The following is a 60,948-nucleotide window of genomic DNA, read 5'->3' on the forward strand; positions in this document are numbered from 1 at the left end:
TCCTCCTCCAAACCCACATCTCACTATTAAGCAGGCGGTCATAATGTATTGGCACATCAATGATTTTAAACTAGCTGTAATGAAACCACATGACTACCTTCTGTTGTATCGTTTTCTGCCTGCACAGTTCGACAATTAACATAATACTCGGAAAAATCATGAAACTGTCTACGAAAGGAACATCGTCCGTCCAAGAAGTTCCGGGACTGTTTTTATTCCTCGCATATATATGACGTCAGTGCAGTAACCACAGTGGCAGCTAAAACTGACAACTGTAAACAACAGATGTGCTTTCGACTTGTCAGTTGTGAGTAGGCAGTGTTAAATAGTGGACGTACGACACCAGTGTGTTGCCATGTCACAAACTGCAATGACGGAACATCTCTAAATTAAGTTTTGAAGATATTTCATAGAATGTTTTGAAGAAGAGAAACGAGTGTATAAAGTTTGTTCCGGACACTTTATGTCCTGAACAAAAACGCGGATAGCTATTTTTATCACGGATGATGAGATTCGGTGCTATCAGTACATAACTATAAAAAAAACTGTAAAGTGTAGTATAGATCTATGTGGTTCGCCAAAACGGAAGAAGCTGCTAGTCTGTCGAGTGAGTTGAAGAACATTACACAGAACTTTTCTAACAATTTCACATGGCTGTATGAATGTTCTGTGTGTTTTACTCAGGCGGACTATGAAGAAGACCTGAAGCATTAAAACCACGACCTTAAATTTTCTCTACTTTTTATTAATCCAGTCACGAAACTTTTTGGACTGACGGGGTATAATAAATCCTTATAGTCTATCCCTGTCGTATATTGTCCTTGGTGGAAAAAACTTCGTACTGAAGTACAACGGATTTCATTAGTAAATCACTATTTTGTAGCTTTGTCCGCATACTATATATCGTCGCTGATAACAAACCTTCACTAACGATATGTGATTGCTTCTAAAAATAAAATGGCCTAGAGAAGTGTTCGGGCTAGAGGGATGCAAAAACAAATGCTTGTATTTCAGTATCTACTAAGTTTCATAAATTTACTTGTTCAGCATTGCATACAGGAGCTGAAAAGTTTCTATGCATTTTTTTACAGTTTTTCATTGGGCTCGCCGTTAGCAGCTAAGCATATCGAAACGGTACTTCACTTCTCGCCACATATTCATAAGCACGCCAGGTGTTACGGTGTCTTTTGCAGCGTAGATCCGTTGCCTCAAATTTTACCTTGCTCTGTACACAATGAGCTTGATAAATCATCATGCACCGAAATCCAGCGTAGTCAGATTGGGACACGGAGGGGGCCAGGCAATGTATATCTCCTTCCGGTCCAACTCTCAGGAAACGTCTCATGGAGAGATGTGGTAACATTACCATTATAGTGGGGGAGGAGAAGGAAGGCACCATCCTGCTGGAAAATGACGTCGGGAGGCATCTGTGGGTCCGCATAGTTCACCAGCATGTCGAGATAGATGTGCCCTGACGCGCATGCGCCATGCTACTCAGCACTCTTCGTGAAATGGTGAGGATCCCATCCTGGAAAGTGTCTCTATCCATTGCATTTTTATCCAACAACACAAAATGTCGAGTTCTTTCATTATAAGGATTTGTTTGTGTATCCTTCCAGCTATAACACCCGGTATGCGTACAACAACATCTAAACAAGTCTCTTCAATTTTTATTGCCAGCAAATGTAATCCGTAATTTTCGTGACGGAAGCTAGCTACAAATACGTCCAAGAGAAATAGATGTGTTTTTATTGAGGGAATAAATCGAGAAATCCGAGATCCCACGCCTGCGATTATCGCCACCGAGCTTCGCAGACTCCGGTGCAAGGCCTTGAATCTCGTCGCGGCAACTGTCAGCTGGTCTGGCGGCCGTCTACGACGCGTGCGGATTTGTACAGATTTGCAGACATGGAAGAAGATAAAGTCTGCGATAATTTTAAGGTTTGTTTCGTAACCATATCTGTCAAACAACACCACCGCTCAGAGCGGTGTGTTGTTCCGTATAAGATGAGAAGAAGCATTCCCAGAGAAATGGTGATCGCCTCTTCAATACGAGGCACATTACATCCCTAGCAAATATGGGTGCAATCAAAAACCATATGCACGAGCCAACGCGTTTCGCTCTTGGAGTAATGAATAAAACTTAAAGTTGAATAAACTGACAACGTTGATTGAATCACAATGTAGATAGCAAGAACCTTTCATGATGAACGTTTATCTAAGTCAGTTGTTTCTTTTTGTCTTCATTTACGTAAAGACATTCACTCCTACACAAAATTACTCTCTAAAGCTTTTCACTGGAATTGACGGTAAATGAAACTACGCTGGTGTGCAAAACTTAAGGACGAAAGTAACTTTCGATGATCTATCACTGGCAAGTAACATACCTCGATAAAACTTGGACCATACTTAGAAATAAGTTGTTTGTTTGTTTGGTTTGTGGGGCGCTCAACTGCGCGGTCATCAGCGCCGTAGAAATAACTGCTATGATATAGTCTAGTATAGTATAGTATAGTATAGAAGGTAACAGAAAGAAATACGCAGTGAGACGAATAGAGATGTCACTTTCATTCACAGACAATAATTATACTGAGGTCGCAGCGATTTTTGATAGTCCCTTGGATATTACAGAAGGCGGTACATGATTCTTAATACAGTCTGTGATCACCACGGACGGCAGTACATGCTCTGCAAAGTGCTTCCACAGTGGCTACAAGGTTGGTGTGGAGTTCTCCTGGCAGCGCGTCTCGTTCTTCCACCAGTCTGGTAGACAACAGCCGGATGGTGGTTCGTACAAGTGGACGTGCTGCAGTAGGTCCCCGCGACGCATTCCACGTAAGCTTGACGAGATTTTAGTCGAAAACAGGCAGGTCACTGAATTCGCCGAATATTCTCTCATCCCAAGAGTTTCTCCACCTGCGCTGCTCGATACGAAGTCAGGGCCGTTTGCACCTCTGAAAAGACGCACATGGAGTACAGAGTCACAATAACGTGGGCCGGTAAGTGCGCCATGTTCAACGATTTGAAAGTCTGCACTCCCATACGACATTATGGCTTTCCACACCATGACGCCTACACCACCAAAACGACTATTTTCGACTATCGTTCTAGGTGGATCACATGCCCTACCTCTCGTCATATGAGGCTGTGTCCGGCATTGTCCGAGTTCCCAAGAATGAAACTGCCATTACCGAGATACGGTACTGCAAAATATACTGCAACATCCGTTCTGCGCAAATGCGCCCATTCCGTACTGCTAACAGTTTGTCATAACAACTAAGTGTAGTGGAATCAGGAACATTATTCAGATAGGTTAGGCTCTTTGATGACAGTATTTCGAAAGGGAATTGGGTGGATACAGCAGATAGTAAGTCAGGATCAGATGGTTCAAATGCCTCGGAGCACTATGGGACTTAACTTCTGAGGTCATCAGTCCTCTAGAACTTAGAACTACTTAAACCTAACTAACCTAAGGACATCACACACATCCACGCCCGAGGCAGGATTCGAACCTGCGACCGTAGCTGTCCCGCGGTTCCGGACTGTAGCGCCTAGAACCGCTCGGCCACCCCGCCCGGCTCAGGTTCAGAGCCATAGTCACTGTTACTGTTGCTAGAAGCTGAAATGTTGGTCCTGAGTTGTCACACTGCATCAAGTTTAGCAATATCCCGCTGCTGATTTCTTTCAATCTTTCTACTCACCTTGCCCCCTCAATTTTCAGCATTATTCTTACATAGACAGCCCTGAGTGCCTTCCGTTAGCAACAGTATCTACCTTCTCCAAAATTCTCCACATATTGTTTATCCAGTTACCAGATCGACAGGTACTCCATATCTTAGAAGTCTTCCATTCTTATTTTTCTCACCTGTGGAGCTGGTCCTTCTGACCACATACTTTCATTGTCCTTCACCCACTAGATTTTTAACTCGAAAGGGGAATGTCTGACGTGTGGGGCACCGATTTTGATAACGCTTTACAAGGACATTCTATAATGAAAATAGAGAGACGCGTGTTTCGGATTTTTGCTAAGCTTTTTTAAAAAAAATGAGGTCGAAGTTGATGACGGAAAAATGTATTTTCAGTGTTACACGTCGAAAGTTCGTCCAAACATAAACATTTTTTCTATATGATATGGAGTCCAAAGTCAATAATATTCGAGTTACTAACGTTTTTGTGTTTTCATGCTGTACGTATGCTACCCATCAATTTACGCACGTAGCAGATCGGCGGCCGAGCGATCTGCCGGCACGGTAAACGAGCGTGTTCTATCAAAGGAATGTCTGCCTTCTGTAATAAAAAATCTGAGTGAAATATCCGTAAACCAACGTGAACAGATGTCATGTGACATTCATTCAAACCAAATGCCGAGAACAATAAAGATAAAGAGAAGCGGTCGAGGCGTTAGATTACCAAACCGCTGGTCCGTGTTCGATTCTTGGTGATGGATTTCTTTCATTCGATATTTTTTCGGCGTATCTGATGAGTTTCTGATAATAGGAATACCTTTCTTTGCCATTTTTAAGTAAAACATTGGGAAATAAGATTAATAATGAAATAATTGTAATCTAATACACTGAAGTTATTTCCATCGTGAGGCATGACGCGCTGCAATAGCACTTCCGTAGACGATGATGATCAACCAACCTGCACCGTCATGCCATCGAATTGTACCTCTCTTTGTCAACCGTGTGACGTTTACACTTTTCGACACATGAAGAAGTTCATCACACGACTTCAAGATCGTGCAACATCACAGCAGAGCAGAGGATTACAAGATAGGGCGGATGCATTATTCATGCTAGGCCCGTAACCAGTTGTCCTGGCCTGTCTTTTAAGGTATGCGTTTATACGCTTGGTACCCATCCAAATTGACATGAAATAGATCTGTCTTCACCAAGGTGAATCAGATATGTTTTCCATGACTAATATTCCGTAAAATACAGCATTGCGGCAAGATTTCGTTCGTGTGTTGCGCATGGTGCTGGAAATATTTATGTTATGGCTGTTTCTATAATAAGTTTCACGTCACTGACTGTGAGAACCGGAGCCGGCCGCTGTGGCCGAGTGGTTCTAGGCGCTTCAGTCTGGAACCGCGCGATCGCTACGGTCGCAGGTTCGAATCCTGCCTCGGGCTTGGATGTGTATGATGTCCTTAGGTTAGTTAGGTTTAAGTAGTTCTAAATTCTAGGGGCCTGATGACCTCATATATTAAGTCCCATAGTGCTCAGAGCGTTTTGAGCCACTTTAAGTGCGAGAACACACACGCATAAACGATCAGTTAGGTTTACACGACAACATAATTTGGGTGTATTTTTGTACTATGTATCACGACGAAAATAACAGTCAATACATTTAGTTACTTATTTGATTATCATTCACACTTCCCGACGTTTTACTTCAAGAAAAGACAGAAAAAAGTATTCCGATTATTATAATATTATGAGATACAATTAAAAATATCGAATAAAAATACAGTCATGACCAAGTATCTAACATGGACACACAGTTTGGTAGTCTAATGCCTTGAATGTTTTTATTTTCTTTAATTTTTTCCCCCATTTTGCTCCTGTGACATGGGACACACGCTCAAGGATACTTCAACTCAATAAAGGCAAAGCAATAATTACCATTCAAACTCCGGCTTGTAATTTCCAACAGATTTTATTCAACTGTTGTTACACCAGAATAGTATACATAATTGCCCCAGAATTTGAAACATTACTAAACTGAAAAAATGTCTACGGGCGTCAAAGCTCACCTCAAACAATAAATAGTTTGAAAACCCTCTTTAAATAAATATTAAGAACCATATAAACAATAAATGGTTTACTGAGAAAAACTCCCACAGGAGCAGGACACCTTTTAAGATATAACAACAGAAACAACTCACAATTTCTCTTTTTGGATAAGATATTAAAAACACAGTACAATGAAAGGCATCTTTCAGGTATTACAAAATTTCAGTGAAAGTAACGGCACCTCAGAGGTGTGCGGAAACTACAACTCAGATCGAGCCTGAATGAAAGCTGAAAGGAACGGTGAAGAAAGAAAGACGGACGCCTCGGCGTCACCGGGAACAAATAATAAAATACTCAAATCCGCTGAAGAACTGGAGTCTGCTGATAAACACAGCGACCGCGCTATCGGTTACAATTCAAACCGGCCGTCGCCGAGGCGTCCCCTAGTTAAACGACCAGCTACAACGGACGACGCGTACCGCTGTTTATACCACTGAAATAACAACATAAAACTAACAGCAACTGGGTAGTATACAGAACAACACAATCATTAAAAAGTTAGAAAATTTTCAAAATAAAAATACATTGCACTTTGCAGCCAAATTAAATCTCTTGCAATCACTGCCTACAACAACAGTTCACAATGCCTTTGCACAGGAACCACGATACCTAAACATTCACCGTGAGGACACTGCAGATTGTGCAGAAACCAGAACACATGCTCTGTATTATACTGCTGTGGCCATTTAGAAGTACAGAGGCATCCACTTGGATATACTGTTGTTTTCCTCGTACGCGGAAATAATTGGAGATATTCCATCACCTGGCCTACACCTGTGTCTATTTCGAAAGACTGAATTCGTCCCATAAATTTCACTTTCAGATAATGTGTCTGGAAGTGTTTCACGAATTATATACGTTGATTGAGACATTGCATCACATTCTCGGGTTATTTTATAATAGTTTGTCAGTGTAAAATATTCACCTGATGATGACCGATGGTTGTCAGCCGAAATATCGTGGCAAAATGTTGATGTCATCCGGCTGCATGGACGAAATCACATGTAATATACAGGGTGAGTTTGGAGGAAAAGTACATGCTTTGAGAGGTGATAGGATCGGTGGTGCTGAACAAAAAACTTCATATGGACATATGCTTTAATCTGAATATTTTCCGATATGGAACACCTTTACTGTCAGTCTTGTAGCTTGTTTGTTTGTTGCTGTTTTTTATTTTTTTTTTAGTAACTCAAAACTGCAGCCTCTGGCGAAAACATGACGCAGAACAAAATTAAACAACGTTAAATTATCTAAAATCAGTCCTTTTCATTTTTTATCTAGGGCTAATAGTTTGTGTGAAGAGAGCGACATAACATTGAAAATCTCGCCCGACTCGCACGTCCTGCAGGTTAGATAGTTTTTGCAGGCCAATTTGAGATTGTTTCCCGACCTGATGAACCACAAGTGTCCGACATCAAATTGTTCGTCTCGAATTCCTCTACACTACGGTAGCACGTTGTAAATAACAACATTGTACTGAACAATACCGATAATAAATAGCAATGTACATTACATGTACTCCATCTCGGAAACGTTTCCCAACAGTATGTACGTCCATATGAAATTTTTTGTTCAGAATCACGAATACTACCACCCCGCCCTCCGCCCAAAGCAAGTATCTCTCCCCATGACTCACCCTATCTATTACGCCGGGAAAACTAAAAGAATCAAAGAGAGGACGTAGTGATAGCGTTCACTTCAGTGTTCTTACAAGTGGAACACAATCACACGGTACACGTCTTTACACCAATGCCCTGCGTCACACATCAATGAAACGTTAACCAACACCTCTGTTTGGCAATCTGCTGGCACATTATCACTGTGACAACATTTATTGATAGTTAAAATAAAGGAGACAAAGCTCCGAGTTCTGGTCATAGACGGGTCTGTCAGATCCGACCGACTGCCGTGTCATCCTTTGCCAGTGACGTCATTCGAAGCGGTGTGGAGGGACATGTCGTCAGTACATCGCTCACCCAGTCGTTGTTGGGTTTCTTGACATTTCAATAATACTCAGCCAGTCATGGCAGTCAGCCGCGCTAGCCCTTTCTTTTTTGCCCCAGAACTGGGAATCGAACACAGGTCTTGTATGGCAGACAGCCTCGACGGCGACATCTTTTTTTATGTGTAACTTTTCTCCCTTACTTTCCTGAGGATAAACAAATCTATAAAAAAAGGATCTATTTACCATCTCCACTTTGCGCTATCCGTTCAGGTAAGGAGATGGACTTCTTTGAATTGGAGCGTGGTCGTATTGTAGTGAACCAGGCTGCGAGAGACTGTGTTCTAGCAAAGGTGGCACAGCAATTTAACGAGAATGTCTCGATTACATTCTATTCCACTGAAAGCACCGTGTGTGTGTGTGTGTGTGTGTGTGTGTGTGTGTGTGTGTTTGTGTGTGCTTGTGTTCATTACATTATTATTATTATTTCTTTTCTTCTCAGGTTGACGAATACGTTTGGGGATAACGAATCAGTGCCTTTACACTTTATTTAATAATGTTGCTATTATTTTACACTGCATCGTATTTAAGATAATGAGACGATACTAGCACATTTGTCTCTCCTTTGCCTGTATTGCATTTGTTGATGGACAAGCATTAAACCGTCTGACGTCTGGCATGTGAAAATATGACACTGTAATTAGTCAGAATGTGAAACGTTTCCTGTTTTGAAGTCAATATACGGTTTGTCGCTTGGCGACGTGCGTTGGTTACTTTTGTGAAGTGACTGTTGGTTGAAGTTTTACATACAAACAGCAATGGCTGTTCAAAAAAAAGACGATGCACTGCCAGTAAAATTGTTTTATTAGAACGATAGCAATATCAGCGCTGCATTGCGATAATATCGCCGACAGAAACAGCTGCGAATTGGCCCCATGTCAATAAATGAGCTAAGGAATTTGATCAGAAAATTTGAAAAAGAAATGCAATAGGTGGCGCAGCAGGGAGAGAGAGGTGGCCCATTCCCGTGGCAATTTTTGATGAAGTTGATGTAGCTGTAGCCGAATGTGCAGCATATGCCTCGAATTCTGCAGCCAGTGTTCGACTTGTGTCACGGGAGTTGTTTCTCCTCTGATCAACAGTTCAAGACATTTTGTGGCACATTTTACACAGGTATCCCTACAAGATTGGGAATGTGCACCAAATGAAGCTCTCATATACGCTACGACAAAGTGACTTTGCCCTTCGTTCTTTTGCAAGATGAAAATGGATGGCCGGCCGCGGTGGTCTAGCTGTACTGGCGCTGCAGTCCGGAACCGCGGGACTGCCACGGTCGCAGGTTCGAATTTTGCCTCGGGCATGGGTGTGTGTGATGTCCTTAGGTTAGTTAGGTTTAAGTAGTTCTAAGTTCTAGGGGACTTATGAAATAAGATGTTGAGTCCCATAGTGCTCAGAACCATTTGAACCATTTTTTTTTTTTTTTTTTTTTTTTGAAAATGGATGATATGTGACTGGAGAATATTCTTTGGATGAACAAGGCACGTTTTACTCTACACAGTACCGAGAATGCACGGAACTGTCGCATATGGGGCTCTACTCCGCCACTTGTTGTGCAGGAACATTCACTGCACTCAGCTTAAGTGACCATATAAGAACCTCTTTGTGCAATACGTCATTCCAGCTTCGCAAGAACGCAGCTGTGTGCTCACCACTGTTTTCAGGCAAGATGGGAGACGCCACAAGTCGCTTGTCAGACTAACAATTTGCTTTGAGAAACATTTGGTAATGACTGCATCGTCTCTAGGCAATTTCGACATGGGTGGCTTCCAGATCCCTCCGCATAAACCCATGTGACATCTGCTGCTAGGAATATATGAAAAGTCACGTCTGTCAGGAATGTATCTGGACTCTTCTTAATTTGAAGGATAGCATACTACTACAAACCACTCTGATTATACTGGATATGCTGGAAGCAACTGTCCACCGTGCCGTTTTAGGGATGCAGCATTTTGCTCAGACATGAGACCATATTGAACACAAGACTCGATTTCGGGACCTTTGCCTTTTGCGGGTAAGTGCTCTATCAAGAAGTTTCATATCAGCGCACACTCCGCTGTAGAGCGAAAATTTCATTCTGCGAACATCTACCAGTCTGTGGCTAAGCCATGTTCAAATGGCTCTGAGCACTATGGGACTGAACATCTATGGTCATTAGTCCCCTAGAACTTAGAACTACTTAAACCTAACTAACCTAAGGACATCACACAACACCCAGTCATCACGAGGCAGAGAATCTAAGCCATGTCTCCGCAATTTCCTTTCTTCCAGGAGTGCTAGTTCTGCAAGGTTCGCAGGAGAGCTTTTGTGAAGTCTGGAAGGTAGGAGACGAGATACAGGCGGAAGTAAAGCTGTAAGGAGAGGTCGTGAGTCGTGCTTGGGTAGCTCAGTTGTTAGAGCACTTGCCCGCCTAAGGCAAAGATCCCGAGGTCGAGTCTCGGTCCAGTACACAGTTTAAATGTGCCAGGAAGTTTCATATCAGCGCACAATCCGCTGCAGAGTGAAAATTTCATTCATATTCAACACATTTTGTAACTTGTGACCATATCCCAACAAAAGTGCCGGAACCGCCGTCATAATGTGTTTGATGGCTCCTCCCCTTTTCCTGCACTAATACCATAATCTGGTGCTTATGCGCCATATTTTTACCTGGTGCCTGCGCTGCGAATGCACCGATTACTGAACATATACAAACTCGCACTGCATCACTCGGCACACCGTCAACTTAATTAAAACCACCCGGTATTTACAACGTTTTTAGCGTCGGATGCAGTTGCGATACAACAAGAATATTACACACTGACACTAACAGTACGAATATGTCATCTAAAAATAAATAATATAAAAATGTCATACCTGTTAATTTGGGTTAGATGCGAACGCCTCCATATCTGTAATAATACAGAGCACTGTAATTAGAAGAGATTACATTATCTAACTATTTATTTTTCTTATGTTGTAAATGATACTAGAGGGTAATGTGTACCTCGTAAAATATGTTGATATGTCTGTAGTAGAGTTCACAACTTTGAGTAAGTTGTTTGGTCTTGTAAAAGACATTTTTCAAAGATTAATTATGAAATTATCATGAAAATAATTACGCTGATTAACGTGTTTGATGCGCGTCCTGTAACTGTAAATAGATGATATTTGTTTTTTATCTGCTGGAGACTAAATGAGTAACCACTTTTGTCAAATAACAAAGTGATTATCCGCCATAAAGACATTACAGAAGGTTCACGTGGCGAGCAAGACTCAACTTTCAAAGCAGTAGTTCTCCTCTGAAGAGTGATAGAGTTCTTTTTTTTCTTTCTTAAACGAAATTGGTGACCATAATTAACTTAGGATAGTTATCATTTCATATTAGATTATTTCTTGAAAAATGTATATAGTGCATTAAAGAAGGTTTGCGAATGCATGGTTTCGCAGTTCACGGATTTTAAATCACTTGACGCGGCTGGAAACACGAGAAAAAATAAAAATACTTTTGCATACTTTGAGGACAGGTCCTTTATACCTAAAGAAGACAAAAATGGCCCAGCAAACATGGGCTCTAAAACGCATACCTTAAGAGCTTTGAGCACTTTTTCATCTTCGATCTGTGAAATACAACTCTTCTACTACAATCCCTTTGTTTTCCATATTTTGCGAGTACGTAGTATGGATCAAAATAAGAAAAAAAAGTTCAGTAAACATGTGTTCTAAAATGCATAAGTTAAGAGCTATGACTATCTGTTCAGCTTCGCTACAGTGATACGCGTCTCTTGTACTGAACAATGCCCATAGCTCTGAAGATACAAATTTTAGAGCCCATGTTTGGTGTCAGGAACCTGCTTCCAAAGTTTGCAAAAGTATTTTTGAAACACCCTGTATACATTACTAAACTTCTTTAAAAGCTATGTATGCCACGAACAGATTTTCGCAATAGGGAATTTTCCATAAGATTCTAAGCACTGACAATTTTATGTTGGCAGCAGTGCCTGTATATTGCATAACGCTAGAAAACATAGTTTTGGTTTTATGAAATTCTATTGATAAACCAAAAGACAACTAATTGTCCTTCAAACAGCATCCACAGCAAATCAGGTACAGTTGTGAGGAAGTATTAAAACAAATTTGTCCGACTGGCTGTGACGCGTTTGTAACTTCTTCTTGGATTTTGTAAGGATGCATCGTGGCCGTATCTAGTTACGTCACCAAGTTAATTCTCACTAAAGCTGGGCATATATCTCGCTTAGTCGAATAATTCGTGCTCCTGCCACGAAATAAATAAATAGGTCAGTCACATGAAGCATCAGTTTTAGCTGTCCGTAGTGTATGTTTACAATGATTCATTTATTTATCGATTAGTCTAGAGACGTGAACTAAATAAACCTACAACTTTTCTCCACGAAAGACCATTCAAGAGGCAAACTAATGTACCAACACAATCAATAATTATACAGAGGGGTCCAAAAAATGTATCCACTGTTTAAAAGTCTATAACTTGCAAACTAATTGACGGAGTTGTCTCATTCTTGGTGAAAGTGTAGCTTAAAGTCCAACTTAAAGGTATCACTGTAGGTGTTTGAAATGGTCACCACTAACATCCACACACCAAAGATGCCGCAGAACTGCAGCACGAACTACTGACTGCAACGTGTTCAGTTGGATATTCGCACATGAATCTACGATGGGTTCTCGACGTTCATCCAATGTGCGTGGCTTTTGTCAATACGCGACGTCCAGAGGAGTTAGGTCCGGGGAACGTGGTGGATACTCCACAGCACCTCTACGCCCTAACATGATTTCGGTAGTGGGCTGGGGCACCATCTTGTTGAAAGTAAACTCTTCCGTCTCAGATGACATGTAAAATTGTCTGAAGCTTCTGAAGGTACACCTCACCGGTAACTGTGCCGTCAAAGAAGAATGGCCCAATCAAGCACCGGTAAGACAACCCACACCACACATTTACTCCTGGCATGTTCACGGCTTTGTCTATATGGACGTTCGGATTTTCGGCGGCCCAGTAGATGCAATTGTGGAGATTTACTGTACCACTGAGTTTGAATTGTGCCTCATCAGACCACACAATCATCTCTGCAAACTCTTCATCGTTGCGCACCATGTTACTGATCCACTCGCAGTACTCCATTCTGCGATCTGGGTCGTCCTCGTTCATTGCGTGTAGCAATCGTGGGATGTAGCAATTCCACTTTATTGTCTTCAAAATTCACTGAACACTTGAGCGACTCACTGCAGTTTTACGGGCACACTGTCTCACAGACTTCTGTGGTGAGCGAGTGAATTGTTGTAACACACGACGTGAGTTAGCTGGACTTGTTATTGTTACAGGTCGTCCAGGTCGTTGTTTGTGTACATCTTTAACACAGCCTTCGGCTTCAAATTTGTCTCGAATGCGACGAATCGTCAAACGTGACTCTGTTTGATACTCATTTCGCCATTGCCGTTGAACTTCATTAATGTTTTCGTCCTTAAAATACCACTTCAAAACTGACTTCCTTTCATCCAATGTAAGCCTTGCGCCTGCCACGTTTACTCGAGTAACTAGGTGCAACTAAGAACAAAACACCGACTATCTGGCGAATGTCATCTGACAAAACAAAACAACGCAATACAACGCTTCTGTGGCGATTGCCGGGACTACAAACTACACTACTGGCCATTAAAATTGCTACACCAAGAAGAAATGCAGATGATAAACGGGTATTCATTGGACAAATCTATTATACTAGAACTGACATGTCATTACATTTCTACCCAATTTGGGTGCATAGGTCCTGAGAAATCAGTACCCAGAACAACCATCTCTGGCCGTAATAACGGCCTTGATACGCCTGGGCATTGAGTCAAACAGAGCTTGAATGGTGTGTACAGGTACAGCTGCCCATGCAGCTTCATTCAACACGATACTACAGTTCATCAAGAGTAGTTACTGGCGTATTGTGACAAGCCAGTTGCTCGGCCACCATTGACAGACGTTTGCAATTGGTGAGAGATCTGGAGAATGTGCTGCCCAGAGCAGCAGTCGAACATTTTCCGATCCAGAAAGCCCCGTACAGGACCTGCAACGTGCGGTCGTGCATTATTCTGCTGAAATGCAGGGTTTCGCAGGGATCGAATGAAAGGTAGAGACACGGATCGTAACACATCTGAAATATAACGTCCACTGTTCAAAGTGCCGTGAATGCGAACAAGAGGTGACCGAGACGTGTAACCAATGGCACCCCATACCATCACGCTGGGTGATACGCCAGTATGGCGATGACGAATACACGCTCTCAATGTGTGTTCACAGTGATGTCGCCAAACACGGATGCGACCATCGTGATGCTGTAAACAGAACCTGGATTCATCAGAAAAAATGACGTTTTGCCATTCGTGCACCCAGGTTAGTCATCTAGTACACCATCTCAGGCGCTCCTGCCTGTGATGCAGCGTCAAGGGTAACCACAGCCATGGTCTCCGAACTGATAGTCCATGCTGCTGCAAACGTCGCCGAACCGTTTGGTGCAGATGGTTGTGGTCTTCCAAACGTCCCCATGTATTGACTCAGGGATCGAGACGTGGCTGCACCATCCGTTACAGCCATGCGGATAACATGCCTATCATCTCGACCGCTAGCGATACGAGGCCGTTGGCATCCAGCACGGCGTTCCGTATTACCCTCCTGAACCCAGCGATTCCATATTCTGCTAACAGTCATTGGATCTCGACCAACGCGAGCAGCAATGTCGCGATACGATCAACCGCAATCGCGTTAGGCTACAATCTGACGTTTATCAAAGTATGAAACATGATGGTACGCATTTCTCCTCCTTACACGAGGCATCACAAAAACGTTTCACCAGGCAACGACAGTCAACAGCTGTTTGTGTATGAGAAATCGAATGGAAACTTTCCTCGTGTCAACACATTGTAGGTGTCGCCACCGTCGCCAACCTTGTGTGAATGCTCTGAAAAGCTAATCATTTGCATAGCACAGCATCTTCTCCCTGTCGGTAGCACGTCATCTTCGTGGTGTAGCAATTTTAATGGCCAGTAGTGCATTACACTACCAAGGATGAGACAACTCCGTCAATTAGTTTGCCGGTTATGGACTTTTAAACAGTGGATACATTTTTTTGGACCTCTGTGTATATAGCTTCAAGTGACATGTTTTGCGAAACAGAGATTTCAGAAACACTTTTTTGCGAGATAGAGCTGTATAATGACAGCAGATAAATAAATACTGACACATGAAGAGCAATAGGATTGTTTCCGCTCTGTCATGATGAAGTACTCAAAGCACCCAGCAGTGCCAGACAAGCATTACTTGCCATTGTCTCGACACTCCAGCGTTAAACTGCGGTGAGGGATTGCGTTTGCAGATCCGATAAGCAGATCCTGCGTAACAGCCGCGCACACAGTTATCACTTGTTTTCGAGCAGAACGTTGTCGACTACCCTTGCACAGTTTTCTCATTTGTTAGGAAAGGCAGTCATGGGCTGAGTTACGAAACTGTTTGTGAGAGTCTTGAAAATCGCGGTGAATTTATCCATACGTCGATTCAGCGTCAGGAAGGATGTTGTTATTTTGTGCGTGAGGTGTCGTCAAAACGTAACGGCATTTTTGCCTGTTCAAGTGTTGTATTAGTCCGACTCGCGCAGTTCTTTCGTTGTTGTGTTAGTAACCATGTCTGAAAAGTATTTGCACAGTGTGGTTTCGAAGAGCTATATCTGTACTACCATTTAAAGGCAATAACGTTTAACATTGTTTCCAAAAATCTCGAAAATTCTTCACTGATTAATTTCAAATTTTTACATGATATTGTAACAAACGTTTTGACGGACATGGGCTACATTCAGATGGACGCAGGATACATATTTTTTTTTTGCAAATATACCGGGTGATCAAAACGTCGGTATAAATTAGAAAACTTAATAAACCACGGAATCATGTAGATAGAGAGGTAAAAATTGGCACACACGCTTCGAATGACATGGGGTTTTATTAGAACCAAAAAAAAAAAAAACGAAGTTCACAAAATGTCCGACAGATGGCACTGGACAGCAAAACGTAACTGCTACCGTGACGGGTGAGAGGTACGCCGATATGTTACAGAATCACATCATCCCCAGCCTGGCTAATAAACACCTGCTGGAACGTACGATGTTTATACAGGATGGCGCTCCACCCTATAATGCTAGATGCGTGAAAGATCTCTTGCGTGCGTCGTTTGGTGATGATAGTGTACCCAGCCGCCACTTTCGTCATGCTTGGCCTCCCAGGTCCCCAGACCTCAGTCCGTGCGATTATTGGCTTTGGGGTTATCTGAAGTCGCAAGTGTATCGTGATCGACCGACATCTCTAGGGGTGCTGAAAGACAACATCCGACGCCAAAGCCTCACCATAACTCTGTACATGCTTTATAGTGCTGTTCACAACATTATTCCTCGACTACAGTTATTGTATTTGCTAAATAAATTATAAATTTAGATCGCTATTTCCTGGAGCAATGTTCCAAAAAGTGTCACTCATCATAACCTGCAGGGTACTCCGCATTGACCCAGAATCATAGAATTTGTCAAAAAGAAAGGTTTCACACTACAATCAAAGGAAAAAATCCAAAATCGTTAATTTGTAATTATATCACATGAAAAAAATTCATCATTTGTTATCAGACTGTGTGTCCGTCCGACTGTTAAGACCTGGTTTTCTGAGGAACGGATAGATGTGTCAGGTTGAAATGCATGTTACATGCTAAGGTCTATGCTCCTTGACGGTATAATAAACGTTAGCTTCTAAGTCAATGTAATCAAAAGTAGCGGTCATTTGTGTCAGATATTTTGATAGTCGCAAACTCACTCTTTAAAACCTTTAGAATACTTCCCCTTGGCGTAAAATCATGAAACTTGTCAAGAGAAAAGCTTTGAAGAACAAATAAAGGAAAAGAAGAAGAAAATTGTTAATTTATAATTACATCAGTCGAAAAAAAATATTTCTTTTGTCATTTGTTGAACGCCTTCAAAGTTGAAATTAAAACTTACTCGATACTGTTGAAATCAATCGGACCGATATCTTGCCAGTGTCATTGTCGATAAGCGGCGAAAACGTCTTGGTCTTTGATTCTTGGAGTGGATGAGCTGTCTATACACATAATTAAGTTTGTACCGAAGCCTCAGTGCATGAGTCCTATTCGCATCTGGCCAGTTTTTATTTTAATATCGAAATAAACACACGAATGACTGAATAAGATTTTTAAGACGGAAACTTACGTATGCAGATAAGAAATTTATGACCCGTCAACAACGAAGTAATTAGAGACATAGACCAATCTTTCAGAGTCTCATGGGTCAGTCTCTTCTTGACTCTGGTGACTGTTGACAGGAGGCAGAAATACTAAATTCCGCATTTAGAAATGTACTTATGAATAAAGATGCCGCACAGTCCCATGTATGAGAGATATACACAAAGAACTCATGGGCCAATAAGGTCCGACCGACCGCCGTGTCATCCTCTGCCAATGGCATCATTGGATGCGGCCTGAAGAGGCATGGGGTCAGCACACCGCTCTCCCACCTGTTGTCGCCGTTTTTGACATTGGACTCGCTGCTTCTTACTCATGTAGCACTTCAGCTGGCATCACGAGGCTGAGTGCACCACGTTCCACTCCACAAAATGAGGAAAAACCACTGTCAACACCGGGTAACGAATTTGGGTCCTTCGCATACAGGCACACACGTTGCTCACTGAGCTATGGAGGCAGACGTATTGGTAAAAGAACCGCTCGATACTATTCAAACTGCTTTAAGCAAGCAAGGCACGGAGTCTTGTCGGAATTCAAATTAGATTTTATTTCAGAATGCTGCGGAATTAGCTTCTTTCCTAGTACATCTTTACTGCGTATCTCATGCGGTGCTAGTAGTCATAGAGTGTACATACGCTTAAGAATGACAGCGAACTGTTAAGGAGGTGTATGTGATCATGCGTGGGCTTCTTGTTGTGATGTTACCATAACAGGACAGCAGCCACTTAAATGCTTGCTCCGGACGCATGATCGCAAAAATCTACGTGTCCAGACCTTTGGCGAAAAACGTGGAGAGAGAGACTGCCACGGCTAAACTGAGTGATCGACATAAATATTAAATAAGACTATATCTAATAAAAACTAAACCCATCCAGTTACTGAGAAACCAGTAAGAAGGTTATCACGAAAAATTAAAGATTGGTGTGGGAGGGGGGGGGGGGTATGAATGTGCCCTCGATCGAAATAGTAGTACTCATTTAATATTAAATTTTTGTGCATACCATAAGCTTCGAAAATTATTATCTCGACAATAACTTAAGCGATTTTCACAAACAAAGGTCTTCAGGTAGCACAATCAGGAGATCAAAATAAATTTTTACAAATATTACCTATTTTAAAATATGGGGTTGGAATGTGCATCCAGTGTCTAAATACATGAATTTTTACCCAAGAAAAAATAAAACAATGACAGTAGTGGCATCATTACTAAGTAAAAATAGACAAGGACATATGATTGTACTTAGTTTTAATTGTTTATATTTATTATCAACAAAACTGTGTAGAGTGATGTATACCTTGACAAAATTGTTATTCTTGAACAGAACTATTAAAGTTAGAGGGATACAAAGAACAGCGATGGAAATCTGAGGAAATTTAATTCAAAGTGATCCATGTGTCTAACGTTAACTTTATAGTTGTCAAGTATGTTACAGAAGTTGGTGGAAGTGTATGCACTTGTCTCAAGTCAAAGTCATGGCTTAAACAGGCAGGATTTTGTTCGCTATGAGTGGAGTGTTCTGTTTTGAGATCTAGGACAGTGATTACGTACGAGTGGCACTAAGTCGCCTTTCGAATGTGCCTAGGGAACCATGACCTCAGCAGTTTGGTCCCTTAGGGATTCTCATCCATTTGAACTTTTGAATAAACGACATTTCGTTAAATCTTGAAAATTCAGTGACTAGCGAACATTATTTTACACCACAAATTCATACATGCAAATAGTTTGAACTTTGTGACTGGATTTTTACAGTAAATGTAGCAATGCACTGGTTGGCTCTTAGACTCTGGCATAACCAACTCTTACAAATCCAACCACACGTTTGAAAACCCTATAAACAGCGATTTTAATCTGAGTTCGATTTGTGATTTGTGCAAGTGCACATGGAGGCTTACGAACTATTAGTTAACAGAATTTTTTTTTGGGGGGGGGGGGGGGGGGGTTAAAAGGTCGAAATCAGGATTTTTAACGAATGACATTTCCGTAGTGCCAGATGTAGAAGCTCTTCCGGGGTAGTTCACAGTGAAGTGACCCCGTCGGCAGTGAAGGTTTATTTACGACTTCGACGATCTACGAGAAACATTTTGGAGTGGTCATCAGCTACTCAGTAACAGGGAGACGTGGCATAGCGCCAGTTGGAGCTGCAGCCGCTATCGCTGCCACACTGTACCTCATCACATCACACCAATATCATTCCAGTGTCACATGATGACCACCTGACAGTAGCAGACCACAGCTGTACCTTACAAATATGGGGGCACATCACACTGCACTGGAGTAGCCTATTACACAAGCAACAGCAGCAGCAGAGTCACAGTCACCACAGTTGAAGTTAGGTGTTGGCAGCAGGCACATTATTTCGTAATTTCAGCTGTCCTGCTACCCACAGAGATAGAGCAGAAAAGCAAAACATCACCCAATGATTGTGTCAGTCAAGGATACTGTGAATCACCATGTGAGTTTACAGATGCAAGGAAATGCAAATGAAGGTCTTTTTCATAATATTTCAAGTCATTTGAAAAAAAAAGTTAGCGCGATGTTTGAGAAATTTTTAGATGATGTGGTAGACAATAAAGAAACATGGATTAAAATATGGAGAAGATATTATTTTGAAAGACAAATTCAGTTGGATGTCAAAAGGGGGGATGAGGTATTTATCAGATCTAATGTAATAGAACACCAACCACCATCAAGAGTTGATGCAGTCGGGACTGACTTGAACGGGGAAACAGATTCGAATGGGCAAAAGTTTGACGCTATGGATGTTGAGATGAGGATAACTCTGGCTGATGTAGAGGAAGAGATTGTGGCTAGCAATGATGAGTCCAAATCTGTTGTGATAAGTGAAGTGACAAGTTGAGCTGCAATTTAAGGTAGTAGATTTTTTTAGTGTGAGGTTAATCATGAAGACGAAATGGTCCCTTATCAGATGTTTTTGGTGGTACCAACTCATGCAGATTATAGCTGCAGATAATGATGTTTTGTTGCAGGAACTGTAAATGTCACATTAAATATTAATGAAGTAAAATTTGTTACGAATAATAGCAAAGTTAGCCAGAAGAACAGTACAATAAGTAATTTACAATTACGGAGTGTGTCTGGAAATGCGAGGTGTCCTGTGATGCAGACACCTAGTGGTTAAATTTTCACAGGTGTAAGCAAATGTATGACAGTAAATTTACATGTTGAAGCAAGAATTATTTTGCACAAGATATGAATGATGGATCAGGAGTTATGTTTATGGAAAGATTGGGTCTTGATCAGATCTGGAAAAATGAAAGTGCAAATCAGTTATGATCTGATGTAGTGCCAGGCAAAATTTTTAAAAATAGGGACTGGGGGGAACCTATACAAATTAGATCTCATAATCAAGTTGTGTGGAACCAGTGTATGGGAGAGAAACATTCACAATTAAGGGGTTTTCACAGGCAGAATCGAGAAAATCTATACATCTAAAATAGTTAAGTAAGTCTGAAATCAATAAAGGTGAGCAGCTAGGACAGAATTTGGAAAACTAAAATTTGTTGCTACTGTAGTGATAATTTTGGCAAGAAATATGACTCAGAGGTGGGACACTTATAGGCAGAAGGTTGATAGAAGGGAAGTTAAGCAAAGGAAAATTTGCGGAGGAGATACTGATGAGTATTGAGGATTAGTTGATAAGGACAGTGGAGTTGAATATATTGGAGAGATAATGTGGATTTGGCATCATTAATACACAATAAATATGTCAGGAACTATATTCAGATGTTGAAACTGAGAGAATAAGTGTGTGCTATGGTGAAACGAATGGATGTAGACTTGACGGTGTATGAAAATCACAATAAACAAAATTTCATACACACTTGAATACTTTGAACAACATTAAATCAGTGGGAAAGTAACGAAGCCTGTACACTAACCTGACAAGTGGATAACTGAATTACCGATATGTGCCACAAGCATGGGCCAGATCTATCCCTCTGAACACCAGAAGTTAAATCTGGATACAACTGCAGGTACCTGTAAGAACACGAAAGCGCTGAAAAAAAAAAGTTACGCCAAGCTACACGAGCATGCACTAATCTCACCAAAATTATCGTAGTTTGCAGCTAGAGAATGGTTTTCGCAAAGTAACCTCAGCTCGGTACACAACGTCCATAAGACATCTCCGACGAGCACCGAAAAGCAGGAAACACGAGCCATCTATAAAGAGGAGGAAATAGAAATAAAATGCCCTATCGCCATGCAACTCTGCCATGCGGGTCTGCCATTGGCCAACTCACTCTGCCTCGAAAATGTCACATACAGACATATCTTCAGTTTACCAGCCAAAGTCGCTTACAATCGCAACCCAAGTACAGAACACATGACCAGCGGCCTACTATCGATATAAACCCTTCAGGCGACAGTAGCATCACCTGTCCAGGAATGACTGCTAGTCAGACAAAAGCACGGTATATGTAGTATCAGCGAGCGTACTGGTCGTTTGTAGAATGGGTAAGGTGTGCGATCTATCTGAGTCTGACTGAGGGCAGACTATGATGGCCGGGAGGCTCGGCACAAACAATTCGGAAACTTCAGGACTTGTCGGGTGTTCAAGGAGTGCTGTGGTGACTGTCTCCAACACGTGGTGAAATCACGCCCAGACATCGCGGGGTTGGGCGGCCACCCCTCGTTCTGGATGTCGGACGTCGTATGCTGGGCAGACTGGTAACTAAGGACTGGCGGTTAACTGTGGTGGAATTAACAACAGACTTTAATGGAGAGCAGAGTGCAAGTGTGTCTGAACACATGATGCGCCGAATACTACTAATGATGGTCCTCCGCAGCTGACGACATCGGCAAGTACGACTGAAATAGGCACGTGACCATCGGGACTGGACATTGGCGCAGCGGCAGAGCGTTGTATGGTCTGATGAATCCCTACACCTTCTTCATCATACCGATGGCAGGGCGCGAATGCGTCGTCTTCGAGGGTATTGCGTCGTCTTCGAGGGTGGGGACAAGCTGGGAACATTCAGGCATCCATGGGTCCAGTAGAGTTCGTGAAAGCCAATATGACGGCCAAGGAGTATCGTACACTGGTTGCAGACCACGTAAACCCCTTCATAACAATCATGTTTCCCGACTGCAGCGGCATTTCTCGACAAGATAATGCGCCATGTCAGAAGGCCAGGAATGTGAAGAAATGGTTCTAGGAACATACTGGTGAGTTTCAACTGATGTGATAGCCCACCAAACTGCCAGACATGAACCAGATCTAACTTATCTGGGATGTGATTGAACGAGGCGTCAGAGCTCATCGCTCCCTCCTCCCCGGAATTTTTGGGAATTAGATGACTTGTGTGTGCAGGTGTGGTGCCAACTCCCTCCAGCGACCTGCCAAGACATCATTTCTTCCATGCCATGACACGTCGCTGCTACTATCCATGACAAAGTGGATTTACTGGCTATTGTGTCGGTTGTCATAGTGTTCTGGCTGATCATTGTACATGAAGTTGCAAGTACGAAAAACCATCAGATGGATAAGGTAATGACGATAGTGTAAATTTGTGCCTGACCGGGACTCGAACCCGGATTTCCCGCTTTACGAGGAATGGTCGCCTTAACTGGTTTGGCTATCCGTGTACGACTCGCAGCCAGACCTAACCTTCAATATGTCGTCGTTCCTGCGTCGCAATCTGTAATCGTACACGCATTATGTAATTCTCGTACAGGGAAGAACATTTTAATTGAAAGTCCGCGCCTAGAGGAAGGGAGATTAGGCTTAATGTCATGTCGACACCGAGGTCCCTAGAGACAGGCCACGTATTCGCTGGGAGCTATTAAGGGAAAACACGGAAAACCTAAATCAGGATGGCCGGCCGCGAGTTTGAACCATTGCCCTTACCAATGAGAGTCCTGTATGCTGACCATTGCGCCACGTCGCTCGGTCGCTGCCTGGTATCGGCAGACAAATACGATATTGCGGTACCTGTGTCGTTAAGAAGAACGATGCAGTGTTCCATTGGACGTGCAAGCAGCTCATCTACTCAGAACTCACATGCAATTAATAAATTGAAAGGCGACTCTTTAATGTGCTGCTTTCAATTTCTTTCATCTATACCAATAGCACATGTCTGAGAAAATCGAGTATAGTTAAATGTCATTGCCAGAAGACAGTTAAATATTTGATGAGAAGCATCTGAAGATGTTAACACAGACTAAGATGTCACACAGTGTACTACGCAGTGACTACCCAGAATATTGTTCAGCAATGCCTTAGTGGATTATGAAAATTACGGCGTCGGGCAGTGCCTACATACAAAGTAAAACGACATATATTTCAATATTAAACATTTAAATCATAAAATAAAATCTTTAATGTGACTATGCAACACAGTTACTAAAATTTTCCGGTCTATTAAACTACACTATTGGCCATTAAAATTGCTACACCACGAAGATGACGTGCTACAGACGCGAAATTTAACCGACAGGAAGAAGATGCTGTGATATGCAAATGATTAGCTTTTCAAAGCATTCCCACAAGGTTGGCGCCGATGGCTAACATGAGGAAAGTTTCCAACTGATTCCTCATACACAAACAGCACTTGACCAGCGTTGCCTGGTGAAACGTTGTTGTGATGTCTCGTGTAATGAGGAGGAATGCGTACCATCACGTTTCTGACTTTGACAAAGGTCGGATTGTAGCCTATCGCGATTACGGTTTATCGTATCGCGACATTGTTGCTCGCGTTGGTCGAGATCCAATGACTGTTAGCAGAATATGGAATCGCTGGGTTCCGGAGGGTAATACGGAACGCCGTGCTGGATCCCAACGGCATCGTATCAGTAGCAGTTGAAATGACAGGCATCTTATCCCCATGGCTGTAACGTATCGTGCAGCCACGTCTCGATCCCTGAGACAATACATGGGGACGCTTGCAAGACAACAACCATCTACACGAACAGTTCGACGACGTTTGCAGCAGGATGGACTATCGGCTCGGAGACCATGGCTGCGGTTACCTTTGCGCTGCATCACAGACAGGAGCGCCTGCGATGGTGTACTCAACTAGGAATCTGGGTGCACGAATGGCAAAACGTCATTTTTTCGGATGAATTCAGGTTCTGTTTACAGCATCATGATGGTTGCATCCGTGTTTGGCGACATCGCGGTGAACGCACATTGGAAGAGTGTATTCGTCATCACCATACTGGCGTATCACCCGGCGTGATGGTATGGGGTGTCATTGGTTACACTTCTCGGGCACCTCTTGTTCGCACTGACGGCACTTTGAACAGTGGACGTTACATTTCAGATGTGTTACGATCCGTGCGTCTACCCTTCATTCGATCCCTGTGAAACCCTAAATTTCAACAGTATAATGCACGACCGCATGTTGCAAGTCCTGTACGGGCCTTTCTCGACACAGAAAATATTCGACTGCTGCCCTGGCCAGCACATTCTCCAGATCTCTCACCAATTGAAAACGTCTTGTCAATGGTGGCCGAGCAACTGGTTCGTCACAATACGCCAGTCACTACTCCTGATGAACTGTGGTATCGTGTTCAAGCTGCATGGGCAGCTGTATCTGTACACGCCATCCAAGTTCTGTTTGACTCAATGCCAAGGTGTATCAAGGTCGTTATTACGGCCAGAGGTACTTGTTCTGGGTACTAATTTCTCAAGATCTATGCACCCAAATTGCCTGAAACTGTTATCACATGTCAGTTCTAGTATAATATATTCGTACACTGAATACCCAATTATGATCTGCATTTCTTTTTGGTGTAGCAATTTTTATGGCCAGTAGTGTACATCCGAATGGATGTTCTAGTTGAGCTCATTGTTTCATTGCGGTATCGCGAGGATATTTTCATAAGGTGTTGAGGTTTTTATAGACAGGACATAGTGGCTCTTTGTATTCATCTAGAACTTCCTACCACTCACCGCTAAAACCCCGGAAAACTTTAATAATTGCAATTATATAAAGTCAGGGACGTAACATTTACATCTAACTGCCAAGAGAACTGCTGCATGCTGATGATGTTTCCATTACAGACACTGAAGAAGAGCTTCAAGAGGTAATCTCGTTACTAGGCCAACCCTGTCAATCACAAGGACTGAACGTGAACACTAACAAATGAGAATGTCATTATGCTATGGAAAGTTGATTAAACTACTAGTATGGTCCTCAAAGTTAATGATCATTTCTGATAACATCTCCAGCAGGAAGGAGATAGACAGGCTCATTAGTGGAACAGCGACAGTAATTGTGCATCATTCTGCACGAGTTTGGAGAAAGGAAGAAATTACTATTTCAACCAAGGCCCTCGTATAGTATATCTGCGTCCTAAGTATTTTATTTTGCATATGAGAAATGTGAACAAACGCTAAAGCGACAACTCCATGCTATCCACAGCCAATGTTTAGGATGTACCGTAGCAATTTCATTTGGAATTCTCTCACATTCCTACTGCAGAAGTATCATCACAGCAGATTTGAAACACATCTTTTTTCGTGAAACACTCCCTCCGTAAGTTCCACAACCCTAAAGACGTAGCAAAGAGGTCTGTTCAAAAAATTCCGGAAGTTAGTTCACAAAATTTTTCTACACTTACCTTTTACTCATTTTGCATGCCCTTCGAAATACTCTACTCCACAACTGATAAGCCGTTCCCAACGCCGTTTCCACTTCGTAAGCAGTCGTGGTAAGCGTCTTGCTGGATCGTGCGAAGCGCCGTCTGCGGATTTTCTTTTATCTCTTTTATCGTTGCAAACCTTCAACCTCTCAAGGGGGTTTTCAACTTTGGAAAAAAAAAAAAAAGTTCACAGGGACCCGTTCTGGAGAGTACGGAGAATGAGGCAGCAATGCGATTTCGCTTTTTGTGCAACTGTTACGCACCAACAGGGATAAATATGTGGATGCGTTATCGTGACGCAATAGCCATAACTGTCTCGTCACATTTCAGGACGTTTCGTTCTCACATTTTCTCGCAGGTGTCCCAACACGCCCCAATAGTACCATCAATTAACAGGTTGTCCCTTTCGCAAGAATTCATGATGAGCTAATCCTTGAAAGTCAAAGAAAACTATCAGCATGGCTTTGACATTTGACTTGACCTGATGAGCTTCTTTTGGTCTTGAAAAACCTGTCCCGACTCATTGTGAAGACTGAACCTTGGTCTCAACACCAAAACCGTAGACTCATGTCGAATCACCATTTATGATTCTCTTAAGCAACATCTCGTTCCCATTTGCGCGATCCAAAAGCTCTTCACAGATTGAGAGGGGATGGTCTTTCTGGTATTGACTCATGAGCCTTGGGACGAACTTGGCGTAACACTTTGCATTCCAAGATGCTGTGTCAGAATTTCATAACTCGATCCGATTGAAATGTTACATTCTTTTCCAATCTCTCGGACTGTCGGTCTTCGCTTGGTATGCACAATTCCGTTGACGTTCCTTACATCAGTGTCGTTGGTAGATGTTGAAGAGCGTCCTGAATGAGGCTCATCTGTAGCTTGCGGCCGGCCATTTTTAATCTCTGTGAACCATTCGTAACACCAAGGGCGGCTTAAACACTCATCACCGAAGGCTTCCTGCATCATTTGGTGCGTCTCTGTAAAGGTTTTCTTGAGCTTCACGCGAAATTTAAAGAAGACTCGTAGCGCCTCTAACTCTGCCATCTCGAAATTCGTAAAATGTGTGACACAACGTTCCACTCAAGACAGCGCTGAACACACACAAAACAGTGAAACTTCCGGCAGTTACACATTAAACACAAGATTGTCAAGGATTCAAATTGCTTTTCACTCCAACAAACCACTGGTGCGAAATTACGAATGTTCCGGAAATTTTTGAACAGATCTCGTACACACCAGCAGCTGGAGGACACGCGGTAATGTGAGAGCTCAATGGCGCAACTGCTTTATCTTTCGGCTACCAAGGTACGAAGAAGCTTGGCCAAGCATGCAAAAGCAAAAAACGTCTCTATCCTCGCCATGGAAACTCGTCACGACTCACCTTCAAACATCGTGACAGAACAGGATCAAGCAAACCGTCCAAAGTACCTGTGCTTCACACTTATCTAACGACACCATCTTCAGAAATCAACGGCAAAAGTGCGGAGCCACAATAATATATTGCGAAATATAACTGGTACTTCATGGAGAGCGACACAGAGATTTTGAAAACAAGAGCACTTGCTTTACTTTATTCTTCAGCTGAACAGTGTTCAGCTGTACCGCTTAACGGCTTCCACACAGACCTAGACGATGTTCAGCATCGACAAGAACAGTGCAATGTTCCAAGTCTCTGCCTACGCCTCTTCAGTAGCTCACGATGCTAAATAATATCACTACACCCCGTACAGAACTACATCAAGCTCCCGCTCGATTATGGACTGTAGTACAGAAAAATCAGAAGCTACCAAATCAAGATATCGTTCAGAAAGTTTCTATAATCCCAATGAAATCTTGTCAACCATGCTGGAGAACCACTATGAGTCTGTCAACAGGAGTTTTGAGACCTTTAGCTAGGACGAACATGAACTGCGCAACTCAGGAAAAGTCAAGGAAATGTGTATTAACCACCGTATCTCAGTTCCGCAATTTTCCCTCATGCAGAAGAGAGTGTAGATATATCTGGGCAAGCAATGACTTCTGTGCTCTTTGGGAACCAATAGTTCGTGTGAAAGTTTTATCTCTTTGTTTGAATCATCTCACAGTAATACGCTTTTGTTGGTAACTTGAAAAGAGTAATTACTGAAGTATGTTTCGTACCAAGTTTAAATGTTATACGAGGGTTGGATAAAAAGTAGTGGCAACACTACCGTAACATGAAGGATGTGCTTCAAATGGCATGCGCGCTGTCTGTAGATGGTAGCACCAGGCCAGTTAAGTATGCAGTGAGCGGCGATGACTGTGTTTGAGTCAGTTGCAGTGTGTACTATCTGAAAGTGCTGGAGGCCACCTCCAGCGCACTAACAGTTTGTCACGACAGCCTAATACTTAAATTTCTTGCGACTTCACACTCGTCCGGCATTGAGCAGAAAACGGGAGCACTTTCTGGCACTGCATCCCATCATCCTTAATGGTAATGCGCGATGCTACACGACGAACCACGTGAATGGGTTCCTGCACATTTGAGGGATGGGAAATACTGGAACACCTACCGTATTCACCCGAAATGAGTCTGTGCGATTACCACCTCTTCTCCAAAGTGAAGGAACCTCTTCGTTCACCGCAAGAGAGTGCATCATCCGTGCCACAGCCCGTTGCTTGCCGACATCGACGGAAATAGACGCGCTAATGGTGTACGGCGCCTTCCATCTGTGTAGGGGAAGGTGATCGAGATGCGGGGTGATCATACTTAGGTCGTGTAATACGGTGAATGCCTGTTAATAAAGTCTGGTATGCATTACAGTAGCGTCGCCACTACTTTTTATCCAACCCATGTAGTTAGTGCTAGCAACCGAAGTTCATTATATAATTTCGTAAAAAAAGTCGTAGCATTCTTTAGCTTAATACTGTAACACTCCTACAATATGGGTTATTTTCTGTGGGGTGCTGGCAAGATAAAATCACAGAACTGCTGTTGTTTGCGGAATTCGTTTACTCTCGGTAATAGCAGTTTTTGGCATGTTGCGGAATTCGGGACTTGAGGAGGCAGAAGTTCCAGAGCATGCTGGTCGACAAACGGAGCGATCATCTTCAAACAAGAAAAAGACTTCCTGCGAGTCGAGAACTCAGCTATGAAACTTCCAGGCTTCGGTCTTCCTCGTGACATCCGTTGCAGACTGAAGTGCACCATGTGTGGGACCGGACAGAACAGCTGCTGCTCTCCACAGTCGGAGATATTGAGACTCTCAACGCGGTGGTTGCATTGAGGTGGACCACACGACGCCACATTTTGTTCAGGACTGCCCGCTACATTGCCACTAAAGCAGTTGGAAAACCTCGCCACTGATCTCGGAGTTTTTTTCCCTTTTGTTCATTTAACCGATTGTTTATAATTTCTTCTTTTGTAATTGTTCATGTGCTTATGATTTTTCAAGAGCACGGTACCTTAAATAAATAAACTACGTCAGTAGTTATGAATTCTCTTATATCACAGTGATTTATAAGGTGGTCAAAATAAAATGGATCCGAAAAGTGTTTTTTCCTGATTAACCCTGGAAAGATACATAAACTCAGAATACACGCACTTATGCATAAGAAATCACTAGATTAGGAAACTTCTCAGTCACTACGTTAGACAGCTGTTGCACAGATATAAGCCGCACGGGGTAGCCGCGGGGTCTCAGGCGTCTTGTCACGGTCCGGGCGGCTCCCCCCGTCGGAGACTCGAGTCTTCCCTCGGGCACGGGTCTGTGTGTTGTCCTTAGCGTAAGTTAGTTTAAGTTAGCTTAAGTAGTACGCCCCATAAGACCTTACCACAAATTTCCAAAAATTTCCATAAAGACAAGATTGGTAGCTGGTGTATAATATCCGGTTTCATCATAGCACAGTTCTTTGAGCGAACTTTTAAAGATTGATTGGGATGCCCAGAAACAGTTTAGTCCACTAGATAACTGGCTAATGATGTTCGACTTGAAATCTCAAAGGAAATGTATGGACTGGAGAATACCACATAATGATTAACATACTTATTTACACAAGGGACCATACACAGTAGCAAAGATTAAAGTAAAAGTATTGCAATGGAATGCCATTCAAACAAGATCAAATAGGACCGTCAGGACAGGAACATAAGAGCCACTGGACGTCCACGTAAAAGATGTCTTGACAACAACCAAAGTTATTCGAAATAATTAAGACTGCATACAGACTGGGAAATTACTTGGTAGGAGACAGCAAAGTTGCTCACTATATTCACTCCGTACGGAATAGTCTACGTGCTTTACAAAGTTTAATAATAAGAAAAGGTAAAGCCTATACTGGGACTGCATTTAATAGAAGGCTGAATGGAGCTGGGGCCGTCCTGGAGGAATTACAAGAGGAAAAGTCCTTGCATCTTCCCAGGATTGAACACGGGGCCTTCAGGGGGTGGAGTCTAGTGAGTACCATTACGACCTGTTCTCCAAAATGAAGGAACCTCTTCGTGCCAAGCGCTACAGCACAAGAGAATTCATCACCCACGCCACAGAGCGGTCCCTGCGGGACGTCTGTAATGAAACACCAACTTTCCAATCTTAGACTATTGAGGGACGCATGACGTTCGCACAGAAACGAACTCCACGCGGAAGAAAGGCGACGAAGAAACAGACAAGGAAAGGAAAAAGCGAATCCGTTCTCTTATCCCTCTTATATAGAGAATTCACATGCGCTTCTTTCCAGTCGCTTTGGAATTTACGCTGAATAAATGCAAGCTAAGTAAGAGGCTACTGCCGCAGAGTACTCTGTGTGAAATGGAACAGGAATTTTATCAGTACCTGGCGATTTATTTGTTATCAACTCTTTCAGCTGCTTCTCAGCGCCAGGAATGCCTATTCCTTAGTCCTCCATACAGGAGTCTGTGCGACGGTCAAACGATTGTATATCATACGCTGCTCCAGCGTGAGTGAAGTTTTATACGCGAATACTCCTAGAGCATCATTTAAAGCCGGTTCTGGAAACTTTGGAAGTAGGCTTTCTCAAGATGGTTTGTGTCTGTCAGTTCAGTTTATTCCCAATCTCTGTGTCACATTCCTACGGGTCATACAGTAGGTTATTACAGATGTCTCCTGACCGACTGCACTGTGCAACCACCCCGGCGACGCGCTGCACCTATACGACAACAAGCCTAATATTAATAAAAACAAAAATATAAGGAACAATAAGATACAGAACCAATAGCACATGTACCAGTTCATCAGTTATCTGATGCGGAGAAAAGTCAGCATCCCGAGAAAAATCTTCTGGTTGTCAACGTTGAAAATATTCACTCCTTCTTTAAAGAGCTTTTCTCTTGTTCATTTACAAAACTAACTTGTTTCGTGTCACACTTATGAAAAATCATTCTAGGCCAGTGTTATTTTGGACTCCCAATACATAATGGTTTGCCTTGGTGTATTCTTTCGGATACGTATACATGAGGCAATGTAAGCAACTGTGCTACCATCAGGAAACTGAAGCGCGTTCGTCGCCACATAAATGCAAACGAAATTCTCCTTCTCAATTTCATCGCAATTCCTCATAAAAGTCTGTGCGTCTGAGAGGAATTCACAGAATTTCATTGGACTGTTCATCCTCATCCAACATGCAGCCCTTATCTTGCAGCTTCAGGCTTCCAAGTCTTTCGCAGAATGAATTATGCACGCCGCAGGAAGCAGTACGTGGATGATTGCGAGGTTATTGATGCAGCTAGGCGTTGGCTGAGACCTCGACCAGTAGATGGTACCATGCGGGCGTACAGCCCCTCCCAGTAAGGAGACGTGAGGTCGTCGCATTGAGCCGAGATTGTGTTGAAAAATAAGGTTTTTTAGCCAGAATAGTGACAACTAATATGGTGTTCTGGAATTATGAATAAACCCAACCTGCTTTCAGAAAACAAAAAGGTGTTGCATTAATTACTGAACGCCCTCTGTACATTCATATATGTGTGGTGCCTGTTATTTGGGACATGATTCTGCACCCGAACATATACATGATGATGATATTTGGTTTGTAAAGCGCTCAACATGCGCGGTCATCAGCCCCCGTAGAAAGTCCAATTTTTACACAGTCCAATCTATCCACAGTCACTAATGATGATTTATTATGAAATGATGAGGACAACGCAAACACCCAGTCCCCGGACAGAGAAGATCCCTAACCTGGCCGGGAATCGAATCCGAGACCCCGTGATCCAGAGGCAGCAACACTAGGCACTAGACCACAAGCTGCAGACATATACATGACGAACGAATGTGAATGTCGTGTGACTAGGGCCTCCCGTCGGGTAGACCGTTCGTCGGGTGCAAGTCTTTCGATTTCAGGCCACTTCGGCAACTTGCGCGTCGATGGGGATGAAATGATGATGATTAGGACAACACAACACCCAGTCCCTGAGCGGAGAAAATGTCTGACCGAGCCGGGAATCGAACCCGGGCCCTTAGGATTGATATTCTCTCGCGCCGACCACTCAGCTACCGGGAGGCGAACACATACACATGATGAAATGAAATGGGATGAAATAATTTCTGACTCGGCTGCAATTAAGCACTGAAATAAGTTCACTGGTGAAAAGTGAAAATTCCTGGCATGTCCGAAAGAATAGACACCACACATATATAAATGCATATACGGCTAGACGAACGTAAGATCTCTCTCTCTCCTGAACTCTTGGGGACTGTAACCAATGCCGTCGAGCACTGACTACGACGGACAAGGTCGATACATCAGTAGTGTGCGGCAAGATGGGACTTTGGGTGGGACCGAACTTGTGTACGGATAGCTGAGACAGTCAAGCCGACTACTCGCGAGAAACGGGACATCCAGTTTCGAGTCCCGGTCTGGAGACACTTTTCACTTGTCGCCATTGAAATTATTTCAAAGCCTAATTGCAACCGACTCGGAAATTACATTATTTCATTTCATGGCGGCGCGGGGTAGCCGCGTGGTCTCAGGGCGCCTTGTCACGGTTCGCGAGGCTCCCTCCGTTGGAGGTTCGAGTCCTCCCTCGGGGTTGGGTGTATGTGTTGTAGTTAGTTTAATTAGTGTGTAAGCCTAGGGACCGATGATCTCAGCAGTTTTGTCCCATAGCAACTTACCAAAAAAAATTTCATTTCATTTGATAATCAGATTTCTTGTCGTTGGGTCACAGAATTTAACAATAATGTTCGTATAGAAAGAGCATGTGGCTAATATGAAAATCAAACAAAACGGCAGCTATGTGAAACTGCAAAGCGGAAATACTGTCTGAACTTTCTACCCAGCAGAAAAGAGTGATCTGTGTACACTGTTCTTCACCGTCGTTTGCCGCAGCTGAACTATGCGGATAGAATCAGTCTGAGGTGGGAAATATCCACCCAGGAGATGTTGAGAACGCAGGGAAACTGATGAAGATACTGACAGGGACAGAGTCGCGTAGCATCTGCGGAGGAGCGGCTGAGAGAAAGGAGGAGTGTCTTTCCGACGTCTTTTATCGCTTCGTATGAGCTCAGCCACGGCCTACTCTCTGGGAGATTACCGCGTTTTACCAAGAGATAAGGAAACGTAGGGCAGGTCCAGTGACTGTGCAAAATACCTCGCGGCAGATAAACTGCCGTTTGATAAACACCGGGGGTAATTATACACTGGGCTAATCGTACACCATAATTCTCGTCGTCGCAACAAAAACAGAGTTTGCTTACTTTTGCTTTAAAGTTCGAGCTCATCAAACAGGCATCTCGTGCCACAATGACGGACTACAAACAAGATGATACGAAGGTCACACCCACGCCCATCTAAAAATTTCTCTAGGCCTTTAATCGACAATGTGTGTGCTCCAGTCTCACTGAAAACACATCTTGCGGTTAGATTAGGCAGATACGCAGAGTATAAAACCGTACATGCACAGGCAGATTGCAGCGGTGAAGATGAGGTCCTCCGTGTGCTTGCTCTTTCTTTTGGCAGCCGGTGTCCTGGGTCGCCCGGGAAGACCTGGAGCACGAGGACATACCAACAAATTTCCCAAGGACTTCATCTTCGCAGCTGCTACCGCGTCCTACCAGGTGGAGGGCGCCTGGAATGAAGGCGGTCAGAACTCTTTGTCTTCGCGCCTGAATCATTCGGTATTACCTACGCTTAAGCACCAGCATGTTCTTGTGTGTTAAAAGACAGAAATGCCGTGGAAGACCTTTCTCATGTGCAATTTGTCAAGGTGATAGTTTTTCTCAGTAAGACATTTTAAGTGCATGAATATTGCGAAGTTCATGGAGACATTGATCTGAATCAACACCTGCAGACATTTGGTGGCAATAGTAGCTACTCCAGATATAAAATTTGTTACACAAAAAAATAGACAAATCAAAAAGCACGATCGATTTCGCGCACGTACAACGACAGAGGTTATTCATGCGAATTGCATGTCATATGAAATGGCTGTTTATGAGGCAGAAACTGTTGTAATTGTTTAATATCTACCGGGGCCAAGTTCTTTGATAGCCGCACGGACTTCCATTGGATGGGACATTGTAATGTTGCGAACGTAAGTTCTTCAATCGAGAACGCGAACTTATATTCAGGGAGTTGTTTGAGTCTAGTTGGGCCAGTACGTTCATGAGTCATTCGGAATAAGAGTAGTGGAATTACATGGAGCTCAAATAGATATTCGAAACACGAGAATGATGTGGGCGATGAATAAAACAGAGAAAACCTAATGACTACAAAGACTATTAATTAATATTATTCGTGAAAGGTAAAACTACAGCATACGGACTGGATGACATTGTCTTGTCTTCAATAACTGTGAAGTCTGTTCAACCCGCTATGGTTTTTACTAATGTGTGACTTGATGAACGCTTGTACTGTGACGCAAGTATCTGCATTTGATGTGCTTCAAAAAGTCCACTCAGCTGAGACTGCGCAGTAGTGACTGTAAAATAAATGGATATTTTAATCAAATAAATTATTGTAAGTGTGCAGGAAATTTTATTATCCGTAAACTGCTGACAGTTGTGGACCGTATTACAACTAAAATACCTTGTGATGCTTTAAAACGAGGCGGAACAGGGGAAACGGTGTGACAAGTATATAGGACAATGTTTGTTTCGTTAGTCAAGTACAACTTTGGGTACAAGGTTGTCACATGATTCAAAAATAAAACGGAATAACTGCCTTAAATGAAGGAAGCAGGGAAGTCAACGGGCAAATCATTACAAACTACAAGCTGTTTCAAAGATGCATCTTATTTCACAACACTGCATCTTTCATGTGAATGAAGGCTGAAACTTGGGGTCAATTTTAACTTTTGCATCGAAAGTAAAAGTTGACTTTGGCGCCAGCTGTAAGGTGCCAGTTCATGTCGTGTCGTTATCGGCAGGGGTCACTGTGGTGCAGCTATCTAGTTCGCTCACTCGTTTGTTGCACAATTTGTGCTGAGTCGCGATGCCGATAAGACGGCAACAAAAGTAGTTTTGCCTCCTAGGTCGCACGATCTCAAGATTTGCGAATTTTTTGTGGAGAGTAGTGAAAGACGCCGCTTATGTGCCACCCTTTCAGCAGCTTTGGGCGTATTACGACGCCGCACAGCAATAGCAGTGAACGCAGTAACTTCAGACATGGGAATAGTTTGACTATTGCCTTAATTTTTGATGGATTATCCGACAGTGGTAAACAAAACGGTCTAGACGGAACTCCGGTCAGAACTGATGTCGTATGCTGAACGTGAGGTAAAGGAACAAACAGCCCTTTTTCTGTCTTTGGTGTGAATCTCGTCTTGCTCTGGAACAGAAATTGCTATCTAAAGCCAGTGCTGGACGTTCTGGACCTGTTGGAGAACGAATAGTCCGGACAGAACCGTTTTTCTTTTCTTTCTTTTGCTTGTGCCTTTTTCCCACAATGACGCAGGCTCAGCAAGGTTAAACGGATTTGACAAGGTTAATTTAAGGGGTGGCCAGATGCCCTTCCTGCGCCACACCGTACCCCCTGGGACGGAATTAGTGTACCCCAATTGTCTGTGTCTAGCGTAATCCATGGAATAGTGCGAATGTGTTCAGATGCCTGCGAACCATGCAACTGAGGCGGGACGTGGGGACCAGCCCAGTATTCACCTAGCGGGATGTGGAAAACCGCCTAAAAACCACGCACAGGCTGGCCGACACACCGGCCTCTGTCGTTAAGCCGCTGGGCGGATTATATCCGGAGCCGGCGCGCCTACCCGAGTCCAGAAAGCAGCGCATTAGTGCTCTCGGCTAACCTTGCGGGTTCAGTCCGATCGTACCGATATTGGAAACAGAGTTTCTCGCATGAGACGTTTACTCATTCACACAAGAAAACTGTTTCATTTAAGGTGGGTGAAGGAAGATATGCTGACAACTGACCATGAAAGACTGGAAACTTCTTTCGATGAGTATATTTTCTGCTGGTATATGACGAATGCACGGAATCATGTTCATCACGAACGATAGAAAGCCTTTTGGAGTAACTTCGTAGGCCACTAATGCTACTAGCTCCGGGAGACCTTCCCATGTTTTAATGACGTGGAATTAGTTCACTGGTCCAGGCAACTAGATCGAAGAGTCAGAACGGCTCCATCGAAATGCAGGACATTAAAATTCCGCAGAATTCCTTGTCAGATTAACGATGATAGCAATATTACCAAACTTGTCATCCAAGATGCTGATTGTCGAGTCTGTCTAAATCTCTGGCTAATTGCTGCGAGGAACTTTCGAGAGTAATGAAGTGGCAGGACTGCTACATAAACTTACAACATATGTGAAAACCTTGCGTAGGACCCGAAACAACATCAGAGTCGATATTCACTTAACGTGCCAAACGACGAGTTTTGGCGGGGTGCTGTCCTCACATCCAAACACTTCGGGAGTGCCTACCACAGCGAATCACAGAAAAGCAAATAAGTCGCCAGGTTTTGATGGAATCCCAATTTGAGGTTACAAAGAGTACTCTGAAACATTGACCCCTTACTTAGTCTGGATTTACTGAGAATCTCTCGCCCAGCTCAAAGTTCCAAGTTATTAGAAAAAAGCGCAGGCGACTAGTGTATACAAGAAGGGTAAAAGATTGGACCTGCAAAATTACAGAGCAATATCTTTTACATCGGTCTGTTGCAGAATCCTTGAACATATTCTCTGTTCGAACACAATAAATTTCCTTGAGAGGGAAAAGCTTCCGTCAACAAAACTGCACGATTTTAGAAAGCATCATTCGCGCGAAACTCAGCTTGCCCTTTTCTCAAATGAGATCTTGTGAAACATGGCTGATGGGAAACATGCGGATTCCATATTCCTACATTTCCGTAAATCATTTCTCACGGTGGCAGACTGCCAAGGTTAACGAAGGTACAAGCATACGAAACAGGTTGCGAGGTATGTGAACGGCTTGAAGACTTCTTTAGTGGCAGAACCCAGTATGTTGTCCTCGACGTCGAGCGTTCATCAGAGACAAGGATATCGTTATGAGCGCCCCAGGGTAGTGTAATAGGGCCGTTGTTATTTTCTGTATACACAAATGATCTGGCGGACAGGGTAAGCAGCAGCCTGTCGCTGCTTTCTGGTGATACTGTGGTGCAAGGGAAGGTGTCGTCGTTGACTGACTGTAGGAGGATACAAGATAACTTAGATAAAATTTCTAGTTGGTTTGATGAATGACAGATGTCTCTAAAGGGAGAAAAACGTAATTTAATGCCAATGAAACCCAAAAACAAATCAGTAATGTTAGAATACTGTATTAGTAGTGTGTTGCTCGACACAGTCACATCGATTAAATATGCAGGCATAATGTTGCAGAGCAGTATGAAATGGAATGTGCATGGTAAGGAATGTAGTAGGCAAGCGAATGGTCGACTTCGGTTTATTGGTAGAATTTTCACAAAATGTGATTCATCTGTAAAGGAGACCACATATAGGACATTCGTGCGATCCATTGTTGAGTACTGTTCGAGTGTTTGAAATCCACACCAGGTCAGATTAAAGGAAGACGTGGAAACAATTCAGAGTCCGGCTGCTAGATTTATTACCGGTAGGTTCTATCAACACGTAAGTATTATGGAGATACTTTGGGACTCAAATGTGATTCACTGCAGGGAAAGCGATATTCTTTCCGAGGAGTACTATTGAGAAAATTTAGAGTACCGGCATTTGGAGCTGACTGCAGAACGATTCTGTTGCCGCCAACGTGCATTTCGCGTAAGTACCACGAAGATAGGATCAGAGAGCTTAAGGCTCGTACAGAGGCATATAGATAGTCGTTTTTCCCTCACACTATTGGCGAATGGAACACTAAAGGAAATGACTAGTTGTGGTACAGGGTACACTCCGCCACGCACTATACGGTAGCTTGAGGACTATGCATGAACTGTAGCATATATTTCATCCACCAATACTCCCCCAACCGAATTCTTTTAATAAAACCAAATAGCGTTCTCATTCTAAACATTTTATGATATGTATTTTCTAACCGCTAGTATCCTGAGATACAAGAGCGAAGAATCTGTGCAGAGTGATATTCAATGTAAGTTGGTGGCTGGAGAACAAAATAATTACCCTCATTTAATAATTCTTCTTTGTACAATGTTTTAACTGTTGATCAATATGTGTTGCAGGCAAAGGTGAGGGCATTTTCGATCGCATGTTCCACACAATTCCGAACATCACCACCGATGGCAGCAATGGCGACGTGGCGTGTGACTCCTACCACAAGTACGAGATAGACATACAACTCGCCAAGCATATGAACGTGAGTGTTTTTCGTAGTTGTATTACTCTTACAACATAGTGGTGATCCTCTACAGAACTGTGATCTATTTTAATGTCTAGTGAAATTTTTGATTCATTATTTAACGATACACAAAATAAGGGCGCCGTAGCTTCAAAATTTGTAGGAGTCCGAAAACTGACGATGCTTGTAATGCGTTGCTTGAGATATCAACACTGATTTCAATTTTCTAGATGAATTGAAAATCAAGAACATTATTCACTCGGTAGACTTCAGTAATAGTAGTCTGATTAATTACATTGCTTGGCAATTGTTAAGGAATAACTGACACTTGCTAAGGAATAACTGGCAATTGCTATGGAGCAATCGGCAAATGCTGCGGAACACCCAGCCAATAATAGCAAAAGGAATTATGGAGGTCGGGATGAGTTAACTCCAGAGAAACCTGTTCACGAATATCCTGGATGCATTGGATAATTCATGCTTCAAGGTGTTTCACGAAGGTCGTCGTCGAACCTATTAGCGTGACATTCGGGCTTGTGGTACGACAACACGTCTTCGAGATATCATTTGAGTAGATGGAAGGCTCGAAGCTGATCGGGGTGTCACTACTATGGCCACAGTGATGGGAGCCTACAAATGTGTCATCTAGCAAGTAAAAAAGGCCGCTGAAGATGAAGATGCCATGCGAAAGCATGCCCGTGGTTGAAGGCGGACCACCACACCGAAAAAGTATCGATACGTAGCCCTAGAGGGGAAAAGAAAGAGACATCTCACTCTTAAGTAGATCGCTGCAGACCCTGCAGCCACTACCGCTGCCCGTGTCTCTACCCTGAACCATTTCGCTACGATTAAATCAGGCTACCTTCTATGATCGGAAGCCTGTTAAATGCATCTCACTACAGTCGTGCCACGGTCGGTCAAGAAAGCGTTCGCTGGTATAAGGAGCATGTTGGCTAGGGGCAGCAACAGAGGTCCGGAGTCATGTTATTCGATAATCCTGTTTCTCTGTGACAAGTGATTCTGGCCACAGGTTAATGCGGAGAAAGAGGGGAACACGTTACACACCACAGATTGTTCATGAACGTCACTGGTATTGCCTAGGAGTTTTGGTGTGTGCAGTCGTTATGCACAATGACCGAACACCGCTGCACATCTTTGCGCGAAGTAACAGCACAGCGGTAATGCAGGGAGACTATTCTAGATCATGTCCATATGGTTACGGGAGTAGTAGGTCCTGACTTGCTCTTTACGGACGACAGTGCCCACTCACACCAGAATGTTAAGGTGTCGGACACACTGGAAAGTCAAGATATTGAACTTAACGTATTTCTCTGTATACTCTCCTGGCCCAGACCCTATACCCCATGCCTGGTATGCTCTTGGCAGACATACTGCTCAACGAACACCGTCTCTCCTAAACCTGAAATACCTCAAATCGCCTTGAGAGAGGGATGGAGCAGTATCTCCCAAGGACGCCTCAACACTTTTGTAGCCATTATGCGTAACAGGTGCAAAAAGTGCATTAATGGCCAAGGATGACATACTACTCACTGAGTGTCCGAATTCAGTCTTTATGTCGGTAGTCTGACCTGTGTCAAGCATAAACATTGTTTATATCTGTTACCCTGCTTTCTCTCCCTCCGTTACTGTGTTTCATGTCATCCTTTATTGCCTATGGTTAACTAGTCTAGCTGCTCCTTAGAAATTATCAACCAGTGTATTTATCATACCTAAAGGAAAAACACTAAATAATTCATTGCATATGACTATTGTGTGTCGTAATTGACGACAGTATGATGTAATCATCAACCAAAGAAGTGAAAAGGATGTTAAATCAATGTCGAACATCAGGACACTTTCTGTATTGTATAAGGAATAATTTGCGGAATACGATTCGTCATCAAATTCTCCGAATTTATTATCCTCAACTACAATTGCTTGGCTTTGTATAATTTGATGAACGAAGTATTTCCTCTGGTACCATTCTTAAGCTACAAGTCTGCCATTCTATATCACAGCCTTTTGTCAGTAAATACGCTGAGGCTTACAGAAGTATTACATAACTAAGAGGTGAGTGATCAGAGAGCCGCGGCCTTGCGTCAGTTCAGCAGTACCGATCGGCTAGCTCAGCTGGCGGAGAGTAGCTCTCACTAGGAACAAAAGAAAAGAAATAACTTTCGCAGAAGTTTAGAAAAATGTCGGTTGTTTCGTAATATCGTCATGTTCTGCGAGACACAAATGTAGCATTCAGTTAATTAACTTGTTCTTTGAGGGAATAATTCAGAAAAAGCATTTTTGTAGGATAGCTGTAACTGAATGTAGCCCTCTCTTGAAAGGTATGAAATACTCAAAAATTATGAAGGTATTTCTACTAAATGTTCGAAATTGCGAATCAAAACGTAATATACTTAATCGTTTAAAAATTGCTATTGCGTTTAGAAGTGCTTATTCTATATTAATATCATGTTCTCTGTTAACAACTTTTCATAATTATAAATCGTCGTTTCACACTCAGAGCAACGGAGGAAACAATGAGTGTGTTAGCAGTTCTTGCGCGTGTGTTTGTGGGTGCTATAATCATAAGAGGTCGTCTGATTCTATGTTGAGAAAGTTTAATTTAATTATTTATGTACTTAGTTACGCTGATCGGCATACGGTCTAAAGGCCATCGCTCACAGCCATTCAGGCTTTCCTCCTGAGGTTCTCTTTCTAAACACTGAAGCCAGTAGTAGTCGTGTTCTAAACATCTGAAAAATAATAGTAATGAAATACAAATAATAGTAATAATCGTAATGGTGATAATAATGAATATCATAACGTACCTAATTGATCGACGGAGGGTGGCGGAGAGCGCTAATGCGCTGCTTCCTGGACTCGGGTAGGTGCGCCGGCCCCAGATTTAATCTGCCCGGCGAATTAGCGGTGGCTGGTATGCCGAAAAGCCTGGATGTGGTTCTTAGGCGGTTTTCCACATCCTGCTGGGTGAATACCGGGTTGTTTCCCACGTTTCGCATCAGTTACACGACTCGCAGGCATCTGAAAACGTTCGTACTATTCCATGACTTCCACTGGATGCAGAGAGCTGGGGTACACAAATCTCGTCCTGAGGGGTACGAGGTGGCGGTAGGAAGGGCATCTGGCCACCCTCTGCACCTAACACAGCCAAATCAATAGTAACACAGCCGCCCCCTCTTTGACGCAGGACAAAAACACCAAAAAGACAACAAGAAATAACTAATTATAAGGATCATATTAAAAGAGGCGAAAACACATTTTTAATATCGCAGGAGTTTGGCATCTAATACCAAATGGTTACTAACAAAGACTGTGACAACAATAGGGGAGAATAAGCTTAGTTAATTGATGGCAGCGTCATAGTAATAGCGATAAAAGATGGGGAAAATTGAAGAAACAGGAATGGTGAAAACAAAACCAGACAAGAAATAACATGAATTTATAGGAAAAAGTAGGGACGGGGTGGAATCGTCAATGCGGGACAAGGAATGTGGGGTAAAATTACATTCATGGACAAAAAGAAGGCTATTTAGTTACATCGACAGCGAATCTACTTTAGTGCTAACAAACTGAATAAAGTTAACATATCATCAGTTCGAGGAATGGTTTGAACAACACAGTGCTTCATTAGGCATGGTCGTATGCCGATGCCTTCCTGCGACCTTCGAACTGACTTACACGGCCAGGTAACATATAAAAACTTAAATTTCGTTTTGATTGCTGCACGATTTTCGATTATACGTAGGCTAGTGGCCAGTTCCACATGCCTCTACATACCGCATCCTGTGACGCGATTGGCAGAGGATGACACGGTGATCGGTCGGACACTATTGGCCCGTCCAAGGGCAGAACAGGGAACTTAACCTTTACCTTGCTAGTCAGTTTGTTCTAGAAATTAAATGGAAATGACCTACAGACTATTTTAGCGCTATAAAAGGATACATCAGAAGTTTGGATTCCACAAAGTAAACCTAATGCTGAGTTCGTGAAAAATGAGTAGGGACAAATCAAACGTAATTTGAAATTCTAAGCGACTCTGTCAGCATCGTGTTTGTGCCGCAGGTGGACGCATACCGCATCTCCGTATCGTGGCCCCGGGTTCTCCCCACCGGAGACGTCAACAACATCAACCAGGAGGGAATCGATTACTACAACAAGGTGATCGACGGCTTGATCGCCAAAGGCATCACTCCAGTGGTAAGAGCAACCTCAGTGATCCGGTTTCTGTACCTTGACATTAGATCACTAATCAAAAGTGACGTCACACGGTGGTGTATATGTTTGTTGCAGGTGACGATGTTCCACTGGGACCTGCCACAGACACTGCAGGACATCGGGGGGTGGCCCAACCCTAGGCTGGCAGACTACTTTGTTGAGTACGCCAGAGTGCTCTACGACAACTACGGTGACAGGGTAAGTGACAAAGGAGTGTTCTGGGGTTACAAAACCGACGTACAACTATGCATTTATCTTCTTATTCAATATTACGCTGGAATTAACTACTGAAATATAAGGAAAAAGGCATTTCCATCAACAGTTAGTCGTTCGAGAATAAAAATATGTAGCTTAATAGAAACGACGCTGTCTTGACTTAGAAAAACCAGAAGCAGAAGAAAGGTACGAGAGTTCTATTGCGATGAAATAGATGTATTGAAACTTGCAACCGTGATGGTACGTGGGAACACAGTCTTATGACTGTCTATAAATGTGCCTCTGACTGCAAACATGATCTTCAATTTCGTTTATTGAGCCATGATCGATTTCGGTGCCACTATCACCACCTATAGTTGCAGGTGTTCACATTAACAAGCATTTTAATGTAGTAGTGCAATGGGCCAGTGTTTTTCCTTCTGACTGTCCACAGAAAAAGTCACATATTCCGAGAACTGTCGCAGTCGCTTGTTCATTTAACGCTTCTTGCGTTTGCCTTATGCCATCCGGAATCTATATCACAGTGACGAAGTGACTTCATCAAACCTACGCTAACTCTAAAAACAACGCTGCGTGTTCTATACACACCACAAGGTGCACGCAACAGAAGTGCGTGCGCACAATGACGCTATGGTATGGAGTGTAATGTGGTACAATGCTACTTGTTACTGTGTACTGGCACACCACCTTCTGTCTCACGTGCACACCACTGTATGGTCTCTGGATTTCTGGTTTCGTCCTCTAAACGTAGGTGATCTTAGTTCCATCTGCACGTGGCCCCATCTCACTGTCTGCACTTAGTAGCGCGTCAGTTGCTCAACCAGTTGTTGGTTGCAGATATCAAACATTTATCGCTCTACCACATAATTAGACTGAGGTGATATCCAATGCATTAAAGTAAACGAACGTAGGATGACAGCTATAGTCCTGTTTAATGAACTAACCACGTGTTGTGTGAACAGGTGAAGTGGTGGCAGACGTTCAACGAGCCGGCCAGTTTCGTCTCAGGCTACTCTGGAGGCTTCCTTATCGCCCCGGGCATCAACTCGTCAGGCGTGGGAGACTACATGGCGGCCTACACCCTGCTCAAAGCACACGCTGGGGCCTACCGCCTCTACGACGAGAAGTACCGACAGACTCAGAAAGGTAAATATCGTTCGTCATTATGGCTCCGCTGACGAAGAGTGAAGCAAATGTGAGCCACGTGGTATTCAAACTTGAGTAACCATCTTTGGCGACCCGGTAAATGAAATTCTAAAATCTTTTAAGAAGATCTGTTTACTGTAAATGCACGTCTCATATCACGCAAGTCATGTAGTGAGCGATCTCAACAAGTGAGGCCTATTAGGTTTGATTAGTACAGTTCGTCCCATTTACATTATACGAACCAAAGATCACAATTTGCCTTTAACAGTCACTTCACACCCTGTACGTCACTGCGTCTACAACTAGGTATACACTAAGCACCTCATTGTATGCTGGGGAGTATGCTGGAAGTTCGAGATTCGAACCCGGGCCTCCTGCTTACTAGAAAGGTGCGCTAACCACTACGCAACCGGGCACAGTGGCTTTACACAACTACGTGGACTACCCTAGCACGCCTCCTCAATGCAAATTCCCATTCACGCCTCAGTCCTCTCGCTATTCTCCATAAACTCGAACAGCATTTAGAGGAATTTGGTTTGAGGAGTGGGGCGTGATAGGGTAGTTCACGTAGTTGTGCAAAACCACTGTGCCACGTTGCGTAGTGATTAGCGCACCTGTCTAGTGAGCAGGAGACCGGGGTTCGAATCTCGGCCTTGGTACAAATTTCCATACATCGCTCCAGCATGCATACGTGTGATATAGATATTTGAGACCTGAAAAGGTTTCTGGAACCATACAGTCTCATTTGATCATTCCTATTCTATTCCATTTACATATGGTGTGGGTGAAAATTGATTGTCTGTGTGCCACTATAAACTCTTATCGTTCTCTCACGATCGCTGTGCAGGATAAAACAGCATTGTTGCGCAATAAACCTCGATAACAATTGTTACATAATGTAGTACTGTTCAAGAGGAATGTTAAGACGACCGCTGAAGGCAACTAACGTTCGCATTGCAGTCCCACAAAGAGCAGTGTAGGTTTGTTAAAAATATAATTTTTATTAGGTATTAGTTCCAATTTTGTACGTTGTGCCGCACTCAGTGCCTGTAGAATAAAGACGCACTTTCTAACACTAATCGCTGTTGCAATACAAATTCATGGTGCAACGAATCGTTGTGAGTCGTTACGCCCATATTCTGTTTATACACTCGTTCTGAGGTTAGCAAAATGTGGCGTCCCGGTAACCAGCAACGAGGGACGTTTAGATTAACGTCTGCAATGTAGCAGTAGTACAAAAATAGTAAATCGCGAATTGGTGAAAGGAAAGCAAGTGGTTGGAAGGGGATGGTGGTTATTGCTTTGTCCATAATTAAAATTAATATTCCTGAGCATATTTACTCTAATAAAAAATTACATCGGACAGTAAAAAACAGAAATCTAATTTACAATAACTTTGTATATTATCACATTGGCATTATCCCGTTGGATTTTCCAAACACAAAGACTCATATGTAGTTCTCTTAAAAACTTAAGGATCTTGCTATCACATGTCATGTTATATCAATACGTTGCAGAAAACCCTGATTTGAGTGCAGCATTGTTCAGCTAGATATCAGATCAATGAGATACACACTGAATATACCTCACCACTGAGTGTGCAAGTTCTGTACGAAATGTCGAGTTTTACCAATACGCAATACACTGCGCAGAGATTGCGCATGACATTTGCAGATAGAGATGATGAAACATCTTATTTGGTTCGCCCCGACGGAATTCACAAATATTTGGTCCATACAACTTGTATAACTTCGAATCAGTATTACACTGTCTGAAGATGTTGATGACTAATGGTTTGTCACTAAACACCATGGGCATCAACACCCTGCTACAGGCCTCAACATTTCATAAAGTTGTTTCATTTCGTCTATGAGATTAGTCCTCAGCGCCCTTTAAATGTGAATACGCTCTTAGCTTTTGAGAGAAGTTTGTGAATAACTTTCAAACCATCTTTTACTTCCTCTGGGTGAAAATTGGGGACATGATATTCATTTCAGTTATCTTTGCTGTCCTATCTCTGCATATTGAATACACATACATTTCCTATCTTTCAAAACTGTTAAACATGCTACCAATGCTTTCTATTTACATTAATTTGCCGAAACGTCGTCCACTTGTTAGTGCCTCGTGTGTTGTTTCTCTTAGCTATCGTACAGAGTGTATAACTGGCATGTATCTCTCTTATCACAGGAAAGGTCGGCATCACAATTAATAACATGTGGTATGAACCCGCCACCGACTCTGCAGCAGACATTGAGGCAGCAGAACGCAAGATGCAGTTCTACGTAAGTACCAGGAACTCTTATAACCTTTCCTGTATTACAATAAGGATGTTAGTGCCCTTCAGATGGATTAACATGGTGTGCCATAACATTATTTAGACAACCAGCCATCCAACATTAATTCCTGGCTAAATTTGAAGAACTGTTTCTTCAGAGTTTCATTCATTATGAGACAATGTTCTTAGAACCACTCTTGTGTTTTGCTTTTCTAATAGTGATCAGACAATGTTATGTCATCAGGTCCAAAATATACTGTTCAAGACGAAATGCAACCCACTGAATGACTTTATTAACATTGTTTATAGTCCTTATAGTCACGAATAAACATACTAAGGAAAGCTACGCTCTAAGACAAACAAGCTACGTACCATGAAGGAATTATCCAAATGGAACAAATGGAACGGAAATCGGTAGATGGGTTGTACACGTACAGACAAACAAATGATTGCAATTTCAGAAAAATTGAATGTTTTCTTCAAGAGAAAGTGCTTCACAAATTGAATTCGTCACTAGCGCGTAGGTTTACTTCTGGGCCTTATGCAAGCTGTTATTCTGCTTGGTAGTAATTGGCAGAGTTTCTGCTTGTCCTCCTGAGGGATATCGTGCCAAATTATGTTCAATTGTTGCGTTAGATCGTCAAAATCCTGAGGTGGTTGCAGGGTCCTGCCCATAATGCTCCAAATGTTTTCAACCTGGGAACATCCGGCGATCTTGGTGGCCAAGGCAGGGTTTGTCTAGCACGAAGACAAGCAGTAGAAACTCTCGCCGTGTACGGGTGGGTATTATTGAATTGTAAGCCCAGGATGTCGTGCCATGAAGGGCACCTAAACATGGTATAGAATATCGTCGACGTACTGCTGAGCTGTAAGAATGCCACCCATCTAGCCATAGGGGTCCTGCTATGAAATGAAATGGGGCCCAAGACTATCACTCTTGGTTATCGAGCCTTATGGCGGCCGGCAGTCACGCCGGTATCCCACCACCGTCCTCGGTCTTTCCAGACACGTTTTCGGTAGGGAATCTTATTCCTGGAGTAGAAGCGATGGGATGACGCACTGACTGTCAATCGCCATACGGCTTGACAATCAGGAGTGAAGGTCTGGGGTGCCATTTCATTTCAAAGCAGGACATATATTGTTTTCATCCACGGCGCCCTTAGATCACAGCGGTACGTCGACAATATTTTACGCTCCGTAGAAAAATTTTGTAGCAATATGGACAGTGCTCTCCATGCATCTCGGGATGTTGCGAATTTAACGCCCCAGTTGGACTGAATTTGGCACGATATCGCTTGGGGAGGACTTGTAAAAACTCTGTCAGTCAATGTATAAAGGCCGACGGCAGACAATTGTGTTATTGACTTGATCAATTTGGCAAGCACTTTCTCTTTCATAAATCATCCAATTTTTCTCAAATTTTAATCACTTGGTTGTCTGTACATGTATGTCACTTGTACAGATTTCCGTCCCATTCGGATAATTTCTTAGAGGTGTGGTTTTTTGATTTTTTTGCCCTTGTGTGTAAATATATGTTTTGGTCACTTATGTGAACAATTGCATCCGCACAATAAAGCTAGATTCTACACATACACAGAAAACATTGCGACTTTTTCTTCCATGTAAAAAAGTTATCGAATTTGTTAGAACGGATGTTCCCTTGGATTTAATTCAGTTCCATCGTCAATTCCGCTTCTTACTGTTTCAAACAAAAGGGATGTTAGTGATTTCAAAGATATAAATCTGTTGGGAGAACACGAACATCGAAGAAAAGGAATAGGAGTATTGGGGTTTAATGTCTTGTCGATGACAAACAAATAGTTCAAATGGCTCTGAGCACTATGGGACTTAACTTCTGAGCTCATCATTCCCCTAGAACTTAAAACTACTTAGACCTAACTAATCTAAGGACAAATTCGGGAAGGGGATGCATAGTGCAGGAAATCGAAAGGTTGGCTTTCAGTGGATCCAGCCTAGTATTTGCCTCAGTTAGTTTAGGAAAAAATCAGAAATTTTGAATATGGATGAGAAATACAATTTGTTTCTATAAATCTGAATGGCTACATGAGAATTTGAACCAACGTACTGCCGAATGAAAGTACAGTGTCTCACCTTCTGGACTGCCTCCAAAAAAGTTTCTTAACGCATCTTGCAGGTTTAGAAATGTATATAGAAAAGTGCTTTTATTTATGAAGCAAAAGCTTCTTACAGAGCCTGCAGACCAGAAGTATAAATAGTTAAACGAACAGGCTGTTACCACAAACTTTATTTACAATCACTACCATTCAGTTCGTTCAAAAGGCTCTGAGCAATATGGGACTTAACTTCTGAGCTCATCAGTACCCTAGAACTTAGAACCACTTAGACCTAACTAATCTATGGACATCACATACATCCACGCTGGAGGTACGATTCTAACCTGCGACTGTAGCAGTCGCGCGGTTCCAGACTGTAGCGCCTAGAGCCGCTCGGCCACATATTATTTACAGTCACTTTCAAGCCTTACTTATGTGTCTAGCTACCCTACAGGCCAGAGTTCACCATCCTTACGGAAGTCACATGCCACATAGTACATAGATTAGGGGCGAAGGAAAAGTCTGTACAGTAATGGAGAACGCAACAGGACCATGCCTGGAAAAGTACTGTGGTGTTCAAAGGAATTTTCATATTGATGACTGCTTTACTGTAGTCAACACCCTCTTACAGCCTATTTCATTAACAGAGTTTGTCTGCAGCTGTATCACAGAAAATCCCAGAAGGGTCCAGAAGAACAGAAACTGTCGCAGATAATTCCAATTGATAAGTACTGCAAGCGAGCAGCTTGCTAGAAGGGTCGAATATAAGTCACATGAGCTCAGCTTCACATGCCTTAATTTGCAGCATGTCACTACTGGACATGCCCATGTCGTCAATCGTCTCCTAGGTTCCGTATTGACAGTGTGACCAACACTTAATTACTTTCAGTACTCTTTCCAAGACGAAAAGAAATTCCATTCGTTTTGCCAAAATCATTTTTCGCATTCCAAATACATGCAACTATTTAACTTATGATCATCTGAGACAGTATGCGTGGAAGAATTACTAGCTTAAGATTCTGCACTTTGGCTACTGATTTCACCTAAGGAATTTATGTTCCAGTCTGGCCTGTACAGTCACCCGATTTTCACGGCCGAGGGAGACTGGCCTGAGGTGGTGAAGCAGAGGATTGCGGCAAACAGTAAGGCTGCGGGCTACCCCAGGTCCCGACTAGTGGAGCTCACACCGGAGGAGGTGGAATACATCAGGGGTGAGTAAACGACACCAGCCACAGCTAGTGCGGTCTGCTGGGCTTGTTCGTGCTTGAATTCTGTCCATTATAAAAGGTTCTTCAAAAGTACTTTCAGGGTTTCAGATGACCACAGCATGAAAACATCAAGAAATACGAAAAAACTTCTCGTATCAGCGGATATAGCTTGTCTCCAAGATTCTACTGGTAATTTGCGCCTTGCCATAGTTGGAGAGCGCACTACTATTGGCAGGTATTTAAGAATATGGCGTGTAATAGATTGATGGGTGCGTTTCTTGTCGCTGAATTCGCTAAATGAAAGTCAGTTGTGACGTTCAGCGTCAGTTTCACGCCAGATATCGTTTAAAATCTCCAACGGACAGAAGAATCCATGAAGGTACGACAGATTCCGGTAGACTAGCTGCTTATGTAGTGTGAAGGAAACAAACTGTCCAGGACTATCAGCAGAGACAGTGAGCAATTGTGGGAATCGTTCGTCAGGAGGCTTAAGAAATAGTCGACACATGCGAGCAGAGAACTGCAGATACCACAGTCAAATGTCACCTCATCCTATACAATCGTCTGCTTGTGAAACCATACTGGATTCACTTGCGTGCGCTGACTGCTTGGCAGAATGAGCTTCGTCCTGTATTTTGGAATGACTTGCAGTAACACAGAAATCGATTTTCAGTGACAAAGCCACATTCCATGTATCTGGTAAGGTGAATTGTCATAACGTTCATGCTTTTGGCACAGAAAATACATAAAAAGATTATAGAACATATTCATGATTCACTTACAGTTAACTTCTTGTACGCCACATCCTCTTCAAAAGCTTTATGAACCATTTTTCTTTGCGGAGAAAATTGTGACTGGTTTCATGTACTTGGTCACACTGCAGTAATGGCTTATTCCACCGTTACAGCAAGACAGCAGAGATTTCATTTTGCAACATGATGGTTACCTCAGTGTCGAATTGCTTCAGCGTTGGATTGGTCATACTTCCTATCATAATGCTCTTCCTCTCCAGTGGTCCCCACAGTCATCTGTCTTTGATTTATAATTTTGGGTTACGTAAAAGACAGTCTGTTCCTGCGTCTGCCATCACTAAATCTGAATAAGTGACAACGAAAGATAATTAGTGCAGTCGCTGATATCGACCGTGACTCCTTGAGATCCATATGTCAAGATTTTGGCTAAAGTATTGACATTTGCCACGTAGCAAGTAGTGCTTATACTCAGCACCTGTAATAAGTTAAAAACTTGGAGACATGCTCATGTCACTGATATGTGTCTCTTTTCTGCATGTCTTGCAGTTTTCGTGCAGTCCTCTTCTGAAACGTCAGAGATACTTATCAATAATCCTGTTGGAATGCCAAACACAAATCACATTTCTACAGCTAGGAGTCATAGGGGACCGAGCTACTTACACTCAAGTAACACCTCATTGTTTTTTAATTCCTCACTCTTTTTCGTCAAACAGGAAAGACTCTCACAATGGAACAGTACATTTCTTAATAAGAAACGTTAGGGAGCAATCATACCCAAACCGAAAGTTCTATCTTGATATTGCTCCCATGCACTTAGGAAATACTGTAAAGTTTTTCTCCACTGTTTCAGTTGCATTCGGGGCCAGACCTTTCTCAGGTATAAGTGTTATGAATAAGGAATTAACATCATTTTATTCTTGGCAAAATATCAAAGTGGAAACAAGACCAAAATGCAGGGAAATGTATTCTTTTGGACTACATGAAGCGATAATAGTATCTTGAGCTTCGCTGTTAATGAGACTCTGTTGGATTCAGTTATGTTATACAAATATCAGGAGATGAAGACATGGAGAGGCATGAAGTGACTGATCATGTTGGTACAGTTTGTATAACTTGAGCTTCATACTTTGATTCACTGATAATGCTGATAAGTCTTTGACCTGTCACCTCCAGAATTGATTAAGTGTATACAAAGAAAGGTGGAGTCTCAGCTTTACTTGATGTGCACATGAGTATGCGAGAAACTATTTAAAATCTCTACTAACAGAGCCTCACAGGAAATAGGTAATATCTCGCGAATATCTACAATGAGAATTCCAAGAACTAGTAACTGGGGTATGATCAAGAAACAGGCTCCGGCATTGGATGTTCCGTTCTCGTAGATACAATACAGATAAAAATTAGCCATATAACCGGTCATTGAATAGTGTACAAACAATCAAGCAACTAATGCTCTATCCGTAAATGGAACGAAGGATCTTCTGCATATTGCAGCTAAAGGACAAACTTTCCTATGCAGTGTACAGCTATTATCACACATAAAAACACATAACATGTTCTCTAAGAGTACCAAACAAGTACTGCCTGTTATCTTCATGAACTGATAGTGAATTTATCTTGTTTGTAATAGTTATCAGTCGCTTTTAAGATTCTGACCCACAAAAAATGAATGGGTGAATTTATCAGGTATAAAAATTAGAAATAAACCACATCATTTCAAACTCATGTATATGTCAGTATTGCAGGATTACACCATTCTACCTCACTGGTTACCATTGGGTGTTATAGAGTATTCTTTTGTTTTGTTTTCATTACTGCGAAATTTCTGCCCTGGAGCCGTTAACAAATGTTTGCAAATCTATAGCCAATAAAAAATGGATCTTCAGATAACACAATGATAAGAACGAAAATGTACAAAGACACAGGACTATAGCGACGTCTCGCGATAATACTTTACAAGCATTTGAAATTAGTTTCGCAATAGAAATTGCACAGGAATGAAAACAAGATAAACAGATATTTTAATTAATTTAATAACAGGTAGTGTGGTGATCTTGCCTTTCAGACTATTTTTGGTGACCGTGAACCTTGACGCAACTGAATATTTCGAGTTTTCTATCGATAAGAGAAAAATCTGTCAGCTTGTGCGATTTATGAAGTATTTTCTCGATCCGTTTCTTGCATGGTTAAACAAACTTCTACATTTGTGAAAATGCTGTATCAGCTATAAGTACGTGTGTGACAGTGGACAATCCTATTTCAGGCACGTCTGACTTCTACGGACTGAACCACTACACGGCCAACCCAGTATCAGACGGCTCCAGCGGCTACGACCCCTCCATGGAATTTGACGCGGGCGTCGTTATCGGGGAATACACGGACGCACCGCAGGCGGCATCCACCTGGCTCAGGGTTCGTAGCCTCGCTGTACAGAGAGTCACTCATTTCTGTCTGTCTTGTGCTTTATAGCTCTGCTCTGTGATACATTTAGTGAAACCGAACGAGAGACTTGCAAGATAGTACACACAACGTCCTCGATTATTTGTTGTATACAGTGTGTTTCAAAAAAATTTAAACTAACTTTGGAGGCAAGTTCCTTACGACGAAAGAAGAAAAGAAATTCATATAATCATATGTGCGAAAATCCTTCGTTTTCGAGTTATTAATGGAAGTTAACATTCCACGACTTTCCAGGTGCAATCTAACAACGGCACTTAGCTATGCAGCCGTTTGACTCATTGCAACCTAGATGGTGTTTTGTTGCCAGGGAGACTTATTTACATTCGTCATTCGTCTCTCTTCAACGTGTCCATTGTGTGTATTTACTAGAAGTACCGAGTTATCTAAAACTGCTTCTTTCAAACATGACTGGATGTTTATTTCGTGAACGGCCACACATGATTTTTACATACAACCACACAAATGTTACTAGATACAAGGCCGCACATCTACGTTAGACGGCTTTTCCAGAGCGAAGACAGAGCGAGGTGGCGCAGTGGTTAGACACTGGACTCGCATTCGGAAGGACGACGGTTCAATCCCGCCTCCGGCCATCCTGATTTAGGTTTTCCGTGATTTCCCTAAATCACTCCAGGCAAATGCCGGGATGGTTCCTCTGAAAGGGCACGGCCGACTTCCTTCCCTATCCTTCCCTACTCCGATGAGACCGATGACCAAGCTGTCTGGTCTTCCCCAAACCAACCAACCAACCAACCAGAGCGAAGACAACTGAGTCATCCAGCCTCTGGTGCTGTGTATCGGTGCGTTGCCGAGTTCAGATCCTTAGCATCACAGGTTGTTCATCGAAAAAGACCACGTGTTGCTTATACGCTTGACAAGAAAAATCACATTCTATGGGCTATCGAAGAAGAGCCTGACATCAGCGCAAGACATGTGGCCCTGGCATATCGTACTTCTCCAAGGTCAGCATGGAAGATTCTTCACGAACCACTCACGTATCCGTACCATCTTCAACTTCTGCAGGCCCTCACGCCTGTCGATCACGCACCAAGGGAGAACTTTTGCCAGTGGTATGTCGCAAAAACTGCCAATCCATTGTTTGTCTCTTCAGTTTTGTTTATAAACGAGGCAACGTTTAGAGGACGTGAAACAACAAATTGCATCGACCAAACCATATGGGCCGATCTCAGTCCTGATACTACAATACAGGCTAGAATCAACATCAGTTTAATTGGATGTGACTGTCTGGTAGGGTCATACGTTCTCCAAGCATGTCTCACGATGGTGGTGGTGGTGGTTAGTGTTTAACGTCCCGTCGACAACGAGGTCATTAGAGACGGAGCTAAAGCTCGGGTTAGGGAAGGATTGGGAAGGAAATCGGCCGTGCCCTTTCAAAGGAACCATCCCGGCATTTGCCTGAAACGATTTAGGGAAATCACGGAAAACCTAAATCAGGATGGCCGGAGACGGGATTGAACCGTCGCTCTCCGAAATGCGAGTCCAGTGTGCTAACCACTGCGCCACCTCGCTCGGTATGTCTTACGAGATCTGTCTAAAGGGACTTAATTCAGGACACTCCAACACCTAATAAAAGATGTGACCCTGCAAACAAGAAGAAACATGTGGTTTATGAGTGACGTAGCTCCAGCACATTTAAGTCTCAGTGTAAGGGATGCACTGGCTGGTATCTACCGTGACAGATGTACAGGTAGAACAGATCCAGTTCCATGGCCTCAACGTTCCTCCGACCTCAGTCCTTTGGATTATGATCTTTGGGGACATCCTAAGCAATTGGCCTATGCAGCAGACCCCCCTCAGATGCATAAAAATCTTCAATGACGTATCAGGGAAGGCTGAAAAACCCTTCGAAACCATCAGGCAGTATTTGTAATGGCGCGACAGTCTATGTTTTGACCAGTGCATGCGTATTTAGAAGCAAGAGGGGACGTTTCGAGCATTATTGTGAGTTAGTGACTCGATGATCTTCGATTACCTAAGCAGGAAGTGTTCATATATAACTTGAAAACGGATTTTCGGACAAACGTTGATGTGAATTTTTTTCTTATATTGGTGAAAGGGACCTGTGTGAAAGTTTGTGGAAGTATTTTTGAAACACCCTGTATATCCCAGTTTCCTATCATCTGTACAGTTCGTATATCCTACAGCTCCCTCTACTACCATGGAAACTACTCCCTGATATGTTAGCACAATTGCTATCGTCCTACCCTTTCTTCTACTCAGTATTCTCCACATATTCCAGTACTCGTCAGTATCCCACAACCCATGATTCACTTCCATTCTACGCTGTACTCCATATGTAGACATTCAAAAAATTCTTCTCCAATCTGAGACCTATTTTGGATACCACTGGACTCCTTTTAGCGAAGAATTCCCTCTTGCCTATGATAGCTCGCTTCTTACATCCTCCTTGCCTTGTCCGACAAGCGTTATGTGTCTTGCAAGATGGCACAGTGTCTTCCCCCCGTCTACCACAAGTTTATCGCATGTCACATGTCTGCTACATGCAATATTCTGCAGTAGCTTCACGTTTTAAACAATAAAAGACAAGGCAAAGGGAAACACCTGAACATTTCTACGATGTTATCCTTCATGCCAGCACGTCTAATTGCCACGTTACTCTTGCAGAGCACTCCTTGGGCCTTCCGCAAGCTGTTCAACTGGCTCGCCCAGCAGTACCCTGGCTACCCGATCTTCGTCATGGAGAACGGCTGGTCCGACACTGGAGAACTCGAGGACCAGGGCCGAATAGACTACTACACGGTGTGTACTCTGTCCATCTGTTTTGATGCGAAGGACATTATCAGAAACTTATGCTGTATGTCTTCAGTAGGTTGTCAGTGAGAATTTTTTGGAAAAGTAGAAAATCCATACACAGGTCACATTTTTTGAAAAATAGATGAAATTATTGCTGTTGCGTAGCATATAAGGAGACACTGTGGACACGTCACACTCACAAATAGTTCTCAACAACATTTAAAAAACAATTATCGTGTTATTTGTGAACATTGTAACAGAGCTCTCTGCAGTGGGACTTTGAAAATGTTGCACTACACCATCGCACCCATATTTACATGAAACAGATAAACAGTGTTGGATTCGTTTTTTCTGTAAACGTGGTTCCATCATCTTAACCATTACATATATTTCATAGCTTCTATTTATGAAAATATAGGTTCTTTTGTTGTTAACAGAGCTACTTGGCTGAGATGCTGAAGGCTATTAATGAAGACAGCGTCGACGTCATAGGCTACACGGCCTGGAGTCTCCTGGATAACTTTGAGTAGGGCACAGGATTCACGTAAGTAATTCTAGACAAACGTGATCAATTGCTTTCAAACATTGTTATTACTACTACGGGCTATGACGTTCTCGGAGTATCTCAATTAGATAGGATAAAAAATTTACCAATTCCAGGAGGACATATGCAAGATGTGCGTCTTGTAAACGTAACTGCTACGCGCACATCTGTTATTACACCCAATCATGTAGATGTAACGTGATAACTAAAAAGATACACTAATTGCAGCCATAAAATGCTTTCACTTCATGTGCAGCTTGTTTAAATATTATACTTTTCTGTTGTTTCAGGACAAGATTTGGACTTCACTATGTGGACTTTAATGATCCGGATCGCAAAAGGACGCCTAAGGCATCCAGCAAGGTCCTTGGACAGATCTTCAAAACGAAAACACTTCCAGCTAAATACCTGAAGTAATGCCTGAGAATGTGTGCACTGTGGAAACAATAAAGAAACTGTGTTAATTACTCACATCATGTATTTTCTTCTCTATTACACCCACTTTCCATATATGACTTACGTAAAGAGTATCTTCGATCTCCACCTGAGGACGTAATTTCCCATAATCTGGAATCGTTTCTCTGGAATAAGGTTGAAAAATGAACTGTTTCTGGCTCAGAAAGTTCTGAGTTAGAGTCCCATCAAACAAATTTTCTGAAGTTTTATCTGTTTTCCGTGAATTTCGAAACACTTAATACTTAAATACTTACTATTGTAGCGTAATTTCTTGTTTCTAATAGGAAATGGTACACGCCTGGTCCATACAATCCTTACTCAACAACATATTTTCTGGTATAGTGTAGATCAGTTCTGGATCGATACAAGTATCTTTCTCCAGATTCGTTACAACAGTAACGAATCATCGTTGTTGGAGTTCGGGGTTAAAAATTTCCCCCATTACTTTCAGGTAAATAATGAAAACTATAGGCAGACAGAATATTGCTCATAATCTTTTCTTCGTCTTGATTATCGGGAAGATTTAACTGTACACAAGTCATCTGTCGGATATTCTTATTGCCCATGCAGGCAAACTATAAAACTTTATTTGAAACGCTCCTGAAAAGCAGAGACGCTCAAATAATACTATGTACAGAAAGCTGGTTAAATCCTACAGTTGATAGCAGTGAAATTATAGGGAAAATTTAAGAGTATATCAAAAGGATAGGCTAATAGAAAATGGAGGTGGTGTATTTGTCGCAGTAGACAAGTCACTCAGAACCACTGATACAGAAATTGAAGCTGCATGAGAGATTTCCTGAGCAACACTCAGTATCACAAAGTGAGCACAAAATATTAATTGGTTCCTTCTATCGACCACCATACTCACCTCCTGAAATAACCAAACACGTCAATTCGCTTGTAATTTTGTTCCCCAATCATGCAGTAATCATCGGAGGGGACTTTAATCACCCAACTAACAATTAAGATAATTACAATTTTATTAATGGTGGATGAGACAAGGTATTAAAGGGGATAATTAATAAATGCCTTCTCTGAGAACAATTTGGAACAGACATTTCGGAACCCTCTCATGGTGAAAATAGTTTAGATCTAATGGGAACAACTAGACCTGACCTCTTTGTGGAGGCCATATCGAAACTGGTATCAGTGAGTATGAAACGGTTGTGGTACCCATGGTTACCGAAGTACAAAGAACAACTAAAATAAGTAGGAAGACATATACGTTCAGTAAGCTAGATAAATATGCAGTAGTGTCATTTCTCAATGTAGAACTTGAAACTTTTAGTACAGGACAGGATCATGTAGAGGAGCCAGAAAGAATGGTTGACCATGCAGTGGGTAGCTCGTAATAGGAGAGACCCTCCGTGGTATACTCATACAGGCGCTGTAAAGAAACTTCTAGACAACAACATAATAGGTTAAAACAAAGCATAGGGTTACACACAGAAAGACGCTAAAAGAAACGAGTTTGGCAGTCGAGAGAGCAATACGTGTAGCCCTCAATAATTATCGCAGCAGAATACTGCCCAAAAATCTTTCACAAAACCGAAAGAAATTCTGGTCGTATATAAAGGTTGTTAGTGGCAACAAAGTTATTTTCCAGTCATTCATAGATGATATGAAACTGAAATTGAGTAGCAAACCCAAAGGTGTAATACTTAACTCCGTTTTCAAATGCTGCTTTACAACGGAAAATCCCAGAGAACCGCTCCAATTTAATCCTCGTACCGCCGAAGAAGATGAGTCAAATAGATATTAGTGTCAGTGGCGTGGAGAAACAGGTCAAATCGTTAAAAATGACCAAAACTCCAGGACCCGATGGAATCCCCATAGGTTTCTATACTGGATTTTTGGCCGTATCGGGCCCTCTTTTAACTATAATCTATCGTAGGTCCCTCGAAAAAACAACCGTGCCCAGTAATTGGAAGAAAGCACGGATCAAACCCATTTACATGAAGAGTAGTAGAAGTGATCCACAAAACAGTCGTCCAATACACTTGAGATCGATCTGTTGCAGAAAGTTTGAATATAATTCTGAGCTCAGACGTAATGTTCGTCAACTGTGTAACATTTCTCCAGAATAAGGTGGACACAATGTATTTATTCAAAGTGCATTTGAGTCAACCTGCGCTTTCCTTACCTGTCCAGATTCCTACGGCGACAAATCCTTTGGTCACCTTCCACCCATTTGTCATTAGCAACGGGGGCATAACTGTTGTCGACGCACACCACAACAGGGAGGATGCAGCCAGTTATCTTGGATGGAGAGCCATCGACAGTTGACTTCGGCTGTTCCCCAGGGAAGTGGGCTGGGACCCTTGCTGTTCATTTTGTGCACTGCTGACGTTGCAGACAATATAAATAGTAACCTCAAGCATTTTGCAAATGATGCAGTAGTCTATGATGAAGCACTCTCCGAAGGAAGCTGCCCAAATATTCAGTCAGATATTGATGAAATTTTAAAGTTGTGTAAAAATTTGGCAGCTTGCCGTAAAAGTATGAACTTCAGAAAGCGGAACAGCGTAGTGTGTTATGACCTTAGTATAAGCGAGCCATGGTTGGAATTAGTCAATTCATACCAAGATGTGGATGTAACACTCTGTTCCTGTGGTTGTTGTGGTCTTCAGTCCTGAGACTGGTTTGATGCAGCTCTCCATGCTACTCTATCCTGTGCAAGCTTCTTCATCTCCCAGTACCTACTGCAACCTACATCCTTCTGAATCTGCTTAGTGTATTGATCTCTTGGTCTCCCTCTACGATTTTTACCCTCCACGCTGCCCTCCAATGCTAAATTTGTGATTCCTTGATGCCTCAAAACATGTCCTACCAACCGATCCCTTCTTCTAGTCAAGTTGTGCCACAAACTTCTCTTCTCCCCAATCCTGTTCAATACCTCCTCATTAGTTACGTGATCTACCCACCTTATCTTCAGCATTCTTCTGTAACAATACATCTCGAAAGCTTCTATTCTCTTCTTGTCCAAACTATTTATCGTCCGTGTTTCACTTCCATACATGGCTACATTCCATACAAATACTTTCAGAAACGACTTCCTGACACTTAAATCTATACTCGATGTTAACAAATTTCTCTTCTTCAGAAACGATTTCCTTGCCATTGCCAGTCTGCATTTTATATCCTCTCTACTTCGACCATCATCAGTTATTTTACTCCCTAAATAGTAAAACTCCTTTACTACTTTAAGTGTCTCATTTCCTAATATAATCCCCTCAGCATAACCCGATTTAATTTGACTACATTCCATTATCCTCGTTTTGCTTTTGTTGATGTTCATCTTATATCCTCCTTTCAAGACACTGTCCATTCCGTTCAACTGCTCTTCCAAGTCCTTTGCTGTCTCTGACAGAATTACAATGTCATCGGCGAACCTCAAAGATTTTACTTCTTCTCCATGAATTTTAATACCTACTCCGAAATTTTCTTTTGTTTCCTTTACTGCTTGCTCAATATACGGATTGAATAACATCGGGGAGAGGCTACAACCCTGTCTCACTCCTTTCCCAACCACTGCTTCCCTTTCATGCCCCTCGACTCTTATAACTGCCATCTGGTTTCTGTACAAATTGTAAATAGCCTTTCGCTCCTTGTATTTTACCCCTGCCACCTTCAGAATTTGAAAGACAGTACTCCAGTTAGCGTTGTCAAAAGCTTTCTCTAAGTCTACAAATGCTAGAAACGTAGGTTTGCCTTTTCTTAATCTTTCTTCTAAGATAAGTCGTAAGGTTAGTATTGCCTCACGTGTTCCAACATTTCTACGGAATCCAAACTGATCTTCGCAGAGGTCCGCTTCTAACAGTTTTTCCATTCGTCTGTAAAGAATTCGCGTTAGTATTTTGCAGCTGTGACTTATTAAACTGATAGTTCGGTAATTTTCACATCTGTCAACACCTGCTTTCTTTGGGATTGGAATTATTATATTCTTCTTGAAGTCTATGGGTATTTCGCCTGTCTCATACATCTTGCTCACTAGATGGTAAAGTTTTGTCATGACTGGCTCTCCCAAGGCCATCAGTAGTTCTAATGGAATGTTGTCTACTCCCGGGGCCTTGTTTCGACTCAGGTCTTTCAGTGCTCTGTCAAACTCTTCACGCACTATCTTATCTCCCATTTCATCTTCATCTACATCCTCTTTCATTTGCATAATATTGTCCTCAAGTACATCGCCCTTGTATAAACCCTCTATATACTCCTTCCACCTTTCTGCCTTCCCTTCTTTGCTTAGAACTGGGTTGCCATCTGAGCTCTTGATATTCATACAAGTGGTTCTCTTCTCTCCAAAGGTCTCTTTAATTTTCCTGTAGGCAGTATCTATCTTACCCCTAGTGAGACAAGCCTCTACATCCTTACATTTGTCCTCTAGCCATCCCTGCTTAGCCATTTTGCACTTC

At 42.5% G+C, this 60,948-nt stretch overlaps 1 pseudogene; it reads left to right on the forward strand.

Moving 5' to 3' along the window:
* The first annotated feature begins 33,592 nt into the window (after positions 1-33,592).
* Positions 33,593-56,494, forward strand: LOC126413060 (myrosinase 1-like; annotated as a pseudogene).
* The last annotated feature ends 4,454 nt before the right edge of the window (positions 56,495-60,948 follow it).

Source organism: Schistocerca serialis, chromosome 7, assembly GCF_023864345.2.
Source record: "Schistocerca serialis cubense isolate TAMUIC-IGC-003099 chromosome 7, iqSchSeri2.2, whole genome shotgun sequence".
NCBI classification, from domain to species: Eukaryota; Metazoa; Arthropoda; class Insecta; order Orthoptera; family Acrididae; genus Schistocerca; species Schistocerca serialis.